Here is a 72,089-nt window from a genome sequence, read left to right as displayed (position 1 = left end):
GCCATCAGACCCCTCGCCGCAGATGCAAAACGCATCGCAGATGTCGCGAGCTAACGCATTTCACCCACAATTATCCGTAATTCATCCAGGGAGCGAGGCGACTCCGCGGGACATCAGACGCGGGAGCCTCTCCAGGAGGAGGTCGTAAATCCAAATCAGGCTGAAAATCGTCAAAAAAGCCCCCCCCCCCCCCCCCCCCCGATGTCTGGTCCTCGGACTCATCTATATCCACGTGTATACTCACAGCTCTGCTCAAAAGTTTGTACACCCCGGCAGACAACTGAGACATTTTGGCCTTAATATTGAGAATACGATCGATCGTGCCAGCAAGAAAACCAAGGATGAGGAGAGCGATCACATGAAGCCATTTATCATCACATCGTTTTTTGGATCCTTTTTCAGACTATAACAGAAATCACTCAAATGTGAAAAGTAAAAAGTTTACATACCCCGGAATGTTTGGCCCACACACACACACACATGGGGGGGGGGGGGGGTAAAATTGCAATTAAAAGGTTAATTTCCCACATTTGTGGCTTTTTTCATCACAATTAGTGTCTGAGTATAAATAGTCATTGAGTTTGTCTCTCACATGGATGCACTAAGCAGGCTAGACACTTGGGGAGGTTGAAAAGAACAGTCAAAAGACCTGCGTAACAAGGCGATGAAACTTTACAAAGACGGAAAAGGATATAAAGCAGCGATTTACCGCCGACACCCCAGCCCACAATTGCTGCCAGGGTATGCAAACTTTTGAGCACAACTGTATATACACTATATCCCCAAAAGTATTGGGACGCCTGCCTTTACATGCACATGAACTTTAATGACCCCCCCAGTCTTAGTCCGGAGGGGTCAATATTGAGTTGGCCCTTTACAGCTATAACAGCTTCACCTCTTCTGGAAAGGCCGTGCACAAGGTTTAGGAGGGTGTCTATGGGAATGTCTGACCGTTCTTCCAGAAGAGCATTTGTGAGGTCAGGCACTGATGTTGGATGAGAAGGCCTGGCTCGCAGTCTCCGCTTCTATCGGGTTGAGGTCAGGACTCTGTGCAGGACAGTCAAGTTCCTCCACCCCAAACTCTCTCATCCATGTCTTTATGGACCTTGCTTTGTGCACTGGTGGGCAGTCACGTTGGAACAGGAAGGGGCCGTCCCCCAAACTGTTCCCACAAAGTTGGGAACATGAAATTGTCCAAAATGTCTTGGTGTGCTGACGCCTTAGGAGTTCCCTTCACTGGAACTAAGGGGCCAAGACCAACCCCTGAAAAGCAACCCCCACACCATAATCCCCCCTCCCCCACACACACAGACACCATAATTCCCCCCCCCCCCCACACACCATAATCCCCCTCACACACACCATAATCACCCCCCCCCACCTAATTATTTGGACCGGTGCACAAATCAGTTATACAACCTCAGCTAAAACCTTCATTGTATGATCTACATCTATAATATTACCCCCCCCAGGTGGACAGCGCTGTCTGCACCACAGAAGAGCCCCAGGAAGAGTTTGAACGTTCTCCTCGCTCTGCAGATCATTCCTGGTAATTGCCGACAACCTAATGAGACCAAGCTGGCCGTAATTACTCCGCAGAGATCAGATTAGATTCCTCTGTAGCTAAAATCCTGCAGATGGCCCAACCTAACCCTCCTCATAGCATTTCAGAGGGGAGCGATTCAATACCGCGGGGACACCGCCGAGAGGGAAAGGAGAGGGGTCATAGAGGTGACCACAGATGGGCCAATTGGGCCTCGTCTGCCGAGCTGTGCCAAGGTTCTGTATGGAGGGATTGGGAGGGGAGGAAGCCAGCCAGGGCAGGTTTTGGCAGCTGTGACCATAAAGAGCGGCCTATGAAGGGAGGACTTCTGGGTAAGTTCCGGGGGGTGGTGATCATCGCAGGTCATGTGATCTGAGCCAAAAGTGGACTCATCCAAAGTCAATGGTAATAATATAATTGTAGGAGAAAAGTCTCCGAGATCCGTGCGGAAGAGTTCAGAGTGTCCCAGGAAGTCTGCAAGAATTTACCTCAATTTACCCCAGCGCTCCAGTGTCTCCATTGACCCCAGCGCTCCAGTGTCTTCATTGAGCCCAGCGCTCCAGTGTCTCCATCGACCCCAGCGCTCCAGTGTCTCCATCGACCCCAGCGCTCCAGGGTCTCCATCGACCCCAGCGCTCCAGTGTCTCCATCGACCTCAGCGCTCCAGGGTCTCCATCGACCCCAGCGCTCCAGTGTCTCCATCGACCCCAGCGCTCCAGTGTCTCCATCGACCCCAGCGCTCCAGTGTCTCCATCGACCCAAGCGCTTCAGTGTCTCCATCGACCCCAGCGCTCCAGTGTCTCCATCGACCCCAGCGCTCCAGTGTCTCCATTGACCCCAGCGCTCCAGTGTCTCCATTGACCCCAGCTCTCCAGTGTCTCTATTGTCCCCAGCGCTCCATTGTTTCCATTGACCCCAGCGCTCCCGTGTTTCCATTGGACCAGTTTGTTCCAGTATTTCCAATGACCCCAGCATTCCAGTGTCTCAATTGACCCCAGCGCTCCAGTGTCTCAATTGACCCCAGCGCTCCAGTGTCTCAATTGACCCCAGCGCTCCAGTGTCTCAATTGACCCCAGTGCTCCAGTGTCTCAATTGACACCAGCACTCCAGTATCTCAATTCGGCCCCAGTGCTCCAGTATCTCCATTGACCCCAGCTCTCCAGTATCTCCATTGACCCCAGCGCTCCAGTATCTCCATTGACCCCAGTGCTCCAGTATCTCCATTGACCCCAGCGCTCCAGTATCTCCATTGACCCCAGCGCTCCAGTATCTCCATTGATCCTAGCTTTCTAGTGTCTCAATTGACCCCAGCTCTTCAGTATTTCCATTTGATCAGATCGATCCAGTGTCTCAATTGACCCCAGCGCTCCAGTGTCTCAATTGACCCCAGCACTCCAGTGTCTCAATTGACCCCAGCGCTCCAGTGTCTCAATTTGACTCCAGAGCTCGAGTGTCTAAATTCGACCCCAGCGATCCAGTGTCTCAGTTGACCCCAGTGCTCCAGTGTCTCAATTGACTTCAGTGCTCCAGTGTCTCAATTGACTTCAGCGCTCCAGTGTCTCAATTGACACCAGTGCTCCAGTGTCTCAATTCGGCCCCAGTGCTCCAGTGTCTCAATTCGACCCCAGTGCTCCAGTATCTCCATTTACCCCGGCGCTCCAGTATCTCAATTGACCCCAGTGCTCCATATGCGATCTATTGACTCCAGTATTTCCAGAGACCCTACAGATCTTGTGATCCTATTGTCTCTAATGACTCCATGTGTATTCCCGTGACCCCAGTGTCTCCAGTGACCGTAGCACTCGTTTATCTTCAGTGACACCAGTGTTTCCAACACACACCAGGATATACATTATGGTGTCTTCTCAGCCCAGGAAATAGTCGGTGACCCCGGATGATACATGAGTTACAGAGATGGCCCCATCCTCCCCAGTACAGATGTGCTGGAGACACAAACCACCCATTGAACACTATACAGGTACCATAAGCATGCTTTTAATTATCAACCAATAGCAGAAAGGGGCAAATATTTGGAGCCAGCGTTACATCTACATCAGAAGATTCATTTGGATGCAGGCTTGGTGGTATTTGTAGTTCTCAAGGACTGCATATCCGAGCAGATTGGCAAGGTCCAGTGTTCTGGGGCAGGTTCATCACTGAGCTGCAGGTGTGCGTTCTGCCCCGGAACAAGCATGGATAATGAGAGCTGAGCCGTGCCCCCCCCCCAGGCCCTCAATGGAAGACATCCTTAGAGTTCCCCTTTAAGCCTTTGGCGGGGACTGTTCTCCAGATTGCCGGGACTTTCCTCTCCAGATGTCGTCTTCCTTCTTCGGGGACATCACATCATCGCCAGCTGTGCTCACTTCTGTGCGCCTCACACCTCCATGGGGAGACTTCCTCCTCTCCGCACATCCGACTCCGTGCAACCCTCCCCCGGCCAGGCGGCACCGGACTACAAGTCCCAGCATGCCGCCTCACCGCCAGACCGTTCCACCGCCATCTTCCGTTCTATAGATGAGACGACCTAGAGATACATTTCATCTTTTTTTGTCATTTATAATAACAATCATCTCTCATCTTTGCTGCATTTCTAAAGAAAAATAACTCGAACTATTCGTCCCGTGAAGCTTCGTGTACATTCGTTCTGTGCGAAGGTCGAATGTTATTGGGCTAATTTCTCTCCGGGTCGAATGTAATTAATTCATACAGATTACAGCCGCGTCTCTCAACCTATTTACATGGAGGAACCCCTGAAATTACATTCCTGTCTCAGGGAACCCCCACTAATAATTACTATATCTACAGCTCCGGGTACATTAGTGTGCTGGTGAGTGGGAGGAGCGCCCCCTACATATATGAACATTGGGAAGAATCCCTTTTTTTATTTCAGAGAATAGGTGCAGATACTCCCCCCCCCCCCCCCCCCCCGCCGAATCACCACTTGTCTCCGCCCCCTGCCCACCTCTGAGCATCATCCCTTGGTTCCACCCCCTACCCATCTCCCAGTACCGCCCCTTTTAGAGAATACAGAACCAAGTATCATTTGGGGTTCTAAGTAATTGTTATGGAATGTGATAATGATAACAAGAAAAGCAGTAAAATAAATCCCCCACAGCCAACAACCCTAACCCCCCTCCAGCAACAATAGATCCCCCTACCAAGAATAGATCCCCCAGGAACAATAATCAATCAATTACCTCCAGCTATAATAGATCCCCTACCAAGAATAGATTCCCCAGTAACAATACCCCCCCCCCAAACAATCAATTACCTCCAGCTACAATAGATCCCCCTACCAAGAATAGATTCCCCAGTAACAATACCCCCCCCAAACAATCAATTACCTCCAGCTACAATAGATCCCCCTACCAAGAATAGATTCCCCAGTAACAATACCCCCCCCTCCCAAACAATCAATTACCTCCAGCTACAATAGATCCCCCTACCAAGAATAGATTCCCCAGTAACAATACCCCCCCCCCCAAACAATCAATTACCTCCAGCTACAATAGATCCCCCTACCAAGAATAGATTCCCAAAGTAATAATATCCCCCCTGCAGCAACAATAACCCCCCCACCAGCAACAAGAGATCCCCTACTAAGAATATATTAACCAGTAACAATATCCCCCAAAAACAATCAATTACCTCCAGCTACAATAGATCCCCCAGCAAGAATATATCAACCTGGCAACAATAGATCCCCAGCAACAATCGATTACTCCAGCAACAATAGAGCCCCCCCCCCAGAAAAAAATAACACTCTCCAGCTAAAATAGACCCCCAGCAAGAATAGATCACTCTAGCCAAAACAGATCCCTGCAGCAACGATAGATCCCCACCCAGCAACAATAGATTCTCCCAACAGCAATATGCCATCCAGCGACAATAGAATCCCTCTCATCAATGGACCCACAGAAACAATAGATCCCCCTAACAAGAATAGATTCCCCAGTAACAATACCCCCCCCCCAAAAAAAACAATCAATTACCTCCAGCTACAATAGATCCCCCAGCAAGAATATATCAACCTGGCAATAATAGATCCCCAGCAACAATAGATTGCTCCAGCTACCATAGACCCACCCCCCCACTCGAAAAAAAAACCCTCCAGCTACAATAGACACCCCCCCAGAAAAAAACAACCCTCTCCCGCTACAATAGACCCCCCCCTCAGAAAAAAACAACCCTCTCCCACTACGACAGACCACATAGCAACAATAGATCCCAGCAAGAATAGATCACCTAGCAAAAATAGATCCCTGCAGCAAAAATAGATCCCCATCCAGCAACAATAGATTCTCCAAACAGCAATAGAACATCCAGCGACAATAGAATCCCTCTCATCAATGGACCCCAGAAACAATAGATCCCCCTTCCCAGCAACAACAGATTCCCCCAACACCAATAAATCCCCAAGCAACAAAAGATTCCCCCAGCAAGAATTGATCCCCCTATCAACAACAGATCCCCCCAGCAACAATAGACCCCCCCCCCCCCCCAGAAACAATGCATACCCTACAGCTACAATAGACACTGCAATAACACCACCCCCCCAGCAACAATATTTACCCCTAGCAACAACAGACACCCCCCCCCCCAGCAAAAATCTATCCCCCAGCAACAGCAGACCCCAGCCACCAGAAACAATACACACCTCCAGCAATAATAGAGCCCCCTCAGCACCAATATACTCCAACAACAATAGATCCCCTACCACCACCACCAAAAATAGATCCCCAGAAACAATAGACCCCCTCCCTCAGAAACAATAGATCCTTCCCAGCAACAATAGACCCCCTCCAGCAGTAATAGATTACTGTGGCCAGCATCAGTAGACCCCTCCTTCAACGGTAGATCCCTCCCAACAATTGACCTCCAGCAATAATAGAGCAACAATAGAGCCTCCCAGGAACAATGGATCCCTCAGTAGCAAGCAGCAATAAACCCTCCAGCACACCCAGCACCGCTTGTCATTACATACCTTCCGTGTTGGAGGTGCCGGAGCTGTATTCTCCCGAGTTTTTGCTAAAATAAAGCCCTGCAGATAGATAAAATGATCATTGGTGTCGGAGGTGAGGCAGAAAGACTGAACTGAGTGAATCAGGAAAATACCGCATTATGACCACTAGAGAGAACTGATGGTCATTGGAAATAAATACTAAATATCTTTAGCTCCATCTAGAGGCTATTATGTGGTATTTTCATAAAAAACATTTTATTTATCTATGAATGAATAACATTCGACGTGTAAAAGAAGAAGCTTAAAGTTTGGCATTTGGCATGTCATTTTTTGGGGGGGGGATCGGATACCCTCTTTTTAGGGGCACCCAGCTGCCACTTCCTCCCGGGGCGCTGGAAGAAAGTCCACCTCTCCCCTCTCCCTGCATTCTGGGACACATCACAGGTCCCAGAAGATTGCCCGGCCAATCACAGCTCACATACGCAGTGCGTGGGCACCCACAGTCACAATACTGGCGCCGAGGAGAGGAGGGGAGAGGAGCGGGGGCTTCATTCACCCGCATCGCTGGACCGCGGGGCAGGTGAGTGTCCGATTATTGAAAGTCAGCAGATACACATTTTATAGCTGCTGACTTTTATATGGGTGGAGCTCCACTTTAATGACATTCGATGTTCCCCCTATTTACACAGAATAAATGTACAGTATATCACAAAAGTAAGTACACCCCTTGGTGACATTTGTGTAAATCTTTTCTCCTCTCTTTTTCATGTGACAACACTGAAGAAATGACACTTGTCTACAATGTAAAGTAGTGAGTGTACAGCTTGTATAACAGTGTAAATTTCCTGTCCCCTCAAAATAACTCAACACACAGCCATTAATGTCTAAACCGCTGGTAACAAAAGTCAGTACTCCCCTAAGTGAAAATGTCCAAATTGGGCCCCAATTAGTCATTTTCCCTCCCCCGGTGTCATGTGACTCGTTAGTGTTACAAGGTCTCAGGTGTGAATGGGGAGCAGGTGTGTTAAATTTGGTGTTATCGCTCTCACTCTCTCATACTGGTCACTGGAAATACAACATGGCACCTCATGGCAAAGAACTCTCTGAGGATCTGAAAAAAAGAATTGTTGCTCTACATAAAGATGGCCTAGACTATAAGAAGATTGCCGAGACCCTGAAACTGATCTGCAGCACAGTGGCCAAGACCATACAGGGGTATAACAGGACAGGCTCCCCTCAGAACAGGCCTCGCCATGGTCCACCAAAGAAGTTGAGGTCACGTGCTCAGCGTCATATCCAGAGGTTGTCTTTGGGAAATAGACGTATGAGTGCTGCCAGCATTGCTGCAGAGGTTGTAGGGGTGGGGGGTCAGCCTGTCAGTGCTCAGACCATACGCCGCACACTGCATCAAATTGGTCTGCATGGCTGTCATCCCAGAAGGAAGCCTCTTCTAAAGATGATGCACAAGAAAGACCACAAACAGTTTTCTGAAGACAAGCAGACTAAGGAGATGGATTACTGGAACCATGTCCTGTGCTCTGATGAGACCAAGATAAAGGTATTTGGTGTCAGATGGTGACAAGCGTGTGTGGGGGCAACCAGGTGAGGAGGACAAAGACAAGTGTGTCTTGTCTACAGTCAGGCATGGTGGTGGGAGTGTCATGGTCTGGGGCCGCATGAGTGCTGCCGGCACTGGGGGGCTACAGATCATTGAGGGGACCATGAATGCCAACATGTACTGTGACATACTGAAGCAGAGCATGATCCCCTCCCTTCAGAGACTGGACCGCAGGGCAGTATTCCAACATGATAACTACCCCAAACACACCTCCAACACCACCACTGCCTTGCTAAAGAAGCTGAGGGTGAAGGTGATGGACTGGCCAAGCATGTCTCCAGACCTAAACCCTATTGATCATCTGTGGGGGATCCTCAAACGGAAGGTGGAGGAGGGGAAGGTCTCCAACATCCACCAGCTCTGTGATGTCATCATGGGGGAGGGGAAGAGGACTCCAGTGGTGACCTGTGAAGCTCTGGTGACCTCCATGCCCAAGAGGGTGAAGGCAGTGCTGGAAAATAATGGCGGCCACACAAAATATTGACACTTTGGGCCCAATTTGGAGATTTTCACTTAGGGGTGTACTGACTTTTGTTGCCAGCGGTTTAGACATTAATGGCTGTGTGTTGAGTTATTTTGAGGGGACAGGAAATTTACACTGTTATACAAGCTGTACACTCACTACTTTACATTGTAGACAAGTGTCATTTCTTCAGTGTTGTCACATGAAAAGAGAGAAGGAAAGATTTGCACAAATGTCACTAGGGGGTGTACTGACTTTTGTGAGATTCTGTATGTGTAGTTTCACAAGATGAATAGTTCTGTGATTTATTGTGAAGTTGTGGGTTCAGGTAATAAGGGGTTAATATCCTCTGTGAGTCTCCAGCATGGATGACCATAGTCGGTGCACTTGGTTGCCCCCCCCCCCCCCCCATATTGCGGCACAGGAATGCGGCTAAATTACCCTCGGAGGGCTAAACTGTAATTTGAGGTTTCCTGCACCCAGCCTGAGATCCGCCCCCCCCCACCCCCCCCCCGAATTCAGAGTGCCAGGACTGCTGGCACCATGGCGATGTGCGGCGTCCCCTTCTCACGGGAAGGAGGAAGTTGGTATTTATTTGATGGCGGTGCCCCGAGACGCCGACAACGCCTCAAAATATGTCAATATTTACATTCCAGGCTTTTCCTTTTCACAAAACATTTTTTTTTCCTTTCAAAGCCGATAAGAATCTGAACACGACCCGAGCGGATCGCACGGAGAGCGGGGAGCGGATCGCACGGAGAGCGGTGAGCGGATCGCACGGAGAGCGGTGAGCGGATCGCGCGGAGAGCGGGGAGCGGATCGCACGGAGAGCGGCGCGCCAAATTCACGCACGCCGCGGGCTTATTTCACGGGGACCCGTCCTGAACCGCAGTGGAGGGATTTGGTGGCTCCCGACTCCATGTAGCTTTCTGCTGCAGATCCCAAATTGAGGCTGGGTTCACACTGCAGCCATGCGAGAACGCTGCGAATCTACTGCGAGTTCCCGCATCGCATGCCTCCCGTTCACACTGCCCTATGCGGACTGCTGGGAGTGTCAGTGAAAAGTTAATGACACCCCCAGATCAGTTTGCATATCGCAGTGCAATCTGCAAACTCGGACAGGAATCGGATCGCATTGGTGTGAACACCCAATGCGATCCAATGCGATCCGATTCTGCTGCGGACCAAAAAAAGGGTCCTGTGCGAGTTTGGGCCGGGTGCGATGTGAATTCAGCCAGACTATCTGTATACTATCTGTATACTATCTGTATACTATCTGTATGGCTGAACTCGCATCGCACAAGAGATCGGATGTGATTTGCACTGCAGTGCGGTGTGAATCACATCCGACTCTCGTCACCGCAGCAGTGTGAACCCAGCCTGAAGCCGAAAGCAATGGCGGCATTAACCCCATCGTGACTGACGATCGATCTACAACGGGGGGACTTTGTTTTTTGTTTTTAATAAAGGAATTGTCAAAAAACTGTTTGTTTTGTGCGTTTTTATTTCTTTTTGACACTTTTTCTGTGAATGGGTAGGGGTACTATGTACCCTATACTATACTGGGGGGGGGGGGATCTGGGGTCCTCCTTATTAAAGGAGCTTCCAGATTCCGATAAGCTCCCCGCCCGCAGACCCCCACAACCACAGCCCAGGGTTGTAGGAAAGAAGCCCCCCCCCCCCCATGTTGAGGGCATAAGGCCTGGTATAGTTCAGGAGAGCTGGGGGGGGGGGGCACTCGCTCGTCCCCTCTCTTTCCTGAGAGGGGCGCCAAAGGGCCTAGTTCGGATTGGGGGGGGGGGGTGGATGCCACACCGTTTTTTTTATATTTTTTTGTATTGCCGGAAATTTAAATGTCATTTTTTTTTTTATTTAGAAATGTCAGTTTTGCTGAAGCAGGTTCTATACATGGTACAGATGAGCCACTTTACAGGCAGATTAAGGGGACCCCCCAGGCACTATATTTAAAGGAATTTTTCATTTTTATTGTTGCTGGGTCCCAGGGTTATCCAGAGTCCCAGGGTTGTTGGGAAGAGGCTCTTGTCCCCATCACAATGGGGACAAGATGCTTTGGGGTGGGGGGGAAGAGCCATCACTGCAGCCTCATCAGTGCCCATGAGTGCCGCATCATCAGTGCAGCCTCATCAATGCACATCAGTGCAGCATCACCAGTGCGCATCAGTGCAGAATCCTCAGTGCCCATCACTGCAGCCTCATCAGTGCCCATGAGTGCCGCCTCATCAGTGCCCATGAGTGCAGCCTCATCAGTGCCCATTAGTGCAGCCTCATCAATGCACATCACTGCAGCCTCATCAGTGCCCATGAGTGCAGTCTCAACAGTGGTTATCACTGCAGCCTCATCAATGCACATCAGTGCAGCCTCACAAGTGCCCATCACTGCAGCCACATCAATGCACATCAGTGCAGCCTCATCAGTGCACATCAGTGCAGCCTCACCAGTGCCCATCACTACAGCCACATCAATGCACATCAGTGCATCCTCATCAGTGCCCATGAGTGCAGCCTCACCAGTGCTTATCACTGCAGCCTCATCAATGCACATCAGTGCAGCCTCACAAGTGCCCATCACTACAGCCACATCAATGCACATCAGTGCAGCCTCATCAGTGACCATGATTGCAGCCTCACCAGTGCCCATCACTGCAGCCTCATCAATGCACATCAGTGCATCCTCATCAGTGCCCATGAGTGCAGCCTCACCAGTGCTCATTTCTGCAGCCTCATTAATGCACATCACTGCAGCCTCACCAGTGCCCATCACTACAGCCACATCAATGCACATCAGTGCATCCTCATCAGTGCCCATGAGTGCAGCCTCACCAGTGCCCATCACTGCAGCCTCATCAGTGCACATCAGTGAAGAAGAAAAATTACTTATCTACAAAGTTTTATAACAGAAGGTAAGAAAATAAAAAAATTCTGCAATTTTTGGTCTTTTTTCATTTGTTTAGCAAAAAATAAAGCCCCCAGTGGTGATTAAAAATAAATCTCCATCTGTCTCCAAAAATGGTAGAAATGTCATGTGTGTACAGTGTTACATGTCATGTGTGTACAGTGTTACATGTCATGTGTGTACAGTGTTACATGTCATGTGTGTACAGTGTTACACGACCGCGCAATTGTCACTCAAAGTGTGAGAGCGCTGAAAGGTGAAAGTTGTCCGGGGCAGGAAGCGGGGTGAAGGTGCCCGGTATTGGAGGGGTTACCCATCAATACACGCTGTTCCAGTAGGAGATCCAGGTTGCCCCCCTCGGTGGGCGGACGGCCCCCCGGCACGCTCTGGCGGTCGCACAATAGTCGGGTTCTCTGTATTGTGATGGAGTCACATGACACTCAGACAAATTGTTCTTTCTGTTGCTCAGCACTTCCAATATTTTCTTTGGAGCCCCAGAGAGTCGCTCTGCGCCAAGCGCCGCACAGAAGGAATTGCATTTTTCTCCAACACGTGCGATTTTCTGCAGCTGTAAAAAAAAAGGGGGGAAAAAAGGAAAAAAAAAAGAAAATTTGAGAGAAGAAGAAATAGAAGAAGAAGAAGAAGAAGAAGAAGAAATAGAAGAAGAAGAAGAAGAAGAAGGTTTTTGTTCTCATCGCCTTCCTTTCCAAAATCTTTTATAATTGCAGAAATGATCGTCTGCGATCCCCGAATGTCTGCAGATGTGACTTATTTTCTTTAGGATCCTGGGGGGGGGTTGGGGGGGGGGCAAACATAAACTGACTTTATCATACACATATGGTCCTGCGCTTCTCAAGTTACAACACAGTCCTGCTTCTTTTTTTCTTCTTAAACTAGTGGAGCTGATGCTGTGTCTGCAGACAGAGGAGAGGCGGCCACAGGAATCGCCTTCCAGGAGGAAACATTCCCAGGAATTCTCAGGTTAGTAAATAGGAAGAAATGACTGAAGATTCTCCTCTTCACATCTGCTGGGAAAACACGACGAGGTGACTTCTTATTGTCACTTTATGTCGTTGTGATGGGAAGAATTCTGGATCCTATCAGTGGGAGATGATGAGGAGGAGGAGGAGGAGGAGGATGAGGATGAGGATGATGATGAGGATGAGGATGAAGATGATGATGAGGATGATGATGAGGATGAAGATGATGATGAGGATGATGATGAGGAGGAGGATGATGATGGTGAAGAGGATGATTATGAGGAGGGTAATGGGGATGAGGAGGAGGAGGATGATGATGAGAAGGATGAGAATGATGAGGAGGAGAAGGAGGATGAGGATAAGGATGATGATGAGGAGGAGGATGATGATAAGGGGGAGGATGATGAGGAGGATGAGGACGATGATGAGGAGGATGGTGAGGATGATAGTGAGGATGAGGAGGAGGATGAGGAGGAGGAGGATGATGATGGTGATGAGGATATTTATGAGGAGGAGAATGGGGACGAGGAGGAGGATGATGATGGGGAGGAGGATAAGAATGATGAGGAGGAGAAGGAGGATGAGGATAAGGATGATGATGATGAGGGGGATGAGGGTGAGGATGATGAGGATGATGATGAGGAGGATGATGATGAGGAGGAGGAGGAGGAGGATGATGAGGGTGAGGATGATGATGAGGAGGATGATGATGATGAGGAGGAGGAGGAGGAGGAGGATGATGAGGAGGAGGATGATGAGGATGAGGTTAAGGATGATTTGATTTTTTTATTGTTTTGAAGAGTTTTTTGTTTACATTGTTGCTGTTTTGCATTTTTGTTTACATTGTTTTACATATATGTTTTTTTTAAATAGGAAAAAATGAGTGAAATGTTATTTTATGTTATTGTTATTATCGGGGCGTTCGCAGATCAGACCGCAGTGCGGGAAACCCACATTCCATGCACATTCCCCGCATCGCATTCAAAACACACTGCAGTTGGTGTCACAACTGAACGACACCCAAAATGCGGGTCACAAGCGCAGTGCACTTTCCTGCATCGGCTTGCTTCCAATTGCAGTGACTTTCCATAAGTGGTGTATGGATTACTATTGCTGCGATGTAGTGCAATTTGAGCTCATTCAAAATGAACTGCATGCGAATCGCACAGGAACACCAGCGCATTTCTGTGCGATTTCTCCTGTGAACCGGCATTTCGATTTGTGTTGGGAGTTTAAAGTGTTCTACATTGATACATGAATAGAGTCATACATGGATCCATTGACACACTGATACATTGATATTGGATACATTGATACATGGGTACATCGATACATCGATTAAATGATATATTGCTACATTGACACACTGATAAATAGATACATTGATGCAATGATGCATTGATACGTTGACATATTGATACATTGATATAATGATATATGGATACATTGATACATGGATATAATGATACATTGACACATTGATATATGGGTACATTGATACATCGATTCGTTGAGAAATTCCTGCACTGACACATTGATACATAGATACATTGATACGTGGATATATTGATACATCTATATAATGATACATTGATACGTGGATATATTGATACATCTATATAATGATACATTGATACGTGGATATATTGGTACATTGATATAATGATACATTGATACGTGGATATATTGGTACATTGATATAATGATACATTGATACGTGGATATATTGATACATGGATACATGCTGGTTGCCTGGCCACATCTGACTCCAGTTCTTAGAAACTCTCATCCACAACACGCATTCCTCCAGAGAAGTTGGTGTTTGGTAGGACACAGAGGTAGGAAGAGCACAGAGGTAGGACTACAGGGCAGCCATAGGGCATTGGGGGATGAAGAGCACAGGGGGGAGCCTGAGAGCACGGAGGCTGGAGAGCACAGAGGTAGGAGTACAGGGCAGCCATAGGACATTGGGGGGCAGGAGAGCACTGGGGGGGGGAGCCTGAGAGCATGGGGGGCAGCAGAAAGAAGCTAGATAGAAGGAGCAGCTGCATACAGAAGAATCAGTCTCTCCATTTTCCTCCTTTTAATAATCAGACACTTACCTGTCCCAGGGTCCAGTGATGCGGGGGAATGAAGCCCCGCTCCTCTCACCCTCCTCTCCCACTGCTCTCTTCTTGTAACTGTGGGCGCCTGGCTGTGGCTTCACAGCCGGACACCCACTGCGCATGCCACCCCCCCCCCCCCCCCCCCCGGGTCCAAGGGGTCAAAGACGTCAACAGGAGCCCGTCCTGATGGCTGTTGATCATCAGTAGTTAACAGTGAGCTGTCAGTGAGAAGACCTGGGTGAGAGGGAAGGAGCGCCCTATGTCCAGAAACATGCAATTCTTGGTGTCGGGTTCACAAAACATTTACAGCGAACCAACGCGTTTCAAGGGAATGGGCTTCCACTTCTTCAGGCCTGACCTGTTAGTTTTGGGTGGGGTTAGGTTCTGGACTGAGGACCACCATCCCGGTATCCAGTAGGCAGGGTGCCAGCTTGTGATGGTGCAGAGGCAACAGGGCAAAGGATGTTTGGCACCAAAGCTGTCAGTGACAGCTCAACCACAGATGTGGGGGTGTTGGTGGAACATGCCCCAGAACAAGACAACAACACATATACAGTATGTGGTAGCTGGGCATTAGAGGAGCTGTAAAGGCAGAAGGTGCATTCTATGCATTATAAACCTTCTGTGTGTAGCTCCCCCCCCCCCCCCATTACCTACCTGAGCCCCTTCTCTCTCCAGCGATGTCCATAATTCCCTCAGCCACCCAGTACACTCCTCCTGATTGGCTGAGACAGAGCAGTGGTGCCATTGGCTGTCAATCAACGTCAGTCAACCAATCAGGGGGGGAGAGAGGCGTAGCCAGGTCGGGGCTCCGCATCTGAATGGATACACAGAGCTTTGATTGGGCTTGGGAGCAGGGGCGGACTGACAACTCATGGGGCTCCTGGGCAATAGGAGATTCTGGGGCCCCCAGGCAATCAGAGATTATGGGGCCACACAGTATACACACACACACACACAGTATACAATCACACAGTATACACAGACATGTTTCTATTGGCTGAGAAGGTACTGGAGAGGTGGGGCAGCTATAATCTCAGGATTTTTAGACCAATAAGATGTGGGTAAGGGACATTTCAGAGGCAGATGTAAATAAAACACAGATTTTTACATACTGTCCCTGGTTTTACTGAGGCTGGCAACCCTGATGGGGCCCCCTAGTGGCTCAGGGCCCTCGGTCAGTGCCCGAGTAGCCGAATGGTCAGTCCGCCCCTGCTTGGGAGCCCCCTGTAGCAAGCTGCTGGCTGAGGGGCACTCAAAGGAGGGAGGGGCCAGGAGCAGCAAAGAGGGACCCCCGAGAAGAGGAGGATCCGGGCTGCTCTGTGCAAAACCAACTGCACAGAGGAGGGAAGTATAACATGTTTGTTATTTAAAAAAAAAAAAAAAACCTTTACAATCACTTTAAGGCTATTAGAAATGGTGGCCTCCTATACTGCCTACCATGCCTTGGGTAGGGATGAGCCGGGTGGAGTAATCCTCCGTGCTGCGGCTCCTGAAATGTGACATCTCAGCCTGCCCCGGTGGATTGGTTTAGAAGAAGAGGCCAGAACTTGTCAGGAGACGGGGGGCTACTCCGCCTGCACTGTAAAAAAGGAGTAAATAGCCCCCTATGTATCCCAAGCTCCTGTTGCAGAACTGATGGGGCTCAGGGAACTTCTATTGCATTGAGTTTTCTCTTTGAGGCTATCGGAGAGGCAGCAGCCCGGGACCAGAAGAAGGTCCATTTATAGTAGAAGTTGGTTGCTTGTCGGCCCCTTTAACGGAGGATTCGAATTTACATCCAACGGTATTTATTCTTTGCTTCTACCGGTCTGGTGATGGCACCCATAGACCTCCGTTAGAGAGGAGTAGGGCGCTATCAGATGGTTCAGCTCTCCGGTATTTATCAAACACAGTGGCGTAACTAGAACCTTCAGAGCCCCGATGCAAGAAACCATGAAGGGCCCCCCTGAACCCCAGCCAGGGCTCTTCCCTCCGAGTCCGGTGGTGGAACTCCAGGGCGTGGTCACAGGTATGACCTTTGTGAGCCCTGTAGTTCCACCACTGGTATCAGCAGTTTTTATTTATTTTTTTTTTTACATTTTTAGGTGCCCCATTGGGGGACTGTCCCTAGGCAGGATTGGGTCCCCGTCCCCAGAAGAGATGAGGTCCTTTTCTCCAGGGCAGATGAAGTTACTGCCCCCAGGTGAGAAGGGGTCCCTGTCCTCACGTGAGAAGGGGTCCCTGTCCCCAGGGGGATATGGAGGGGGTATGTAATAGTGTGTGCTAGCTGCCTATGCTGCTGCCGGCCATATGTAGAGGGGGCTGCATGGGCCCCCTGCATCACAGGGCCCGGTTGCAGTCGCGACTGCTGCACCCCCTATAGTTACGCCCCTGATCAAACACTAACATAGAATTTTTGGGTGAACTAAAACTTTGTATGTGGAGGAGTAATTTGTTTTTGTTTTTTAATTTAAATTATTGAAAAGCTGCTTCACCTTGGTGCCCTTTGTATTCTCCATAGGCATTCTCTGCTTCCAACCAATCACCATTGTGCTGATGGTCATACCAGTTCAGCATGGCTTCCAAGATATCTAGAATCGGCCAACTGGAACATCTGACCACCGCCGTCCTTCTCTTGTATGTTGGCTTATCCCTGGCCCAGCAAGACTGCAAAGGCGTGGTGTGTGAGCCCCCGGTCAACTGCAATGAAGAAGTGCTTCAGGAGGGTTCTTGTTGCCCAAAATGCGTGCAGTTCGGATGCACCTGCGAGGGCTACCAGTTTTACGACTGTGTGAGTGTCGGCTTCAAAGATGGCAAAGTGCCCGAAGGAGAGTCCTACTTTGTGGATTTTGGAAGCACGGAGTGTTCCTGTCCACCTGGCGGTGGTCGGATTAGCTGCGACTTTATCCCTTGCCCCGAGCTGCCCCCAAATTGCATTGACATAATTCAGCCAGTGGATAGTTGTATTCAGTGCGGGAGAATTGGGTGCGTTCATGGAGGAGAAAAGTACGAGGCCGGGCACACCTTTCACATGTCAGAGTGCAAGGTCTGCCACTGTCCCAACACCGGAGGAGATCTGATGTGCTACACTCTTCCCCACTGCATCTCAGATGGCGACAACAGCACCCAACCCATGGACATGATAGAAAGCGACCCAGAGAGACAATATGACTACCCCTACAGTCATGAACAAGAGGAGCCCATCAACAGCGAGATCATGGAAAGGAACAACAACTACAAAAGGAACGCCCTGCAGGTTCGCTCCATGGCAGATTATGGGGAAAATATTGATGAACTCATTGATGTTGAACCTTCACCTACACCCACTTTACCCCCAATGTTGGTGGAGCTGACAACGGTGAATGAGATTCATCTCTCCACCCAACCTGAAAGAAGCACCCTCAACATCCAGACTACCCAGATAACCAGCACTCTGACACCAAGCACACCCAAGGCCACCACTGCTAAAGTCTTACCCGAGACCACAACTGCTAAAGTCTTGCCCAAGGCCACCACTGCTAAAGTCTTGCCCAAGGCCACCACTCCTAAAGTCTTACCCAAGGCCACCACTCCTAAAGTCTTACCCGAGACCACCACTGCTAAAGTCTTGCCCAAGGCCACCACTGCTAAAGTCTTGCCCAAGGCCACCACTCCTAAAGTCTTGCCCAAGGCCACCACTGCTAAAGTCTTGCCCAAGGCCACCACTGCTAAAGTCTTGCCCGAGACCACAGCTCAGCCAACCAAGAAGGAGCTTCAAAAGCCAACAAGTCCAACTCTGACAACCATAGAACATCCAACAAAGCCAAGCACGGCCCCGACTATGGTAAAGACTACCGCAAAAGGAGAGACTCTGAAAGCAGATCCACAAATAAGCAGCCAGGAGGACCCGAGTCCATCGGAAAATAAAACTGATTCCCCCAAAAAGGAGAAAGAAGGAACTGTGCTCCCAGAAACCGAGGAACCAACAACAGCGCCTGTCCTTCTTAGCCCGAGTCCCTCCACGGGGCCACAAGTTCTGCTTCCGAAATTGCTGAGCGAAGGCGGGGCTCCAAAGGACGTTTTAAATCATTCAAGATCATACGACGGTAAGATGATTTTTTTATGTTTTTTTTTATTTATTTTTTAAACAGAATTTTTTTTTAAAACAGAATTTAAACAAGAAATTTAAATGTGAACCCACGCATGACAGTCCTTCACATAGCAACACCATGGGGTGCGTTTCACCTCTCCTGTCCTGGTACTGCACATCAATTACCCTCCATAGGGCACTAATAGACCCCACAAGCAGTTCCGGATTTATAAGAGGGCAAAATGGCCCCAGGCTCCCCTGATATAAGGTGCCCCCCTCTACATAGAAATAATGTAAAAAAAAAATAATAAAAAAAAATAAATAAAAATTATATAAAATAAAAAAAATTATATAAAATAAAAAATATAAATAATAATAATAATATAATATAAAATATATATTAATTAGAAATTACTTTCTTTTATTAAGAGCGACTAGTGGTTGGTCTACAAAACATTATATTAAAAGAGGACCTCTACTGTGGAGACTGTGTCCCAAAACATTTATTTATTTATTTATGTCCAAAAACATTTATTTATTTATTTATGTCCAAAAGCATTTATTTATTTATTTATTTATGTCAAAAACATTTATTTATTTATTTATGTCCAAAACCATTTATTTATGTCCAAAAACATTTGTTTATTTATGTCCAAAACCATTTATTTATTTATTTATGTCCAAAAACATTTATTTATTTATTTATTTATGCCCAAAAACGTTTATTTATTTATTTATGTCCAAAAACATTTATTTATTTATTTATGCCCAAAAACATTTATTTATTTATTTATTTATTTATTTATGCCCAAAAACATTTATTTATTTATATCCAAAAGCATTTATTTATTTATTTATTTATGTCAAAAACATTTATTTATTTATATCCAAAAGCATTTATTTATTTATTTATTTATTTATTTATGCCCAAAAACATTTATTTATTTATATCCAAAAGCATTTATTTATTTATTTATTTATGTCAAAAACATTTATTTATTTATTTATGTCCAAAACCATTTATTTATTTATTTATGTCCAAAAACATTTATTTATTTATTTATTTATGTCCTCACAGTCTCCACTCTAATTCATCTCAAAGGTGTTCTATCGGGTTCGAGGTCAGGACTCTGTGCAGGCCAGTCAAGTTCCTCCACCTCAAACTCGCTCATCCATGTCTTTATGTACCTTGCTTTGTGTACTGGTACAAATCATTTGTTGGAGGGGGGATTATGGTGTGGGGGAGGGGGGATTATGGTGTGGGGAAGGGGGGATTATGGGGAGGGCAGAGGGGGGATTATGGTGTAGGGGGAGGGGGGATTATGGTGTAGGGGGAGGGGGGATTATGGCTTGGGGGAGGGGGGATTATGGTGTGGAGAGAGGGGGGATTATGGTGTGAGGGAGAGGGGATTATGGTGTAGGGGGAGGGGGGATTATGGTGTGGGGGAGGGGGGATTATGGTGTGGGGGAGGGGGGATTATGGTGAGGGGAGAGGGGGGATTATGGTGAGGGGAGAGGGGGGATTATGGTGTGGAGAGAGGGGGGATTATGGTGGGGGGGAGAGGGGATTATGGTGTAGGGGAAGGGGGGATTATGGTGTGGGGGAGGGGGGATTATGGTGTGGGGGAGGGGGGATTATGGTGAGGGGAGAGGGGGGATTATGGTGAGGGGAGAGGGGGGATTATGGTGTGGGGAGAGGGGGGATTATGGTGTGGGGGAGGGGGGATTATGGTGTAGGGGGAGGGGGGATTATGGTGAGGGGAGAGGGGGGATTATGGTGTGGGGGAGGGGGGATTATGGTGTGGGGAAGGGGGGATTATGGGGAGGGCAGAGGGGGGATTATGGTGTAGGGGGAGGGGGATTATGGTGAGGGGAGAGGGGGGATTATGGTGTGGGGAGGGGGGATTATGGTGTGGGGGAGGGGGATTATGGTGTAGGGGAGAGGGGGGATTATGGTGTAGGGAGAGGGGGGGTTATGGTGTGGGGGAGGGGGATTATGGTGTAGGGGAGAGGGGGGATTATGGTGTGGGGGAGAGGGGGGATTATGGTGTGGGGGGAGGGGGGATTATGGTGTAGGGGGAGGGGGGATTATGGTGTGGGGGAGGGGGGATTATGGTGAGGGGAGAGGGGGGATTATGGTGAAGGGGAGGGGGATTATGGTGCGGGGAGAGGGGGGATTATGGTGTGTGGGGGAGGGGGGATTATGGCGGGGGGTTGTTTTTCAGAGGTTGGGCTTGGCCCATTAGTTCCAGTGAAGGGAACTCTTAAGGCGTCAGCATTCCAAGAAATTTTACACAATTTTACACTCCCAACTTTGTGGGAACAGTTTGGGGGACGGCCCCTTCCTGTTCCAACATGACTGCTCACCAGTGCACAAAGCAAGGTCCATAAAGACATGGATGAGTGAGTTTAGGGTGGAGGTACTTGACTGGTCTGCACAGAGTCCTGACCTCAACCCCCATAGAACACCTTTGGGATGAATTAGAGCAGAGATTGGTGAGCCAGGCCTTCTCGTCCAACATCAGTACTTGACCTCACAAATGCTCTTCTGGAAGAATGGTCAGACATTCCCCATAGACACCCTCCTAAACCTTGTGGACGGCCTTCCCAGGAGAGGTGAATCTGTTATATCTGCAAAGGGCCAACTCAATATTGAACCCTCCGGACTAAGACTGGGGGGGTCATTAAAGATCATGTGTGTATAAAGACAGGTGTCCCAATACTTTTGACAATACAGTGTATGTTGGTAAAATATGTCATCATAATTCATCTAGAAATGTCTATGATGTCATCTCTGCAGTGGAGATCCCAGCGGGGGGCTGAGTGGGAAACGCGTTACACTTTCCCTTAATCGCATCGGGCGACACGTTTTACTCTGGAACAAAAATGTAACTTTTGTTTTATTTTCTTCTTTCTGGAATGTGGGATGTGATTTTCTTTCCTATCTGACAGATAAGAGACTCGTTATCTCCGGCAGATAACGACCCCCCTGTGGGCACCCAGCGGGGGCCCCCCCCATGCTTTGTACTCCTTCCCTTATCACAGGAAGGAAGCCCCGTCCCCGGAATGTCACACAATGTCTGAACACGTTACATGTCTGTCCTCGGAGACAACGTCTCATATGTTCTCCGCCGGTCCGGGGCGTCCGGGGGGCGTCCGGGGGGCGTCCGGGGGGCGTCCGGGCCCTGCAACAAATTCCAGATTCTTTATAATGAAAAAAAAAAGCAAAATGTGAGAAGCTCAGAAATCCCGTCCGGCAAATATCTGGAATAAGACAAATATTATCACAATTGGCCCCAGTTAGCACAAAATAGTTTTCCCGCCAGCCAGGCTCCATTCCTATTTCTGGGGTTTGTGGTGGGAGGAAAAAACAGAAGTTATGAAAGATACACTACATTACCAAAAGTATTGGGACACCCATATTACCAAAAGTATTGGGACACCTGCCTTTACACACACATGACCTCTAATGACATCCCAGTCTTAGTCCGGAGGGTTCAATATGGAGTTGGCCCTTTGCAGATATAACAGATTCATCTCTTCTGAGAAGGCCGTCCACAAGGTTTAGGAGAGTGTCTATGGGAATGTTTGACCGTTCTTATAGAAGAGCATTTGTGAGGCTGATGTTGGACGAGAAGGCCTGGCTCACAGTCTCTGCTCTGATTCATCCCAAAGGTGTTCTGTCGGGTTGAGGTCAGGACTCTGTGCAGGCCAATCAAGTTCCTCCACCCCAAACTCGCTCATCCATGTCTTTATGGACTTTGCTTTGTGCACTGGTGAGCAGTCATGTTGGAACAGGAAGGGGCCGTCCCCAAACTGTTCCCACAAAGTTGGGAACATGAAATTGTCCAATATGTCTTGGTGTGCTGACGTCTTAAGAGTTCCCTTCACTGGAACTAAGGGGCCAAGTCCATCCCCCCGAAAAACAACCCCCCACCATAATCTCCCCACCACCAAATGATTTGGACCAGTGTACAAATCAAGGTCCATAAAGACATGGATGAGCGAGTTTGGGGTGGAGGAACAGGACTGGCCTGGCTCACAGTCTCCGCTCTAATTCATCCCAAATGTGTTCTATCGGGTTGAGGTCGGGACTCTGTGCAGGACAGTCAAGTTCCTCCGCCCCAAACTCGCTTATCCATGTCTTTATAATTTTGTAATTCCCGCCTTCTGGAGCCAACAGCGCCTATGATGGACGTCACACGTTCCGCGGTCCCGGCATTGGACCAGTGGGACGTCCATCATAGACGTGCAGGCTCCAGAAGGCGGGACCTGCTCTGGCACTCGGCCACACTCTGCGGTGCTTGGGATCAGATTGGTCCCGGCGCTCGCCGCGACGCTCAGGGCTAGCAATGGAGCCCCTGCAGAGATGACACTCGGGGCTTTAGGGGGTCACATTCGGGGCTTCAGCCCCCCCCCCCCTAGCCACCCCCTCCCAACGCCCCTGGTAAGGGGAGAAAATTACAGAGTAGCACAGTTTTCCACCAAGCACCAGAGACAGAATCAGATGTGGCTAGAGTTCTTCCTTAAATTATCTCTGAGGCCGCGTACACACGCGGGGACTGTTCGCTCAACTTTGTCCGTCAAACAGTTTCGGCAAACAGTCCGCTCAAAATTAGCATGGACGGACTTGCCCACACACGACGAACGAACAGTCCGCTGAAACCGTGCGCGATGACGTGAACGGCACGTACGACGGGACTAGAAAACGACGTCCTATACACTGCAATGCAAACTTCGGCGTGTAAATCCTTTCTGAGCATGCGCGAAACTTAGTTTGACGAACAAGCCTACACACGAGGGGACTGTCCGCTGAAACAAAGTTTCAGCGGACAGTTTTTCGGAATTTCCGAAAAACTTTGTTCAGCAGACTGTCCGCTGAAACTGTCCGCTGAAAGCCCACACACGGGCGGACTGTCCGCCGAAACACTGTTCAGCGGACAAAGTTGAGTGAACAGTCCCCGCGTGTGTACGCGGCCTGAGCCTGAACAGGCTACCTGTGACCCCTTTCTTCTAGGGTGGTAAACACAGAAAAGCCAAGTGGAAGAGCAACTTCTAGGGCAGTGATTCTCAACCAGGGTTTCCTGCAGAGGTTGTAGGGGTTCCTTCAGCATTGGGCAATTTCTGCCTCTCAGATAAGTTCCCACCCCAACCATTGATCTTTTTAGCTCTCTGTAAGGGGGGGTAATTCTTCCCACTGACCACAAGTGTGAGGACCATTCTTCTCAATGACCACAAGTGTGAGGACCATTCTTCCCACTGACCACAAGTGTAAGGACCATTCTTCCCACTGACCACAAGTGTGAGGACCATTCTTCTCAATGACCACAAGTGTAAGGACCATTCTTCCCACTGACCACAAGTGTGAAGACCATTCTTCCCACTGACCGCAAGTGTGAGGACCATTCTTCCCAATGACCACAAGTGTGAGGACCATTCTTCCCAATGACCACAAGTGTAAGGACCATTCCTCCCACTGACCACAAGTGTAAGGACCATTCTTCCCAATGACCACAAGTGTGAGGACCATTCTTCCCAATGACCACAAGTGTGAGGACCATTCTTCCCACTGACCACAAGTGTGAGGACCATTCTCCCAATGACCACACAAGTGTGAGGACCATTCTTCCCACTGACCACAAGTGTGAGGACCATTCTCCCAATGACCACACAAGTGTAAGGACCATTCTTCCCAATGACCACACAAGTGTGAGGACCATTCTTCCCACTGACCACAAGTGTGAGGACCATTCTTCCCACTGACCACAAGTGTAAGGACCATTCTTCCCACTGACCACAAGTGTGAGGACCATTCTTCCCACTGACCACAAGTGTAAGGACCATTCTTCCCACTGACCACAAGTGTGAGGACCATTCTTCCCAATGACCACAAGTGTAAGGACCATTCTTCCCACTCACCACAAGTGTAAGGACCATTCTTCCCACTGACCACAAGTGTAAGGACCATTCTTCCCACTGACCACAAGTGTAAGGACCATTATTCTTCCCACTCACCACAAGTGTAAGGACCATTCTTCCCACTGACCACAAGTGTAAGGACCATTATTCTTCCCACTCACCACAAGTATAAGGACCATTCTTCCCACTGACCATCACACTAATGTATCATAAGTTGTAGATTTCTAATTTTTATCAGGGGGTTCCCCGGAGGCCAGAGAACTATTTCAAGGGTTCCTCTGTGTTGGAAAGGTTGAGAAAGGCTGTTGTAGGGCAAGGGTAGATATTTTTTTCCAATTCCTGCAGTTGGGCTTCAAAGATAAAGATCAGAGCTGAAATGTTTGGAACGAAGCCAGTGATGAGGTTTCTCCAAGTTTTAGATCGCAATTTCTATCAGTGGGACTTTCCCTTATAACAGTAGTGATGTTTGATGCGGGGTCGGTTTTGGCCCCCATTGCCGTACCTCTCCTCCCCCAGCATGGAATGATAATATAACAATAATAATGATGGTGTGGCCTCCTCCTCCTCCTCCTCCTCCTCCTCCTCCTCCTCCTCCCACTCATATTTGTGTCTACTGTTTACTGACACCGACAACACTCCAAGTTCCCCACATAGTTGGACATCTCAGGGAATCTTTAAAGAATCTTCCAAAAACTCCGTCAGAATTCTCCAGATAATGACGGAGATAATCACTTCCATACGAAAATCATTTCTCATGTGTTCCACCACAGCCTAGCGTGCGTCGCCGAGGAAACATCTCGCAAAGTGACAGCGGCCAAAAAAACAAATAATTGGATTTCTGATCATAACAGGAACATGTCGGATCCAGCAGGACCTTCCACTTCTAAATCCAATCTCACAAATCTCATGGGAACTTTAACTTGTTTATGGGATTCCAAGAGTCATGTTCAATCATCTTATGTCTGCAGGTTTTATTAGAATGGTCTCTGGTGATCCTGCCATGGAAGTCCTTGTCCAGGCACTTCCTGCCATAGGGTGACAACGCTCTGCCCCTGTCCCCAAATTGTGTTGCTGAGTTGTCACCTTGTCACATGTGCCCTCTGGTGGTAACTGCAAGCGCCCACACGGATATACATTGTGTAGGCATGGTCCACCGTTTTCACTTTTTTAGGAAGCCAGTCCAAAGCAATGATGTGCAGCCTACGCTGGAGGGAGCGCAGACAGGAAGCAGCTGAAAAACATCTAGGAGGAGATTAAAAAGAGGTGAAAACTGTATTTTCTGAACCAAAAGCAAATTGTTTATGGTGCACAGATCAGACTAAATGTCATCCAATTAGAGACCGAGGTCTGTGTGCAGAACCGAGTCGCGGTCTGTGTGATGGACCAAGTCCTGATCATTAGGGACTACTGATCACCAAGCCATTGGGACCAGGAAGTGGTGAGCTAAGCGACACATCCTAAATACCCACCACACACTGTTAGTCTAAATAGAGGCTGGTCCTACTTTGCAATCTATCTCCTACCATCCAGACACGCTCTAAAAGGGGACAGTGCACCACCTAAAGATGGGCCCCACCAAGAGCTGGCCAACTTTCACTACCAAGCGCTAGGTACTGTTCACCACCTCCAGGGGTACCCACCATACTAAAGACGTGTACGGCCCGCACGCTATCGGGGTTGTATGTACAGGGTATACACTCGATTCTTCTGAACTGGTTAAAAGAGCCATGGCAGAACAGAGGACCCATCATCTCCAGTAGCTGCTGCACTACACACACACATTACACGAGTGGGAATGGTCCTACACTCAGAGTTAGGAGTTTGCTGTTAGACTAGGTTTAGAGGTACAGCAGCATGGCCACGCCTCATGTTCAGATCCCTTTTCAGAGGCATTTTACAGGTGGTGGAGAGGCAATATGGCACCTGTTTTACCACCATAATTGCCAACCCCCCCCCCCCCCCCTCCAAACAAGCCCGCAGAGCTACAAAAAAGCCCTTTACAGACATTCTATACCCCTGCTCTGTTTTGGATGGTACCATGGGTTTAGGGTTTAGCGCCAGGGGCGGAGCTTAGTGCTGGGAGATATCAGCTTTTCACTGCTTTCTCCGATGGCACAGGGCATGTAATCAGACCTGCCCCTCCCTGGCAGAGAGATGTCCCCCCCCCACCTGCGAATACTTTTCACAAAAGATCTCAAGTGTTTCCATCGTGACTCCTCCATACAAACATCCTCAGCACTGAACATTGACAAAAGTTTCCGTTGTTTTCCCCGGGTGTGACAACATCACAATACTAAATGTACTGGAAGAAGGTGCGAGCCGCTGACGGAGTTTGTACCGAGCGATGACGCCGGGCGGAGTACGGAAATTGCCCAATAACTGCCCCTTAAATTTTAACATCACCCCTGGAAGAGCCGCCAACTCCTTCTAATAGAAGCTGCAGAATTATTTCCCTTGTCTCAGTTTCTGAGTCATTCTTCCCGGCTCGGAGCTCGGATTACCGCGTGTGAAGTGGCAGTCTTGGCACGCCTAGTGGTTGCGCTCCAGCACTTTGCTTCCAAGCGAACGGCTCGGTGTGGACCCGGCGCACTCAAAAAACAAGTCAGAGTCATTTCTGAAAGTCCCATTCCTTCATAAAACCCTCCCGAACCTTATATAAAGGATCATAGTCCTGAACCTTATATAAATGATCATAGTCCTGAGCCTTATATAAAGGATCATAGTCCCGAACCTTATATAAAGGATCATAGTCCCGAACCTTATATAAAGGATCATAGTCCTGAACCTTATATAAAGGATCATAGTCCCGAACCTTATATAAAGGATCATAGTCCCGAACCTTATATAAAGGATCATAGTCCCGAACCTTATATAAAGGATCATAGTCCCGAACCTTATATAAAGGATCATAGTCCCGAACCTTATATAAAAGATCATAGTCCCGAACCTTATATAAAGGATCATAGTCCCGAACCTTATATAAAGGATCATAGTCCCGAACCTTATATAAAGGATCATAGTCCCGAACCTTATATAAAGGATCATAGTCCTGAACCTTATATAAAGGATCATAGTCCCGAACCTTATATAAAGGATCATAGTCCCGAACCTTATATAAAGGATCATAGTCCCGAACCTTATATAAAGGATCATAGTCCCGAACCTTATATAAAAGATCATAGTCCCGAACCTTATATAAAGGATCATAGTCCCGAACCTTATATAAAGGATCATAGTCCCGAACCTTATATAAAGGATCATAGTCCCGAACCTTATATAAAGGATCATAGTCCCGAACCTTATATAAAGGATCATAGTCCCGAACCTTATATAAAGGATCATAGTCCCGAACCTTATATAAAGGATCATAGTCCCGAACCTTATATAAAGGATCATAGTCCCGAACCTTATATAAAAGATCATAGTCCCGAACCTTATATAAAGGATCATAGTCCCGAACCTTATATAAAGGATCATAGTCCCGAACCTTATATAAAGGATCATAGTCCCGAACCTTATATAAAGGATCATAGTCCCGAACCTTATATAAAGGATCATAGTCCCGAACCTTATATAAAGGATCATAGTCCTGAACCTTATATAAAGGATCATAGTCCTGAACCTTATATAAAGGATCATAGTCCTGAACCTTATATAAAGGATCATAGTCCCGAACCTTATATAAAGGATCATAGTCCCGAACCTTATATAAAGGATCATAGTCCCGAACCTTATATAAAGGATCATAGTCCTGAACCTTATATAAAGGATCATAGTCCTGAACCTTATATAAAGGATCATAGTCCTGAACCTTATATAAAGGATCATAGTCCTGAACCTTATATAAAGGATCATAGTCCCGAACCTTATATAAAGGATCACAGTCTTGAATCTTATATAAAGGATCACAGTCTTGAACCTTATATAAAGGATCATAGTCCTGAACCTTATATAAAGGATCATAGTCCTGAACCTTATATAAAGGATCATAGTCCTGAACCTTATATAAAGGATCATAGTCCCGAACCTTATATAAAGGATCATAGTCCTGAACCTTATATAAAGGATCATAGTCCTGGACCTTATATAAAGGATCATAGTCCTGAACCTTATATAAAGGATCATAGTCCCGAACCTTATATAAAGGATCATAGTCCTGAACCTTATATAAAGGATCATAGTCCTGGACCTTATATAAAGGATCACAGTCTTGAACCTTATATAAAGGATCATAGTCCTGAACCTTATATAAAGGATCATAGTCCCGAACCTTATATAAAGGATCATAGTCCTGAGTCTTATATAAAGGATCATAGTCCTGAACCTTATATAAAGGATCATAGTCCTGAACCTTATATAAAGGATCATAGTCCCGAACCTTATATAAAGGATCATAGTCCTGAGCCTTATATAAAGGATCATAGTCCCGAACCTTATATAAAGGATCATAGTCCTGAACCTTATATAAAGGATCATAGTCCTGAACCTTATATAAAGGATCATAGTCCTGGACCTTATATAAAGGATCACAGTCTTGAACCTTATATAAAGGATCATAGTCCTGAACCTTATATAAAGGATCATAGTCCTGAATCTTATATAAAGGATCATAGTCCTGAATCTTATATAAAGTATCATAGTCCCGAACCTTATATAAAGGATCATAGTCCTGAACCTTATATAAAGGATCATAGTCCTGAACCTTATATAAAAGATCATAGTCCCGAACCTTATATAAAGGATCATAGTCCTGAACCTTATATAAAGGATCATAGTCCTGAGCCTTATATAAAGGATCATAGTCCTGAACCTTATATAAAGGATCATAGTCCTGAACCTTATATAAAGGATCATAGTCCTGAACCTTATATAAAGGATCATAGTCCTGAACCTTATATAAAGGATCATAGTCCTGAGCCTTATATAAAGGATCATAGTCCCGAACCTTATATAAAGGATCATAGTCCCGAACCTTATATAAAGGATCATAGTCCTGAGTCTTATATAAAGGATCATAGTCCTGAACCTTATATAAAGGATCATAGTCCTGAACCTTATATAAAGGATCATAGTCCCGAACCTTATATAAAGGATCATAGTCCTGAGCCTTATATAAAGGATCATAGTCCCGAACCTTATATAAAGGATCATAGTCCTGAACCTTATATAAAGGATCATAGTCCTGAACCTTATATAAAGGATCATAGTCCTGGACCTTATATAAAGGATCACAGTCTTGAACCTTATATAAAGGATCATAGTCCTGAACCTTATATAAAGGATCATAGTCCTGAGCCTTATATAAAGGATCATAGTCCTGAACCTTATATAAAGGATCATAGTCCTGAACCTTATATAAAGGATCATAGTCCTGAACCTTATATAAAGGATCATAGTCCTGAACCTTATATAAAGGATCATAGTCCTGAGCCTTATATAAAGGATCATAGTCCCGAACCTTATATAAAGGATCATAGTCCTGAGCCTTATATAAAGGATCATAGTCCTGAATCTTATATAAAGGATCATAGTCCTGAATCTTATATAAAGGATCATAGTCCTGAATCTTATATAAAGTATCATAGTCCCGAACCTTATATAAAGGATCATAGTCCTGAACCTTATATAAAGGATCATAGTCCTGAACCTTATATAAAAGATCATAGTCCTGGACCTTATATAAAGGATCATAGTCCTGAACCTTATATAAAAGATCATAGTCCTGGACCTTATATAAAGGATCATAGTCCCGAACCTTATTTTGGGGGGCTTGGAACACATGACCTAGTTCCTTGCCGATCTTCAACGCCTCCAAATATAATATAGATGTAAACCTAATCACTGGAATCTCATTTAAGCTTTAACATGTGATTTCAGAAGAACACAATTAAATCCTCCCTTCAGCCTCACACAGTTGTAGCGGCTCCTCTTCTGGACTGAAATGGCTTCCTCTGATTTCACCGCACACTGTGAGCGTCTCACAATCTGCATTAGAAGCTGCAGCAAGTCAGATAGAGGCTGCCTCATTTTCTGGCTGGGGGACATTCAGCATCATCTACAAATGAACATAAAGAACCACCACGGCTGTCTGCCTGGAGGATGAGTATGATTGAGCCACAATGGTTGTCCACCTAGAGGATGAGTATGATGAACCACCATGGCTGTCTACCTAGAGGATGAACACAAAGAACCACCATGGCTGTCTAAATAATAAACATGAAGAACCACCATGGTTGTCCACCCAGCGGATGAACATGATGAACCACAATGGCTGTCTGCCTGGAGGATGAGTATGATTGAGCCACAATGGTTGTCCACCTAGAGGATGAATACAAAGAATCACCATGGCTGTCTAAATAATAAACATGAAGAACCACCATGGTGTCCACCCAGAGGATGAACATGAAGAACCACCATGGTGTCCACCCAGAGGATGAACATGAAGAACCACCATGGTGTCCACCCAGAGGATGAACATGAAGAACCACAATGGCTGTCCACCTAAAGGATGAACATGAAGAACCACCATGGCTGTCTACCTAGAGAATGAACATGGAGAATCACCATGGTTGTCCACCTAGAGGATGAGTATGATGAAAGGAAAGTAGCTGAAAAAACAGCGACTAGTAAACTCAGCGCCACTAAAAATAAAAAAATTAACCAATACTCAGTGGATCAAATATACTAAATAAAACACTGATAGCTGCTCCCTAAAAAAACAAGAAAAACAACTTGTCGTGCTAAAAATATACTGATGGTAGGGGCGCTTAAGCAAATATAAGTATCAATCACAAAAAGTGAGACTTTGATAATCATATAGCATCTAAAGTGATAAACACCATATCACCGAAATACAATAAACAAAAAAAAATTATAAAAAAAAATTATAAAGAAAAAAGAAAAACAATAAACACAATACAGGACTTTATTTATTATTGTTCTTATTATATACTTTGGTTATAATTTTTTTTGTTTATTGTATTTTGGTGATATGGTGTTTATCACTTTAGATGCTATATGATTATCAAAGTCTCACTTTTTGTGATTGATACTTATATTTGCTTAAGCGCCCCTACCATCAGTATATGATGAGTATGATGAACCACCGTGGCTGTCTACATAGAGGATAAACAAGATGAACTACCGTGGCTATCTACCTAGAGGATGAGTATGATGAACCACCATGGCTGTCTACCTAGAGGATGAGTATGATGAAACACCATGGCTGTCTACCTAGAGGATAAACAAGATGAACCACCATGGCTGTCTACCTTGAGAATGAATGTGAGGAATCACCATGATTGTCCACCTAGAGGATGAGGATGAGTATGATGAACCACCATGGCTGTCTACCCAGAGGATAAACATCCTCCAACATCAGTGCCTGACCTCACAAATGCTCTTCTGGAAGAACGGTCAAACATTCCCATAGACACATCTCCTAAACCTTGTGGACGGCCTTCCCATGAGAGGTGAAGCTGTTATAACTGCAAAGGGCCAACTCAATATTGAACCCTCTTGACTAAGACTGGGAGGCCATTAAAGTTCATGTGTGTGTAAAGGCAGGTGTCCCAATACTTTTGGTAATATAGGGTAGATTAACATGTTCCTACTTTTTCTAGAGATAAAAAAATGAAACATTTTGAGTTCTTCTTTAAATGATATTATGTATCGATTTTTGTTCCCGGAATTTGTCTTAAATTATTATTTTCCCCCTCTGTAGGTTCATCTAAGGATCTGGTTGAGTCGTGTTGCGCGGCCGGTCAGCAATGGTCCATCGACCACGGAGAATGCGAGAACATGGCGCTCGACGCTTCCGAGGACTGCCGGTAACAAACTTTTACCCTCTCTTCTTATCTTTCCACCCTATTCACAAAATTCCTCATTTTCAGAGCCTGAAAATTCCTAATCTGTGCCGAAAAAACGCATTTTTCATAGAGATAAGATTATCGAGCGTTCATTCCAGAAGAAGCCGAGCGCAACGGCGTTGGGAATGTACGGGCCGCCGGATTATTGATGTTTAACTTTCTGTTTTATCACTTAAAGTTTCCGCTCCCCCATAGGGGTCATTGATGGGCGGGGGCACGGGGTGAGAGAATGTACCACTCAAGTCACTGGGAGCCGAACGATAACGTGATACTAAACAATGTACATCGCCCCTCTATGGCGGCCATTTCTATCTGTAATTATTTTAATAAAAAAAACATTTAAGTACCTTTTTTCATAATGGATATCCAGCCGTCACATGACCCGACTCTCCCCCATATCCAGCTGTCACATGACCCGACTCTCCCCCATATCCAGCTGTCACATGACCCGACTCTCCCCCATATCCAGCTGTCACATGACCCGACTCTCCCCCATATCCAGCTGTCACACGACCCGACTCTCCCCCATATCCAGCTGTCACATGACCCGACTCTCCCCCATATCCAGCTGTCACATGACCCAACTCTCCCCCATATCCAGCTGTCACATGACCCGACTCTCCCCCATATCCAGCTGTCACATGACCCGACTCTCCCCCATATCCAGCTGTCACATGACCCGACTCTCCCCCATATCCAGCTGTCACATGACCCGACTCTCCCCCATATCCAGCTGTCACACGACCCGACTCTCCCCCATATCCAGCTGTCACATGACCCGACTCTCCCCCATATCCAGCTGTCACACGACCCGACTCTCCCCCATATCCAGCTGTCACACGACCCGACTCTCCCCCATATCCAGCTGTCATATGACCCGACTCTCCCCCATATCCAGCTGTCACATGACCCGACTCTCCCCCATATCCAGCTGTCACATGACCAGACTCTCTCCCATATCCAGCTGTCACATGATCCAGCTTTCTCCCATATCCAGCTGTCACATGACCCGGCTCTCTCCCATATCCAGCTGTCACATGATCCAGCTTTTTCCCATATCCAACTGTCACATGACCCGACTCTCCCCCATATCCAGCTGTCACATGACCCGACTCTCCCCCATATCCAGCTGTCACATGACCCGACTCTCCCCCATATCCAGCTGTCACATGACCCGACTCTCCCCCATATCCAGCTGTCACATGACCCGACTCTCCCCCATATCCAGCTGTCACATGACCCGGCATCATGTCAAATAGTGTCCCCCGTCGGATAGTAGTGTCCGCTGTGTACTGCGCATGTGTGAGTCCAGGTTCTAGCCCCACCATCCAAGTGGACATAGAGTTAGAATAAAAAGAGCCGAGCAAAGCGAGACAGTGCCCAAAGCGGCCAGGGCCCTCTAACTATGTACAGCCCTATGTCCACTTGGATGGTGGGGCTTGCACCTGGACTCACGGCGCAAGCGCCGTTCATCTTCGGAGATTTTCCGAATCTCCTTCTGCTCCGTACTGGGCAATCGCTGCGCCAGCAAAGCGCCGCTGCAAATTTTTTTTTGTGAGCGGTTTTAAACCTTTTTCAGCCGCTAGCGGGGGTAAAACAGCCCCGCTAACGGCCGAATACCGCTGCTAAATCGAGGGTAAAGTGCCGCTAAAAATAGCGGCGCTTTACCGCCGACGCCTGCACTGCCCCAGTGCGAAGGGGGCCTTACAGAGTAAAAACAAATAAATAATATCAATGAATTGTCATACAAATATATATTTGGAATTAAATCTTTATCATATTTTGGAAATAACAGGGTGTGAGGCGGATTTCTGCCAGTCACAGGCTGTGTCCCGCCCCTTCCAGCCTGTGCTGTAGAATAAGAGGGAGGTGAAGCCTCCATTAATCTACATGTGATATTCCGCCCCCCCCCCCCATTGTGTTTAGCTGGTTAGTTGGCGTTGAGGAGGAGGGAGGGAGTGGCCTGTCGCTGTGTATACACCCACATGTGTGACTTTGTAGTCACATGGGCTGCTCAGATGTTATGTGGAGGAAATGCTCAGCATAGAAAATCACTGAGAACTGAGCATGTGCAGAGCTGCCAACACGGCTCTGAAAAATCCCCAACTGCAGCGGGGACAACCAAATTCTGTTTGGCAGGAAGCAGTGATTTTATTAACACTTAAAATGAAACATTATAAATTCAAAATCCCTTTAAATAACATGTCTGGGGGGTCCCCCGACCGCGCCTGTGAAGTGGCGCATCTGTACAATGTGTACAACTTACGCCAACATTTTCAAACACACATGTTGATTAAATTGCTGGTAAATGACATTTGCCCGCCAGCTTTGTTTTTTTTTGGGGGGGGGGGGGGGGAAGGGCATGGAACCCCCCCTCCCCCAACATACATCTGCTATGTATTTCGAAGGTGACCATTTTATATAGTGGGAGGGGCTGTGATTGGCATTTAAAGCGTCCAATGCCACATATTGAAGTAAGTGTTTGCGCTTATATTTTATATATATATATATATACTGTATACAGAGAAGTGCGCTCGATGTCACAGTCTGCTCGTTAATCGCTGACTTCACATAGATGAACTATTTTCATGAAATACATAGCTGGGCTAAAAGGGCGTTTCATTTCAGCTTTCAGCCGTTCGCTCGGTTATTTCTAGCCGCGCCGCTCTCGTTTTTTTCCTTCGATATTCCTCAGAGACTCTCCGCAGCTGTTTCTGAGTTTCGTGCCGCAGACCGTTTATCACGCAAGGAATTTACAGCGCGTTTCCGAGCGTCCAGGAACCAACAATTCCATTTTCTTATTTTTTTTTCCCCCTCATCTGCGGAGCGCTCGTTCCTCGTTATAACGCCGGGATCTCTTATAAACAATTTTTTTTTATTTTTTTTACGCTCTGAGCTGGAATTTCAATACAACCCAGAACCAGCGCGGGATTTTTTATTTTTTTTTATGACCTCCAACGTGAGGGAATGGAAAACACAAAATTCACTTAGAAAGTTTCCAAAACTCTCCGGCTAATCGGATTTCCTCCTGTGTGCCGGCAGAGCACCGTGGAAGCCGAAGGCTCCGGCCGAATCGCCAGTTGTGTTCAATTATTCCTTCAAACACCCCCCTCCCCTCCCCCCCCCCCCACACACTCCCCCAACTATGCAAATTTTAACAGAGGCCCTTTGTTTGTAAAAACGGCGTTTATGACCCCAGCGGCGAGCGTAAGATCGGCGAAAGTGAAGCCCTTCCTAATGAAGTCAGCGCGGCGTCTGTTTTCAATGATACGGATTTAAAAGGATAAAATGTTTATTACAATGTAACGAATAGAAATGCCCCAATTCCGGGACCTTCAGTGTCCTACAGACAGAATCCGGGCTTTCGCCCACGGGCGCCAAAAACGCCATTTTTATTTTTTTTTGCCATTCAAGTTTACTGATCTAAAAGCAGCCCATTGATGTTAGTAGGTCTGTACTAGGGTTGCACCGATACCTTTTAGTTTACCGCCAAGTACGGGCAGTGGTGGCCCATCCATACGGGGTGCAGGGGCGCCGCCCCTCTAATCCATGCGCCTGGCCCCTAATCTACAAGCAGGGCACCGGACGCATGTATTTCAATGGTTTTATTCTACTTTTTTTGAAGCACGTGATTAGAACCCGAGGCACCATTTGGCTTCAAAAAGGGGGTGAGCTCGAGGCGCAGAGCACTGTGCCCTGAGCACACCCAGTTGTGTGACATTAGTGACTTAATATTTACTAATGTCTTCCTGCTTCTCCTGCCAGCCAATCAGAAAGCGCATCCTGAGACCCCGACTGGTCAAAAACCTGGACACATGATTTGAAAACCCGGACTGTCCAGGTGAATTCCGGACAGGTGGCCACCCTAGGCAGAGTGCATGATCCAGACTTGGTTATAGATTGTGATCAATAATGATGGTGAGAGCCCTGAGAAGGCAGGTGTCATAGGAACTGCTTGGTCTTCAGAGCTCCTAGTGGAGTAACTGCCGGGGTCGCAAAAGTCGCACTTGCAACTGGGCCCTGGAGTTCCTCCACCGACTTCCATGTGACTTCCTTGTGACTCTCTTGCAATTTCCTAGTGACTTCCTTGGGACTTGCTTGTAACTTGCTTGCAATTTTCTAGTGACTTCCTTTGAACTTCTTTGCGACTTACTTAGAACTTGCTTGCGATTTCCCAAACATGTAGTTGTTTACCTCCGTTTTGGTTTGGCAAATTCTTGCTTTTTGTTGAATTTTTGCAGTAAAACCAAAGAAATGACTCGGTAGGTTATTCATTAACCTTTATTAAACAAAAATGCTGCTTAATAAAATTTACAGATACAGGAATGCAATAGTGATACACTAAAGTAACTTTCCTTATGTTATAGCTGGTCCACAATTTTCCTAACAAACAGGACTGCCAGCAAAACATGTTCTTGGTGTTGGCAGCCGTTCTCTCTCCCTCTCCCTCTCACCCACCTTCTCACCCCTCTCTCTCTCTCTCCCTCACCCCCACCCCTCTCTCACCCCCTCTCTCTCACTCCCTTTCTCTCTCTCTCTATCTCTCTAATCACCCTCTCTCTCTCCCTCACCCCCACCCCTCTCTCACCCCTCTCTCTCACTCCCTTTTTCTCTCTCTCTAATCCCCCTCTCTCTCTCCCTCACCCCCACCCCCTCTCGCTCTCTCTTTCTCTCACTCCCCTCTCTCTCCAACCCCCTCTCTCTCTCTCCCCCAACCCTCTCTCTCTAACCCCCCTCTCTCGCATCACCCTCTCTCTTTCCCTCACCCCCACCCCCCTCTCTCTCTCTCAACCCCTCTCTCTATCACCACGCTTCCCCCTTCACTTCCTCTCTCTCTCTCACCCCCCTCTCTCACCCCACCTTCTCCCTTCACTTACCCTCTCTTTCTATCAACCCCCGCCCACCCTCTATCTCTTCCCACCCTCTCTCTGCCTCTCTCATCCCCTTCTCTCACTCTCTCTCTCTCTCCCACCCTCTCTCCCCCCTCTCTCACCCCATTTTTCCACTTCACTTCCTTTCTCTCACCCCCCTCTCTCTCTCACCTCCCAACCACCCCTCTCTGCAGAGGCGGCTCTTTAATTAGGCAAATTAGGCGGTGGCCTAAGGCCTCGCTATCCCAGGGGCCTCGCAGCTGCCTAATTTGGCCGACCCGCACACAGAGCATCACTTTTTGGGGAATGTCTCTCTCCCTAAGCGGAGATCCTCTCTGCTCTGGTAAATTACCTGCATTGCCAGGACCTTGCCTGTGTATCCAGGCTAAATCCTGCTAGTGCTGAGCCAAGTGGCTCCAGTGAATTCCCCAGCAGGGTGGCGCTAATGAGGCCACACCTGCCCTCGGCTTGTGTGGGCTGTTTAGTGTCCAACGCACTGCAATCTGAACTCGGGGAGAGATGCTGGCTGCCTCCTCACCTCTGATGTCTACAGACAGGAAAAGGAGCTGACAGAAGGAGGATCCCTATCCTGCCTGTCAAGTTTCCCCAGCAATGGCGGGACTCCTGTCATATACCTGATCTTTCTCCTGCCTGTCAAGCCTCCCAGTAGTGGTGATACTTCTGTCCTAGCCCAGAATCACCCCTGACTCCATTGTCTCATCCACCACTGATAACTTGCTTGAATAATTTTTTCCATTATGGGCGCAAGTGGGGCCTCATGTCTAAGTTTTGCCGAGGGCCTCACAAAACCTAGAGCCGCCTCTGCCTCTCTGTCTCTCGTTGCCTCACCCCCACCAACTCTCTCTCTCCCCCCTCTCTCTTTCACCCACACTGAAGCTTGTGGCCCCCTCCTGGGTCACCCTGCTGGGATTCTCCCTGGACTAAGAACCTACCATCACTGGACTCATGCTGGATGGACTCTGCTTCTCTGGAGGTTATGAACCTGGCAGCCTGCATTAGTTAGTTAGGGCTGGACTCGGGACTCTGGACGCTGGACTCCGGACTCTGGACGCTGGACGCTGGACTCTGGACGCTGGACTCCGGACTCTGGACTCGGGACGCTGGACTCTGGACGCTGGACTCTGGACTCTGGACTCTGGACGCTGGACTCTGGACTCTGGACTCTGGACGCTGGACTCTGGACTCTGGACGCTGGACTCTGGACGCTGGACTCTGGACTCTGGACGCTGGACACTGGACTCTGGACTCTGGACTCTGGACTCTGGACGCTGGACTCTGGACTCTGGACGCTGGACGCTGGACTCTGGACGCTGGACCCTGGACGCTGGACGCTGGACTCTGGACGCTGGACTCGGGACTCTGGACTCTGGACTCGGGACTCTGGACTCTGGACGCTGGACTCTGGACTCGGGACGCTGGACTCTGGACTCTGGACTCTGGACGCTGGACTCTGGACTCGGGACTCTGGACTCTGGACTGCTGTGCTGGCCAATAGTGTTTCTGGAAGCTTCAGTAAAGTTTCATACCTGGTTTGAAGTTACTCTAAAGGGGTTGTGTAGGTGTGCATTAAATATGGGTGGGGAGGGGGCCCCATGATCTATTGCCTGGGGGCCTCATGAGAAGTCAGTCTACCCCTGTGCACCCTGCAGCAGGTTCAATGTCATTTTTGGCCTCAATGCACAAAGTGTGAAGAGACCAAATATTTGGGACAAACCTGCTGAATTTGTATTAGTTTCTTATTCCTCACATTCCTCCTTCTCCGATCTTCGGGGACAAATGACGAGTCGCATATTTAGGTTATGACGCTGTCAGGGTAGGATGTGACACTGAACATGGAAATGTTGCTTCTCCATCCTGTCCTGATGTAAGACGGATCGTTCCCTCGGGACGCAGCGGAGTTCTACCTAACAGCTGAATCCCTGCGATCCGTTCAATGAAATGCAGATGTTCTCATGGAGGATACAGACCATAATAATCCTGAATAGGAACCGCGGACAGAGATGGGTGGAGGATCGGAGATCAGCTACGAGTGTCCTACCTGGATGGAGAGAGGAAGGAGCAGAGTCCTCCAGCAGTGCAGAGTATTTCAGGAGAGGAGAGTCCAGTAGCGGAACTGGAAGGAATATATAACTCTATGAATCATTTCATACAGTGCCTTGAAAAAGTATTCATACCCCTTGAAATTCCCCACATTTTCTCATGTTACAACCAAAACCATAAATGTATTTTATTGGGATTTTATGTGATGGACCAACACAAAGTGTCACATAATTGTGAAGTGGAAGGAAAATGATACAAATAAATATGTGAAAAGTGTGGGGGAGGGGCATTTTTATGGCGCCCCCCGGAGTCAATACTTTGTAGAACCCCCTTTCTCTACAAGTCTTTTTGGGGGTGTCTCTACCAGCTTTGCCCATCTAGAGAGGACATTTCTGCCCATTCTTCTTCTTTGTAAAATATCTCAAGCTCTGTCAGATTGGATGGAGAGCGTCTGTGATCAGCAATTTTCAAGTCTGGCCACAGATTCTCAATGGGATTTAGGTCTGGACTGTGACTGGGCCATTCTAACACATGAATATGCTTTGATGTAAACCATTCCATTGTAGCTCTGGCTGGATGTTTCGGGTCGTTGTCCTGCTGGAAAGTGACCCTCCGCCCCGGTCTCAAGTCTTTTGCCGACTCTTAACAGGTTTTGTCCTATATTTGTCTCCATCCATCTTCCCATCAACTCTGACCAGCTTCCCTGTCCCTGCTGAAGAAAACCATCCCCACCACATGATGCTGCCACCACCATGTCTCACAGTGGGGATGGTGTGTTCGGGGGGATGGGCAGTGTTAGTTTTCCCCCACACATTTTGCTTTTAGGCCATAAAGTAGAATTTTGGTCTCCTCTGACCAGATCACCTTCTTCCACATGTTTGCTGCCCCCTCCCCCACATGGCTTCTCACAAACTACAAACAGGACTTCTTATGACTTTCTTTCTCCAATGTCTTTCTTCTTGTCACTCTTCCATAAAGGGCAGATTTGTGGAGAGACGACTAATAGTTGTCCTGTGGACAGATTCTCCCCCCTGAGCTGTGGATCTCTGCAGCTCCTCCAGAGTTACCATGGACCTCTTGGCTCTTCTCTGATGCGTACACCACCAGTCTGTCTCCCAGGGGCTCGTCCGTCTGTCTCATTTTTCATATTTTCCCTATATGGGCATCATATGCTAGACGGGCTGTACCACATCCCTGTCACCTGCCCCTGTTTTAGCAATACCTAAATCTTTTTTTACTAAACCAGCTGTACGCTGTTTTACCTCCTTTACTTGCCATGAGTACCCCACATCTCCGGGAACCCTGGCCATTGAACATTTGTACACGAAGCCGAGTCCATTATAAGATAGTGAGACTGATCCTTCCTTTCTTTTGTTACGTCTTTGAACCTTGTTCGTGTCCTGAAGAAGCCGAAACGGCGAAACGCGTAGACGCACAAGGGCTCACTGTACAAATTGTATCATATTCATATGATTTTTAACTTTTTGAACACTGTGATTATATCATGTACTTTTTACAATAAATATTATTTTTGTTAATTCTTCATTGTTTCCATGCCTCCAAAGTCCGATCTGTGGTTACTTTTTTTAGTACCCCTCCTCTTTGTTTATCCCTGACCTGTCTGGTATGTTCCTTGGCCTTCATGATGCTGTTTGTTCACTAAGGTTCTCCAACAAACCTCTGAGGGCTTCACAGAACAGCTGTATTTATACTGAGATTACTTTACACACAGGTGGACTCTATTTACTAATTGGGTGACTTCTGAGGGCAATCGGTTCCCCTAGATTTTAGTTAGGGGTATCAGAGTAAAGGGGGCTGAATACAAATGCCCCCCCCCCCCAAACTTTTCATATATTTATTTGTATCATAAGGTTGTATTTGCATTATAACACCTGCATGTGATTCCGAGCCCCCGTGATTGGGAGAGCTGAAATCCAATTAATGAAACGGTAGGCCAGGGACAGTCAGGCTGTGGAAGAAAGAGCTAGATGATGCTGGACATCTTCCAGTTACTAAATTAGGCAGGGCTCTATCTTACTTGCTGCAACTATTGATGCACATTGTGAGAAGCTCACAGTGTGCAGTGAAGCCATTGTTCTGTCCAGGAGAGGAGCCGCTACAACTGTGCAAGACTGAAGAGGAGGCCGAAGTTCCGCTCTGACATTAGAAGACGGAGAAGTCACAGAAAATGTGGCAGTGGAGGGTGGGGCGATGAGCTCATCATTTTGGGAACTCTTCGTTATAAGGAGCTCAGACAGATCGGAAGTTCTTTTGTTCTTTGGGGGAAGAAGCCAAAATTCTGTCTACGTGCAATGTGAGACTTCCACTGACGGGAGCCAAACCCGATCACCGCGCTGTGATGTCATCCGCCTAATCATCGGCCGTACAGCTGTGTAGGAACCGCGTGACTCCTCCACAGCAATATATAGTATTCTTCTATCTGGATAGAGAGGGGAGGGATTGGAGGCAGCCAGGCCCCACCCCACTTGCAAATTGAGGGGGCGAGGGCCTTTTCCCTACATTTAGTACCCTAATGTGGGAGTATCTTATTGGAATCTATTCTAGAATTTGGGAGAAGGGGCTTCTCCAGATATCTGCCCCTTCCCAAATGAAAGGGTACAGGGGTATATCTGTACAATTACCCTTTCCACCAAGAGTTAAAAAAATAAAGGAAAGTGATGTCCCCAATGTAAATTTGTCATCAATTATGTTGTCCAGCCGCTTGAGGATGTTTCACCCCTCCAGGATAACCAGCGATGCTTCACCAACATGGGGATGATCCTCTTCCCGATGATGTTCCATCACCACTGGGATGACTCTCTTCTCAATTTCTCAATGATGTTTTATGGCCACTCAGATGACCCTCTTCCCAATGACGTTTCCTCACCACGAGGATGACCCTCTTCCCAATGACGTTTCCTCACCACGAGGATGACCCTCTTCCCAATGACGTTTCCTCACCACGAGGATGACCCTCTTCCCAATGATGTTTCCTCACCACGAGGATGACCCTCTTCCCAATGATGTTTCCTCACCACTCAGATGACCCTCTTCCCAATGACGTTTCCTCACCACTCAGATGACCCTCTTCCCAATGATGTTTCCTCACCACTCAGATGACCCTCTTCCCAATGATGTGTCCTCACCACGAGGATGACCATCTTCCCAATGACGTTTCCTCACCACGAGGATGACCCTCTTCCCAATGATGTTTCCTCACCACTCAGATGACCCTCTTCCCAATGATGTTTCCTCACCACGAGGATGACCCTCTTCCCAATGATGTTTCCTCACCACTCAGATGACCCTCTTCCCAATGATGTTTCCTCACCACTCAGATGACCCTCTTCCCAATGATGTTTCCTCACCACGAGGATGACCCTCTTCCCAATAATGTTTTCTCACCATGGGGATGACCCTCTTCCCAATGATGTTTTCTCACCGTGGGGATGACCCTCTTCCCGATGATGTTTCCTCACCAAGGGGATGACCATCTTCCCAATGCTGTTTCTTCAGCAGAGAGATGACCCTCTTCCCAATGATGTTTCCTCACCACGGGATGACCCTCTTCCCAACGATGCTTCACCGCCACCAGGATGACCCTCTTCCCAACGATGCTTCACCGCCACTAGGATGACCCTCTTCCCCGCGATGTTTCACCACCACTAGGATGACCCTCTTCCCAACAATGTTTCACCACCTCCAGGATGACCCTCTCCCCAACGATGTTTCACCACCTCCATGATGACCCTCTTCCTAACGATGCTTCACCACCTCCATGATGACCCTCTTTCCAACGATGCTTCACCACCTCCATGATGACCCTCTTTCCAACAATGTTTCACCACCACTAGGATGACCCTCTTCCCAACAATGTTTCACCACCTCCAGGATGACCCTCTTCCCAATGATGTTTCACCACCTCCATGATGACCCTCTTCCCAATGATGTTTCAACACCTCCATGATGACCCTCTTCCCAATGATGTTTCAACACCTCCATGATGACCCTCTTCCCAACGATGCTTCACCACCTCCATGATGACCCTCTTTCCAACGATGCTTCACCACCTCCATGATGACCCTCTTTCCAACAATGTTTCACCACCACTAGGATGACCCTCTTCCCAACAATGTTTCACCACCTCCAGGATGACCCTCTTCCCAATGATGTTTCACCACCTCCATGATGACCCTCTTCCCAATGATGTTTCAACACCTCCATGATGACCCTCTTCCCAATGATGTTTCACCACCTCCATGATGACCCTCTTCCCAACGATGCTTCACCACCTCCATGATGACCCTCTTCCCAACGATGCTTCACTGCCGCTAGGATGACCCTCCTTTCAACAATGTTTCTCTGCCACCAAGTTGACTCTCTTCCCAACAACGTTTCACTGCCGTCTGGATGACCCTCCTCCTGACGATATTTCACCATCACCACCACCACTTTGACCCTCTTCCCAATGATATTTCCCTGTTGTACTACTGTCACTAAATGACAAATCTCTGTCATGGCTGTAATCTAAACAAGCCCCGGAGATCCTGGGTGACTTTGTTGACCAAACATCATCATGGCCATATATGATCAATGACAAACCACTGGGATAAAAGGCTGTTTGTTTACATACAGCCAATGGGGATTCGAAAGGGCCAATTTCGACCATATAGTTGATTTTTTTTTTTAGGGTTAAAAAATGTTCTTTATTGAACATACATCTGGATGAAGTAGTAAATCTTTTGGCATTCAGATGAAATTCCATCTACGTATTAAATAAAAACCTCGCCTGGAGTTGACCCTTTTCACAGAGAAAGAGGTGAGTCATAAAGAGACGATTGTGAAAATATTCCTGAATCAAATGAAAACAAAGTATTCGGCCAGAATACATAAATGAAGTCTTTCCAGAAGATTTACTGGGTCATAAAATACGCTTTAAAGGTCAGCGCGGTGAGCCGTACAGAAACATGGCGGACGGCGGCGGTGGAGGTGAGGGAAGGCTTTGAAATAAAGTCTCTTTTTCAGATTAAACCTAGTGGGTGTGAAGTGAACTGCAAACCCAATCAGCTGTGCAAGAGACACCGAGCCTCGGAATAAGTATCAAAACACTATAAAAATATGAGCAAAAAATACTTTAAAAGGGCCATAAAAACTTAGAGCCCTGCCAGGAGCATAAGGGGTTAACACTGTCGGCGTCAGCAACCTCTCCTCCATCTCGGGACCATATCCAAGAAAGAGACAAAAGCACCACCAACTACTTGTGGTAAATGTATTAAAAGTCCATTACGCACAAAGATCTGCTCCAAACAGCACATATATTCCAAACCAGCAGATGGCAGCCTCTCCACGGCCAGGCCGATTGTATTCTGCAAGCGACCTCTTGACGTCATAGAGGGTGAGGCAGCGCGTTTCAGGGTGGGGATACCACTTTGTCAAGCCATCAGGCTATATATGTACATACTTTGGCCATCACTTTGCCTCATGGAGCTCCATATCTTATTGCCAGGCATCCAGAGGGTGATGTAACATCAGAGGGTGTGGCAATGCGTTTCAGGGTCATGAAACCCCTTTGACAAGCCAGTAGGATGTGGAAATGCATCAGGATATATATATATATATATATATATATATATATATATACTGTACATACTGTGGACACCGTGCCACCTGATGCAAATATATATTCTAGCCTTGCCAGGCATTCAAATGGCATGATAATGTCACAAAGGGTGCGGCAATGCGTTTCAGCATGGTGCTACCCCTTTGTCAAGCCAATAGGATGGGGAAAATGCATCAGGCTATATATATATCAGTGTGGCTTCCATGACTATGGTTGGGACCTGTCCTCGGTGCGGCTCCCATTACTATGGTTGAGCCCCGTCCTCGGTGCGGCTCCCATTACTATGGTTGGGACCCGTCCTCGGTGTGGCTTCCATTATTATGGTTGGGACCCGTCCTCGGTGTGGCTTCCATTATTATGGTTGGGACCAGTCCTCGGTGTGGCTCCCATTATTATGGTTGGGACCCATCCTCGGTGTGGCTCCCATTACTATGGTTGGGACCCATCCTCAGTGCAGCTCCCATTATTATGGTTGGGACCTGTCCTCGGTGTGGCTCCCATTATTATGGTTGGGACCAGTCCTCGGTGCGGCTCCCATTATTATGGTTGGGACCCATCCTCGGTGTGGCTCCCATTATTATGGTTGGGACCCGTCCTCGGTGTGGCTCTCATTATTATGGTTGGGACCCGTCCTCGGTGTGGCTCCCATTACTATGGTTGGGACCCGTCCTCAGTGCAGCTCCCATTATTATGGTTGGGACCTGTCCTCGGTGTGGCTCCCATTATTATGGTTGGGACCAGTCCTCGGTGTGGCTCCCATTATTATGGTTGGGACCCATCCTCGGTGTGGCTCCCATTATTATGGTTGGGACCCGTCCTCGGTGTGGCTCCCATTATTATGGTTGGGACCCGTCCTCGGTGTGGCTCCCATTACTATGGTTGGGACCCGTCCTCGGTGTGCCTCCCATTACTATGGTTGGGACCCGTCCTCGGTGTGCCTCCCATTACTATGGTTGGGACCCGTCCTCAGTGCAGCTCCCACTATTATGGTTGGGACCCGTCCTCAGTGCAGCTCCCATTATTATGGTTGGGACCTGTCCTCAGTGCAGCTCCCATTATTATGGTTGGGACCAGTCCTCGGTGCGGCTCCCATTACTATGGTTGGTGGTATCTGCCAGTAGTTGTTTGTCTCTGAGTCGGTGTTTGTTGTGGCTGGAGGCCTAAACATTTACAGTGGTTACGCAGGTACTAGAAGTTGATGCCCATAAGGACCTTGTTACTCCTATTTGTCAGACTATTCTGGATGGTCTTATGTTGCATATATTTATAGGTTATTTTTCTCATCACTTCCTGTCCCAGTGACACAACAGGAAGTGAGTGCAAATCCCCCTAAAAGGAAAACAAATCCCTTATCATGCCCCTTCTGGGAGATTTCCTCTTAATGACCTGTCCTAGTGACACATCTGGATCTCCCAAAACCTCCATAACATCACAGCACAAAACGGACCAATCAGAGCCGCTGTGCCAAGTTCTATATCGCGGTCACTTGATATTTATGCAGTTGTTGTAGATGGGAATGAGCCCCGAGTTATAGTAATATAATAACTATTATCTGTTGTGTTGCAGGCTGGCACAGAGGCAATGCTGCCTCTCCTACATCAAGGAGAACACCTGCATCGCCGGGATGATCGCCGCCAAGGAAGGTGGAATCTGCTTAGCAATGGAGAATGACCTTTGTGAGCGATCGCACTTTAAGGTGAGATTTATTAACTTATATCTGTCGTGTTCCTACTACATAAAAGAGCAATATATAAAATAGCTCAGCAAAGAGCGCCATCTGGTGCTGAGTTGTGATGCTGCGGGATTTAGATTTTTGGTTAGAATCTCATTGTCCTATACCAGTGGTCTCCAAACCGTGGCCAAGGGACCCTTTCCTTGCCTTTATCCGGCCATTGGACTCCAACAATGGGGCACCATTCTTTCCACTGACACCAATGATGGGGCTGTATTCCTTCCTCTGATATGAACAACTGGCACTATTAGACCTCCTAATACAGGGGACTGTTCCTCAGACTGAGTGACACCAACAATGGAGCACCATTCCTCCCACTGACACCAATGATGGGACACTATGACTTCCCTTGAGACCAACAATTGGCACTATGCCTCCCACTAATACTAATGATAAAGTATTGTATACTTCCATTGTTGTCACAGCATTTTCTACTACCAATGACCACATTTTGGCCCTCAGAGAGTCTGAAGGACAGGGAACTGGCCATTTGTTTAGAAAGTTTGGAGACCCCTGTCCTATACAATGCATTCAAGTGCCGTTATTAACCCATCAGAGTTTAACAGACAATGAATTTAAACTGCTGGGGGGTGGGAGGGGGGTGGGGGTTCTAAGTGATTGCACCTTTTGCTTTTTACATTTCTTCGGAAAGTTTTCCGAAATCATCGTATGTATCTATGAAGTGTCTATCGGTTTAGGTGCCAATCAGGTGCTCTCAGCTAAAATAAAGAAAACAAATATACACTCCTTGACCAAAGGTTTGTGGACCCACTGACCATCACACTTTTATGCCTGTTGGTACTGATGTTGGTTGAGAACACCTGGATCACCATCGGTATTCCAATTAATTCCAAAGGTGTCCAGAAGGGTTGAGATTGTGGTGGTAGGTGAGGAACACCTCTTGCCAGTTGGAAACCCTAGCAAGTTGGAAACTCAAGACAGTTGGAGAGTTATTATTACTAGAATAGTCTATAACCTGAAACATGGTCAACACATCTCAGGGAATTGAGGCTCCCCCTTCTTCAGGACTTTGGTAGTGTTGGTTCTATTGGTTAAGGGAACCAAAGTCTCAAAACATCCCAAGGGTGCTCAGTAGGGATGAGGTCAGGGCTCTGTGCAGGACATCTAGGTTCCTCCACACCAAACTGGTCAAACCATGTCTTCATGGAGCTGGTCCAAACTGGTCAAGCCATGTTTTTATGAAGTTGGTCCAAACCAGTCAAAGGATGTCTTTATGGGGCTGGTCCAAACTGGTCAAAACAAGCCTTTATGTAGCTTGTCCAAAGCAGTCAAGCCATGTCTTTATGGAGCTGGTTCAAACTGGTCAAATCATGTATTTAAGTAGCTGGTCCAAGCCAGCCAAACCAAGTCTTTATGAAGCTGGTCAAAAAATGGTTAAAACCATGTCTTTATGAGGTTGGTCCAAACTGGTCAAATCATGTATTTAAGTAGCTGGTCTAAGCTAGTCAAACCAAGTCTTTATGGAGCTGGTCACAAATGGTTAAACCATGTCTCTTTGGAGCTGGTCCAAATTGGTCAAACCACGTCCTTCTGAAGCAGGCCCAAGTTCACCAAACTATGTCTTTATGTGGCTGGTCCAAACTGGTCAAGCCATGGCATTATGAAATTGGTTTATACTAGTCAAACAATGTCTTTATGGGGCTGGTGCAAACTGGTCAAACCAAGCCTTTATGTAGCTTGTCCAACGCAATCAAATCATGTCTTTATGTAGCTGGTCCAAACTGGACAAACCATGTCTGTAAGTAGCTAGTCCAAGCTAGTCAAAGCATGTCTTTATGAGGCTGGTCCAAACTTGTCAAACTATGTCTTTAAGTAGCTAGTCCATATCCAAGGTAGTCAAACCAAGCAGTGGCGGAACTACCGCCATAGCAGCACATGCGGGCGCTATGGGGCCCGCAGTCAAATGGGGCCCGGTGAGGACAGGTGCTATTGCTCCGTGGGAGATAGCGGGCGGCTCCGCGGGTGGCCCGCGGGCAGTCCGCGGCTCCGCAGGTGGTCCGCGGGCGGCTCCGTGGGTGAGAGCTGGCGGTCCGCGGGCGGCCTGTGGGTAGTCCGTGGCTCCGCAGGTAGTCCGCGGCTCCGCGGGTGGACCGTGGGCGGCTCCGCGGGTGAGAGCGGGCAGTCCGCGGGTCCGCGGGGGGCTCCGCAGGTCTGCAGGTGATAGTGGGAGGCAGATGAGAGTGGCCGGTCCGCTGGTGAGAGAGTGGGCGTGAGCGGGCTGGCCAATCAGGGAGCTGACGGGTGAGGGAGCATAGAGATGACATCATCTCTCGCCGCCCTCTCATCCCTGCAGTGCAGTTCCCCCCTCACTGTGCAGGCAGCCAGGAAGCAGAGAGATGACATTATCTCTCTGCTGCCTGACTGATAATCTGCTGGCTGACTCTGTGACACAGCAGGAAAGTGGCAGAGCAAGTGACAATCCATAATGTGTGGCAGGCGACGTGGCAAGTGACAACCCAGGACGTGGCAAGTGACAATCTGTAACGTGTGGCAGGTGACGTGGCAAGTGAAAATCCATGACGTGGCAAATGACAATCCATAATGTGTGGCAGGCAACGTGGCAAGTGACAACCAGAGACGTGGCAAGTGACAATCCGTAACGTGTGGCAGGTGACATGGCAAGTGACAACCTGGATGTGGCAAGTGACAATCCGTAACATGTGGCAGGTGACGTGGCAAGTGAAAATCCGTGACGTGACAAGTGACAATCCGTAATGTGTGGCAGGTGACGTGGCAAGTGACAACCCGGGACGTGCAAGTGACAATCCATAATGTGTGGCAAGTGACAATCTAGGATGTGGTAAGTGACAATCTGTAATGTGTGGCAATCTAGGACGTGGCAAGTGACAATCCGTAATGTGTGGCAGGTGACGTGGCAAGTGACAACCTGGATGTGGCAAGTGACAATCCGTAACATGTGGCAGGTGACGTGGCAAGTGACAACCTGGATGTGGCAAGTGACAATCCGTAACATGTGGCAGGTGACGTGGCAAGTGAAAATCCGTGATGTGACAAGTGACAATCCGTAATGTGTGGCAGGTGACGTGGCAAGTGACAATCCGTAATGTGTGGCAGGTGACGTGGCAAGTGACAACCCGAGACGTGGCAAGTGACAATCCGTAATGTGTGGCAGGTAATGTGGCAAGTGACAATCCGGGACTTGGCAAGTGGACAATCCGCAACATGTGGCAGGTGACATTCTGCAACGTGTGACAAGTGACAATCTGCATCTGGTGGCAGGCGACGTGGCAAGTGGACAATCTGCAATGTGTAGCAGGTGATGTGACAAGTGACAATCCTTAATGTGTGGCAAGTGACAATCCAGGACGTGGCAAGTTACAATCCATAATGTGTGGCAAGTGACGTGGCAAGTGACAATCCAGGACGTGGCATGTGACAATCCATAATGTGTGGCAAGTGACAATCCAGGACGTGGCATGTGACAATCCATAATGTGTGGCAAGTGACAATCCAGGACGTGGCAAGTGACAATCCATAATGTGTGGCAGGTGACTTGGCAAGTGACAATCCGCAACATGTGGTAGGTGACATTCCGCAACGTTTGACAAGTTACAATCTGCATCTGGTGGCAGGCGATGATGGCTAGTGACACGCTCAGGGATCCCACTGATTTTGCATTATGGTGAGTTGAAATATTTCATTTTATATAACAGAACAGAAATTGGTTAAAAGGCCTGGAGGTCAGCAATGTGTTCCCTTCAGGGGCTGCATACAGTATACTGCATACTTTGTTGTTCAAAATTAATATAAGCCGTTGCCTGGGTACTGTGCCACATGGGTGTGGTAGTCTGTTGTTTAATGGCATTAGTTCATTTTTTTTGGTGGGGGGGGGGGCCCATACAACATTTTGCTATGGGGCCCTGTGATTTCTAGTTACGCCCCTGAAACCAAGTCTTTATGGAGCTCGTCAAAACTGGTCAAACCATATCTTTTTGGGGCTGGTCCAAATTGGTCAAACCATGTCCTTACGATCAGCCCTGAGTTTGTCAACGATGTCTTTATGGAGCCGGTTTCAAATTGGCCAAACCATGTCTCTTTGGGGCTGGTCCAAACTGGTCAAACCATGTCCTTACGAAGCAGGCCCATGCTCGTTAAACCATGTCTTTATGGGGCTGGTCCAAGCTCGTCACACCATGTCCTTACGAAGCAGGCCCATGCTCGTCACACCATGTCTTTATGGAGCTGGCTTTGTACACCGGGTGGGCACAGTCATACTGGAACAGAAAAGGGTCTTCGCCAAACTGTTACCACAAAGCTGGAAGAGCACAATTGTCTACAATGTCTTTGTATGATGCAGGATTATCAGGACCCTTCACTGGAGACACCTGAACTCCATCATTTTGAGGGGTTCACATACATTTGGTCGTATAGTGAAAATCTATTTTTTTCTTCCTCTTGGTTTACCGTTGTTGTTGGTCGTTGTGCTTCAGAAAAGTGAAGCATTCCTTCCCACCCATATTTCTTTCAGGATTTTTATATCTCTGGCAGTTGCTGATCTCCAGCCTCCCCGTCCCTGTGACACCCCATTTCTCAGGCACACTGTTAGTTTAAATAAAAAAAAAATATATATATATACACACAAGACCCTAATTTACTGTTGTTGTTGTTGGCCGACGGATATAATATTTTCATCTGGATTCCTTTCTGGATGTTTGCTCGGGTCACAGAAGGGTGATGTGTGTGGGAACTCCATAAGGAACATTTTCTTCTCTGCCCATCCTGGGGGGAAAAAAGTTAACTCTGTGCAAGCCTAGAATGGGAAAGTTGGCGGAATGTGGATAAAGTTCAAGCTGCGCATGCAGCGCGGGATTTCCAAGGGGGCAAAAGGAGCAATTACACCAGGCCCCCTAAAAGAAGGACCTCCTCTAAACAAAAATATAAAACAATATTAAATAATATATAAAATAATAAAAAAAATTATAAAACATATAATAAAAGATTATATAAAACAATATATATATATATATATATAAAATAATTATATATATATATATATATATATATATATATATAAAATAGAAAATGTATAGTAAAAAAAATATAAAACTATATAAAAAATTTAATAGAAAATAATTAAAATAAATAATAATAAAACAATATAAAGCATATAATATTAAAATTTTATAAATCAATATAAAAAAATAACAAAAATTATGTGATATAAAATCTATAATAAAAAATAAATATACATATATATATATATATATATATATATATATATATATATATATATATATATATATATATATATATATATATATATATATAGATATATATATATAGATATATATATATATATAAATAAAATGTATATATATTATATATATATATATATACATTTTATTTATATATATATATATATTATATAAAGTATAATAAATAATATATTATATATATATATATATAAATATATAAATATATATATAAAATATAAAGTATAATACATAATGTAATAAATAGTATAATAAATAATAGTAAAGTAATATAAACTGTATTATAAAAATTACCAACATAAAAGAAAATGATATAGAAAATAAAATAATATAACATTTATAATAAAAATTATATAAAACAATATAAAAATGATAAATAAAATAATTTAAAAAAATAATGAGGAAATAATATAAAATGTATAATAAAAAAATTATATAAAACAACATTAAAAACATGATATATAAATAATACAAAATAAATAAATAATGATTGAATAATATAAAATGTATAATAAAAAATTATATAAAACAATAAAAAATATATAAAATAATTAAAAAAATAAGGATGAAATATTATAAAATGTATTATAAAAAAAGTATATAAAACAACATAAAAAATGATTAATATAATAATACAAAAAAATAAGTAATAATATATTAATATAATATTTATAATAAGAAAAGATATAAAACAAAGATATTTAAAATAATAATAAAAAATTATGAAATAATATAAAATATATAATAAAAAAAGTTTTTTCTTTTATTAAATGTATCTTGGGAAGTAATATTTTGCCGGCCATCATCTGTAAAACTCTGCATGTCATGCTTTTTTTTTTAAATGTGTGAAGTCCCTGTAAATGTAAACCAACGCTGTGTATAAGGGGCTCCCCCAACCTGAATTGCATGGGAGCACTTTGTCACCTTTAACCCCCCCGATGTTTCTTGCTTTTCAGCTGTGCTGCGATTGCTGCTCCCTGGGGCTGAAGATCAGGAAGGAGGGTCACTCCTGCGAGTCCAACCTGAACCTGGGCTACCCCTGTAACCATATGATGATCCTGTGCTGTACCGGAGAAGAGCAGCTCATCCCACCGGATATAAGGATCCCACCAAAACCGGAACCTACATCAAGCCCAGACAAGGGTAGGTGGCCCCCCATCAGACCAGTGTTGCCACCAAGGCCTCTGCCTAGGGGGCGCCCTGGTTCCTGGGGGCAGAGAACAGTCTGATTGGATGGGGAGGGGAACAACTGTTTTGCTATAAATCACAACTATCTTTTTTTGTCTTGTATTAGCAGACGTGGATGAATGTGCCCTGAACACTCACAATTGCGCCAGAACTGAGCGCTGCGTCAACACGGCTGGATCCTTCGTTTGTGTCCCGGAGGTGATGTGCCAGACCGGGTTCTTGCTGGAAGAGGGAGTGTGCCAAGGTATCCTTTAGTCCTCAGAATCGGGGGGCACAGTGATGCCAATGTGGGCTCTCAGGCCAGTTCAGGAAGAGACTGATCAAATTTAATGCTTTTTTCTAGACAAAGTTTTTTGTAATCTGTTTGGATGGATTTGTGATTTTTTTTTTGTTGCTTTCTGTGTCCCTTTGGAGGGATTTTCCTTCACTTCCTGCCCCGGAGTCACAAAAGGAAGTGAAAGGAAATCTTTCTTAGTTCTCACCAGCATGGGTGTCCCCGCTGGAAGGTTCCCCTCACTTCCTGTCCCAGAGATATATGTAACATTTTTAGATTTCCCATCTCTTCCTCAGTGACAATCAAGACGTGGATAAAGGGGTGCCGCTGGTCCTCCTGTACCAAGCCAGCAGGGGGGACCAGGCAGCGAGGCGAATCAGATGTGGGCAGGGGGTGATCAACGCTGCAGGGGGGGCACACAGGGGGGCTGGGCAGCAGGGGGAAACACATGGTGCACAGGTAGGGTAATTGGTGTGCCATGGGGGGTGGGGGGAGGCAATTACTAGGACCGGTCCCCTGTATGGGTCTGTCTACAGCAGCTGAAAGCCCGCTTCTTCTCTTCTCTCTCCTGCCAGCTTTTGGTTGTTGCAGAGAGAGCCATACAGACGATTGGTTCCAGTAACTCACCCCCCCCCCCCCCCATGCCACACCAATCACCCTTCCTGTGCACCATATGTTTCCCCCTGCTGCCCGTAGAGGAGCCACATGAGAGGAGGGATGGGGGAAGAGGATTTGTGTTAATAGTGATGTTTGGGATAGATGTGTGCACTGCCGAAAAATTCATTCATTTTCGTTTCATTCGTTTTTGGGTTATTGGGTCATTCGTTATGATCGAAATTCTTAAATTCGAAAATGAGTAAATTCAAAAATTCATAAATTTGAAAATTCATAAATTTAAAAATTCATAAATTTGAAAATTCATAAATTTAAAAATTCATAAATTTGAAAATTCGAAAATGCAAAAATAAGAAAGTAAAGTCGAAAGAACAAAAATCAGAAAATTTAAAAAAATAGTTAATTAACTAATAATTACTTAACTATTAAATTATAGGTATTGGAATTTCCTTTTCAAATTTGACTGTTAGTGAATGTAATGAATAAGAATGTATCCGTAATACAAATTAATAATAAATAATAATAATAATAAAACTTTTTTAATTATGATTATTAATATTGTTATTTATTATTATTAATTTGTTATGTTCCATTTGTTTAGATGCAGCATTCATTACTTCACATAATTCGTAACTTCGGATAAATTTGTGTTCGTTACGTTCACTAACAGCCAAATTTAAAAGGAAATTCCAATACCTATAATTTAATAGTTAGTAATAGTTATTAGAATTTTCGTTTTTTTGAATCGTTGTTCTTATTTTCAAATTTCAGAATTTTTGAATATTTGAATTTACGAATTTATGAATTTTCAAATATTCGAAAATAACGAATATTCGTTCCATTCACTAATAGCCAAATTTGAAAGGAAATTCCAATACCTATTATTTAATAGTTAGTATTATTAGGACTTTCGGGCTTTCAAATTTTCAGATTTTCATTCTTTTGAATCTTTGTTCTTATTTTTGAATTTCTGGATTTTCGAATTTCGAATTTCTGAATTTCTGAATTTTTGAATATTCGAATTTACGATTTTCAAATTATCAAATATACAAATTTTCAAATATTAGAATTTGTGAATATTCATAAAAATTTGTAAAAATTTGTTAAACAGGTTTTTATTCATTCAGATATTGAACTAATTTGTCTAAATTAGTTAAAAAAAAACTAATTTGGAACAAAATTAATTGCACATGTATAGTTTTGGAGGCGATTTGTGCCAGGATGGAGGATTGGGGGAGGATGTTATTTGAAGACTCAGAATATGAAATCTGAATTTCCATCTCAGAAAAAGTTTCTTGGAATTTTAGTATTTTCTTTTTCCTCTCTCTCTCTCTTTATCAGATATTAATGAATGTGTGGCGAGCCCCGCCCCCTGCAAGCCTGGCTTCACTTGCGTCAACACCCTGGGATCGTACGTGTGCCAGAGGAAACACCTCAACTGCAACCGCGGGTACCGACCCAACGGGAACGGCACCATGTGCATCGGTGAGGATGATGGGAGTTCTAGTGTGAAATCTGAGGTTTCCTTTCGAAGGGGTCTTGGGGAGGGGGTCTCCGGCACTCCTCGCTGCAATTTGTCATTTTGAAGAACATCAACTTAAAGGAGAATCATCTCTAAAACCAAAAATAAACTTTATGTGTCGGAATATTTGAATAAATCTGAGAAAATTCATGATATATGGGGCCTTCAATATCCAGAGCTAAAGCTCCCTTCCCAACATCCTAACATTGATGGAGAGATTCATAGATAGATAGATAGATAGATAGATAGATAGATAGGAGGGCTTTTTTTCGGGTGGAACTTGATGGAACTCAGTTCCACCACCTCTGGTTTGAACCCATTGGTGCCTACTCACCACAATCACTTGTAAACACAGAAGTCCAGTTTCTGTGTTTACAAGTGACAGCTCTGTAATGCAATCCTGGTATTTAATGCCCCTTTAAGACCCTCCTACTGTTCAGGGTTGGGGGTCATGGTTGAGTTCCAGCACCTATTATTTAAGAAAAAAAGCCATAGATAGATAGATAGAGAGAGAAATAGAGAGGAATAGATAGATAGATAGATAGATAGATAGATAGATAGATAGATAGATAGATAGATAGATAGATAGATAGATAGATAGATAGATAGATAGATAGATAGATAGAGAGGAATAGATAGATAGATAGATAGATAGATAGATAGATAGATAGATAGATAGATAGAGAGAGAGGGAGATAGATAGATAGATAGATAGAGAGAGAGGGAGATAGATAGATAGATAGATAGAGAGAGAGGGAGATAGATAGATAGATAGATAGAGAGAGAGGGAGATAGATAGATAGATAGATAGAGAGAGAGGGAGATAGATAGATAGATAGATAGATAGATAGATAGATAGATAGATAGATAGATAGATAGATAGATAGATAGATAGATAGATAGATAGATAGATAGATAGATAGAAGGAAGGATAGATAGATAGATAGATAGATAGATAGATAGATAGATAGATAGATAGAGAGAGAGAGAGAGAGATAGATAGATAGATAGATAGATAGATAGATAGATAGATAGATAGATAGATAGATAGAGAGATATAGAGAGAGAGAGAGATATAGATAGATAGATAGATAGATAGATAGATAGATAGATAGATAGATAGATAGATAGATAGATAGATAGATAGATAGATAGATAGATAGATAGATAGATAGATAGATAATTAGATAGATAGATAGATAGATAGATAGATAGATAGATAGATAGATAGATAGATAGATAGATAGATAGATAGATAGATAATTAGATGGATGGATAGATAGTAAGGACACATCCTAGAAAGGTTTGAGAGATTCCAACATTGCAACAAAGTTACAAAATCATTTTCATCTTTAATTACAAAGTTCCAAACTGTGTCAAAGTGAAGAAGACAAACACTACAAATAAATACATTATAAAATGGTAATAGACCTCCCGCCCTCCAGCCATAGTCCTCCTTCTTTGGTCATGGATAGATGCGTGCAATTTGTTTCTTTACGAATCGAAATTCTGATAAATTTTTTTCATTATTCAGAGATTTGGATGTATCCAAATTTCCAAATTAAAATAGTAAGGAACGTAAACGAATCCGAAATAAGAAAACACAATTTTTTCCAAAAATCAAATCGATTTAGAAAACGAGATCAAATTTGAAAACAAGAGTAGAATAAAATAGAATAGAAAATAAAGAAGTAGAATAGAAAAGAATGGAATAGAACAGAATAGTATAGAAGGAACTGTCTTTCAAAATTCTAATTAAAAAAAAAAGGATAAAATCAAACTTGATTCCAATTGTCCGAATTGAATAATGGTTCTTTATTTTAGGCAGGTCATTTGCACATTCATAGCTATCATTTGCATGTCCAGTAGATGGAGCTCTAGGATTCTGTTCACTAGGCTAATCTGTGTATTATGTTGCGCTAAAATACAGATCTTTTGGAGTCCATTGGGGTCTGTTGGGGCTCATTGGGGAGTTTTGGGGTGTGGTTTGTGCATGCCCCCATATTGCATTGGGTGTGAATCTGGTCTTAGCATTCATCATATTCTTTGTTGCAGATTTTGACGAGTGCAGAACTGGGACCCACAACTGTTCTGCGGAGCAGACCTGCACCAACGTACCCGGATCATATCGTTGTAACTGCAAGGCTGGCTATCGCTATGACACATTCAGGAAGACGTGTATCGGTAAGATCAGATCACTCACCGAGCACACCCATCATCTAACTCTCATCAGCTAGAAATTAGTTGTATTTTAAAAATATATTTATTAATATCTAATAAGTATCGGCATGTTGTCTTAGTGGGTTGGTTAGTGGTGTGATATATCAGAGCTGGAGTCAATGGTATCTGTCCCCATTTAGAATGATATCTGCATGGAGTTTGTATATTTGTATCCAAAATTCAAAAACACTGATTCTGCTGAACTTGTCCCTGGAAGCTGTTTGAAACTGCGGTAAGTCTAGTGCATTGTGAGCTCCTCAGGGGTGAGGAAGAACATTGTGAGCTCCTCAGGGGGTGAGGAAGAACACCGTGAGCTCCTCAGGAGGGAGGCAAAACATTGTGAGCTCCTCAGGGGGTGAGGAAGAACATTGTCAGCTTCTCAAAGGCGAGGAAGAACATTGTGAGCTCCTCAGGGGGTGAAAAATAATTCTTTGAGCTCCTTAGGACTTGAGGAAGAACATTGTGAGCTCCTTAGGGCTGTCAGGAAGGACATTGTCAGCTCCTTGGGGCAAGGAAGAACGCTTTCAGCTCCTAAGTGGGTGAAAAATAATGTTGTGCGTTTCTCAGGGGGTGAGGAAGAACGTTGTGAGCTCCTCGGGGGGTGAGGAAGAACGTTGTGAGTTCCTCAGGGGGTGGGGAAGAACGTTGTGAGCTCCTCAGGGGGTGAGGAAGAACGTTGTGAGCTCCTCGGGGGGTGAGGAAGAACGTTGTGAGCTCCTCGGGGGGTGAGGAAGAACGTTGTGAGCTCCTCGGGGGCTGAGGAAGAACGTTGTGAGCTCCTCAGGGGGTGAGGAAGAACGTTGTGAGCTCCTCGGGGGGTGAGGAAGAACGTTGAGAGTTCCTCAGGGGGTGAGGAAGAACGTTGTGAGCTCCTCAGGGGGTGAGGAAGAACGTTGTGAGCTCCTCGGGGGGTGAGGAAGAACGTTGTGAGCTCCTCGGGGGGTGAGGAAGAACGTTGTGAGCTCCTCGGGGGCTGAGGAAGAACGTTGTGAGCTCCTCAGGGGGTGAGGAAGAACGTTGTGAGCTCCTCGGGGGGTGAGGAAGAACGTTGTGAGCTCCTCGGGGGGTGAGGAAGAACGTTGTGAGCTCCTCGGGGGGTGAGGAAGAACGTTGTGAGCTCCTCGGGGGGTGAGGAAGAACGTTGTGAGCTCCTCAGGGGGTGAGGAAGAACATTGTGAGCTCCTCAGGGGGTGAGGAAGAACATTGTGAGCTCCTCGGGGGGTGAGGAAGAACGTTGTGAGCTCCTCAGGGGGTGAGGAAGAACACCGTGAGCTCCTCAGGAGGGAGGCAAAACATTGTGAGCTCCTCAGGGGGTGAGGAAGAACATTGTCAGCTTCTCAAAGGCGAGGAAGAACATTGTGAGCTCCTCAGGGGGTGAAAAATAATTCTTTGAGCTCCTTAGGACTTGAGGAAGAACATTGTGAGCTCCTTAGGGCTGTCAGGAAGGACATTGTCAGCTCCTTGGGGCAAGGAAGAACGCTTTCAGCTCCTAAGTGGGTGAAAAATAATGTTGTGCGTTTCTCAGGGGGTGAGGAAGAACGTTGTGAGCTCCTCGGGGGGTGAGAAAGAACGTTGTGAGTTCCTCAGGGGGTGGGGAAGAACGTTGTGAGCTCCTCGGGGGGTGAGGAAGAACGTTGTGAGCTCCTCGGGGGTGAGGAAGAACGTTGTGAGCTCCTCGGGGGCTGAGGAAGAACGTTGTGAGCTCCTCAGGGGGTGAGGAAGAACGTTGTGAGCTCCTCGGGGGGTGAGGAAGAACGTTGTGAGCTCCTCAGGGGGTGAGGAAGAACGTTGTGAGCTCCTCGGGGGGTGAGGAAGAACGTTGTGAGTTCCTCGGGGGGTGAGGAAGAACGTTGTGAGCTCCTCAGGGGGTGAGGAAGAACGTTGTGAGCTCCTCGGGGGGTGAGGAAGAACGTTGTGAGCTCCTCGGGGGGTGAGGAAGAACGTTGTGAGCTCCTCGGGGGCTGAGGAAGAACGTTGTGAGCTCCTCAGGGGGTGAGGAAGAACGTTGTGAGCTCCTCGGGGGGTGAGGAAGAACGTTGTGAGCTCCTCGGGGGGTGAGGAAGAACGTTGTGAGCTCCTTGGGGGGTGAGGAAGAACGTTGTGAGCTCCTCAGGGGGTGAGGAAGAACATTGTGAGCTCCTCGGGGGGTGAGGAAGAACGTTGTGAGCTCCTCAGGGGGTGAGGAAGAACATTGTGAGCTCCTCAGGGGGTGAGGAAGAACATTGTGAGCTCCTCGGGGGGTGAGGAAGAACGTTGTGAGCTCCTCGGGGGTTGAGGAAGAACGTTGTGAGCTCCTCAGGGGGTGGGTTTGATGATCTTTGAAAAAAATGGTTCTGGTCGTTTTCACGTTCTCAAATATACAGTGCAAATCTACAGATGAGACGTAATAAATCTTCAACTATATTTTTGCAGCATATCCCTATTTTATTCTTTTTCTTTTGTAGATATAAATGAATGTTGGACCTACCCGGGGCGCCTGTGTCACCACACCTGCGAGAACACGGTCGGCTCTTATCGCTGTTCTTGTTTTGCCGGATTCCGCTTGTCCCAGGATGGGAGACACTGCGAAGGTAATGGTGTCCAGCAGTAGCATCAAAACCTTTCACCCATTATTTAAAAAAATGCTCTTATAAGCAGAGAAAAGTCAAATGTGTTAAATGGTCTCTTAAGATCTTTTCTTTCCATAAATCATTTTTATTCACATGAAAGGAGCCTCAAAAAAAAGTAGACAGTGTAAGTAATCCAGGAAGTATCAGTCCTCTAGCCCAGCCCCCTCCTTGCATGCCATCGCCCTCTCTTCTTCTGAGAGTGTCTCATTGCTGTCTGTGCTGGTCCATCTCCTCCACCCTCCCTTCACCCCCACCCCCCCCCCCCAGGGGAATACTAGAGTGTCACTTGTGTGACAGTTCTACGTCTGCGTCCAAGATGAAGGTTCAAGGAGCAGTCTGAGGGATTTCGGAAGTCTACATCAGCGTTGTCACCCTAGGTAAAGCCAGGCCAAAGGGTAGGCAGAAGAGGCAGCTGCTTTGGGCACCTCACCAGAAGGAGGAGTACAAAAGGGCAGGGCATACAACCTATGCTGCTATGGAGGGGCAACGCATTTTGCCTTGGATCCCAAAAGACCTTGTCCCAGCAGTGAGTCTTGGAGAGGACTAAAGACCGTCTCTCTCTTCTCTGTATAGACGGAGGTGTTCTGTAGTCCACAGAGGTGACCTGGGCATGGCTGATAACACTACTTGAGTTAAGGCTGCAGAGCGCACAGGAAGTTACAAACTCGCTGAGTTTCTGGCAGGATCAGCAGCAGTGGCGGTCCTTCCATTAGGTGTGCATGGGCACCTCCCCCCCCCCCATCCGTGCGTCCGGCCCCCTGATCTACATGCAGGACACCGGACCATGGATTGTAATGAGAGGGGGAGCAAGTGATCAGAGCTAGGGGCTCTAATAGGCTTCAAAAAAGGGTGGTCTCGGGGAGGGGCAGCACTGCCACACTGATCCTGCTCCTGGCCAATCAGGAAGACCAGTCACCCGATCGGCTGAAAGGACAGGTGATCCTATTGGAAACCTAGGAGGAGATGCACTGCAGAAGCCACCATGATGCAGTGGAGAGAAGATGCAATAGAAGCCACTGCCCGTAGGAGCGCTGCCCACCTGCAACCTAGATGGGGTAATTGCCCCTTAGGAACACTGCCCGTCTGCAACCTAGAAGGGGTAAGTGCCCCATAGGAGCGCTGCCCGTCTGCAACCTAGATGGGGTAAGTGCCCTGTAGGAGTGCTGCCTGCCTGCAACCTAGATGGGGTAAGTGCCCTGTAGGAGTGCTGCCTGCCTGCAACCTAGATGGGGTAAGTGCCCCGTAGGAGTGCTGCCTGTCTGCAACCTAGATGGGGTACATGGCCTTTAGGAGCGCTGCCCACCTGCAACCTAGATGGGGTAAGTGCCCGAAGGAGCACTGCCTGCCTGCAACCTAGATAGGGTAAGTGCCTCTTTGCAACGCTGCCCGTCTGCAACCTAGATGGGGTAAGTGCCGTGTAGGAGTGCTGCCCGTCTGCAACCTATGGGGTAAGTGCCCGTAGGTGCGCTGCCAACCTGTAATCTAGATGGGGTAAGTGCCTCTTAGGAACGCTGCCCGTGTGCAACCTAGATGGGGTAAGTGTAGGGCTGGCAGCAGTGGCAGCAGCTACTGTTCAGCCAGTAATTTTTGAACTTTTTTTATAACCTAATGCTTATAACGTTGTATTTACCAGACAAAAAAAAAAGGAGCAAATAAGAGATATTTATTGTTGGGATTTATGTGCACTGAGGGGGGTCCATTAATAACAGATTTGTTGGCCGAATGTTAGAAGTGTTCGTGCAAGCTGGCCGAAAAACACCCCCCCCCCCCCTTATTTGTTTTTTTTTTTTAGTAAGTAAATTCCTATATAGTCAGCTCCATCTAGTGGCCAGAATGCGGTATAACATTCTGAAATAACTCAATTCAAAAATATTCCGCATTTTGGTCACTAGATGGCGCTAATGATCATAAAATAATACAGAAACATTTCAGCCAAATGCTTCTAACATTTGGCCAATGAATGTTTCATAAATTGACCCCTTGTCAGCACCCACGCTTCATTCCCAGGTGGATTTCAGCCTTCATCCTGATTTTACAAATGCTTCCTCTGCAGACGTGAACGAGTGCGATCAGAACCCGTGCAACCAGGAGTGCACCAACATTTATGGCTCGTACCAGTGCTACTGCAAGGAGGGCTACAAGCTGGGCGACGACGGGCTCTCCTGTGAAGGTAACAACCAATCCAATCCGTTTCCTGCCTGAAAGACGGTGGAACCCCTTGGTAAATGTTCTATCTCCGATTCCAGATATAGACGAGTGTCAGCAGAGCATCGGCACCCTGTGCGTCTTCGCCTGTGTCAACACGCCGGGGAGCTACCAGTGTGCCTGCCCCGAGAATGGCTACACCATGACTGCCAATGGGCTGTCCTGCAAAGGTACCCAATCAATCAACTAGTTGCAAGCAGCGCGGGCACAAGGGGCAGCTGCTTTGGGCCCCACAACAATGACTGGGCCCGGGGCAGCTGCCCCTTTTGCCCTGCGTTAAAGACGGCCCTGGTGATTGTTATTCTACACCATTCTGGCCACTGAGGGGTGACTTACCTTACTTATCAGAAGGGGAAAATACTGGTCCATGCAAAGGAACACACCAACAGGAGCCGCCGGAAATAATCCCCACAATGTGTCTTTTATGTTTATTTCCTTTGATCATCAGCTCCATCTAGTGGCCACAATGTATTTTCCTGTTTGGGGTATTTCACAAGATTAATTACCATTATGGCCCCTAGATGGAACTGACAATCATAGGAAATGAACATAATATGGAGAGTTGTGATGGCTGTGAAAATTCCGAGAGCTTTACGCTGTGCGGCTCTTCCTCCACCAGGGAAGGATCGGAGGTGTTGGTTGGTTGTATTTTGCTGAATTTGGCCAATTAAAATCTTCATCTGACATTATTCTCTTCTCCTCAGATATTGATGAATGTGAAATCGGGACACACAACTGCTCAGGGTCAGAAGAATGCTTCAATATTCTGGGGAGTTACAAGTGTCTGTCCTTCGAATGTCCAGAAAACTACCGAAAAGTCTCACACATGTAAGTTTTGGTTGGAGAAGGTGGGGAACCCTCATAATGGGCACAGGGGGGGTACAGACCCAGGAACTCAGCACAGGGATGGTGGGAACCCTCATAATGGGCACAGGGGGGGTACAGACCCAGGAACTCAGCACAGGGATGGTGAGAACCCCTCATAATGGGCACAGCGGGCGTACAGACCCGGGAACTCAGCACAGGGATGGTGGGAACCCCTCATAATGGGCACAGCGGGTATACAGACCCGGGAACTCAGCACAGGGATGGTGAGAACCCCTCATAATGGGCACAGCGGGCGTACAGACCCAGGAACTCAGCACAGGGATGGTGAGAACCCCTCATAATGGGCACAGCGGGTATACAGACCCAGGAACTCAGCACAGGGATGGTGAGAACCCTCATAATGGGCACAGCGGGTATACAGACCCGGGAACTCAGCACAGGGATGGTGGGAACCCCTCATAATGGGCACAGCGGGTGTACAGACCCGGGAACTCAGCACAGGGATGGTGGGAACCCCTCATAATGGGCACAGCGGGTGTACAGACCCGGGAACTCAGCACAGGGATGGTGAGAACCCCTCATAATGGGCACAGCGGGTGTACAGACCCGGGAACTCAGCACAGGGATGGTGGGATCCCCTCATAATGGGCACAGCGGGTATACAGACCTGGGAACTCAGCACAGGGATGGTGGGAACCCCTCATAATGGGCACAGCGGGTGTACAGACCCGGGAACTCAGTACAGGGATGGTGGGAACCCCTCATAATGGGCACAGCGGGTGTACAGACCCGGGAACTCAGCACAGGGATGGTGGGAACCCCTCATAATGGGCACAGCGGGTGTACAGACCCGGGAACTCAGCACAGGGATGGTGGGAACCCCTCATAATGGGCACAGCGGGTGTACAGACCCGGGAACTCAGCACAGGGATGGTGGGATCCCCTCATAATAGGCAAAGCGGGTATACAGACCCGGGAACTCAGCACAGGGATGGTGGGAACCCCTCATAATGGGCACAGCGGGTGTACAGACCCGGGAACTCAGCACAGGGATGGTGGGAACCCCTCATAATGGGCACAGTGGGTGTACAGACCCGGGAACTCAGCACAGGGATGGTGGGAACCCCTCATAATGGGCACAGCGGGTGTACAGACCCGGGAACTCAGCACAGGGATCTCGCCGATAGAGCCCCCTAGAGTTGGCGGAGACCATTAGGTGGTTTGACCATCCAGTCTACACGGTGACGGAGCCCCACCATTCTTTTCTCTGCCCTCATCCCCGGTTCTCACCGCAGTTGCTATTTCTCATTTTGCAGGAAATGTGAGCGGATCCAATGCTTCAACTATCAGGACTGTCAGAACACGCCGGTGCGGATCTCCTACCACCGCCTCAACTTCCCCACCGGCGTGGTGGTCCCGGCACAGATCTTCCGGATCGCCCCGTCGCCAGCCTACGCCGGTGACAACATCCTCATGGACATCAAAAAGGGGAACGAGGAGAATTTCTTCAGCGTCAGGAAATTCAACCCGTACACGGGAATCCTCTACCTCCAGAGACCAATCAGAAAGCCGAAAGACTTCCTTCTGGACGTGGAGATGAAGCTGTTCCGCCAGGGGACGGTCACCACCTTCCTGTCCAGGATCTACGTCTTCATCACACCCAACGCTTCCTAATCCAAACATGGCGCCACCTAGAGATATATCATGTACCGCGTTATATATGAGGGGCGCTCAGTGATAATACGGACTATCTATGTAGCTCATATACTGGGACGTATGGCGCCTCCGGCTTCATCTCCAGCCGGCACGGCACCAGATTGCTGCGACTAACCTACCTACTCCAAGCAGGGATTTCAAGGCCTACTCCTCCCATATGTAGCTTCCACCCAACTAAGTTCACTCTGGAAACAGGTGCAAGTTAATTCTCACACACCTGCCTTGCAATTCTCTCTACCTTTCCTTTCAGTAGGCTGACCAATATGTAGAGGACAGGAAGTGATGGGGAATCTCCTGTGGGGACACCAACAGAGCGAGGAAGGGTTCCAACATCTGTTCCCAGCGACAACTACTCCACCCGTCAGATAGACATTGACCTCACAACCTCCATTTTTAGTCTCACCTCCAGTTTCCTATTCCAGAAGTTTGCAGGATGTCGGCCTATGGCTGCGCAGACCAATAGGCAACAGAGTGCGACCCAGTAATCAGCACTCAGTAATGGAACTGGTCAGACACACCCCCTCAGTGGTGAGATACACCCCCTCAATGGTCAGACACACCCCCTCAATGGTGAGATACACCCCCTCAAGGGTCAGACACACCCCCTCAATGGTCAGACAACCCCTCAATGGTGAGACACACCCCCTCAATGGTCAGACAACCCCTCAATGGTCAGACACACCCCTTCAATGGTGAGACACACCGCCTCAAGGGTGAGACACACCCCTTCAATGGTGAGACACACCCCTTCAATGGTCAGACAACCCCTCAATGGTCAGACACACCCCTTCAATGGTGAGACACACCGCCTCAAGGGTGAGACACACCCTTCAATGGTCAGACACACCCTTCAATGGTCAGACACACCCCCTCAATGGTGAGACACACCCCCTCAATGGTGAGACACACCCCTTCAATGGTCAGACAACCCCTCAATGGTCAGACACACCCCTTCAATGTCAGACACACCCCCTCAATGGTCAGACACACCCCCTCAATGGTCAGACACACACCCTCAATGTTCAAACACACCCCTTCAATGGTGAGACACACCCCCTCAATGGTGAGACACACCCCCTCAATGGTGAGACACACACCCTCAATGGTGAGACACACACCCTCAATGGTCAGACACACCCCCTCAATGGTCAGACACACACCTTCAATGGTCAGACACACACCTTCAATGGTGAGACACACACCTTCAATGGTCAGACGCACCCCCTTAATGGTCAGACACACACCCTCAATGGTCAGACACACCCCCTTAATGGGGAGATACACCCCCTCAATGGTCAGACACACCCAGGGGCAGACTGACCATTGGGCCACTCGGGCACTGCCCGAGGGCCCCATGCCAGTAGGGGGCCCCATCAGGGTTGCCAGCCTCAGTAAAATCAGGGAAAGTATGTAAAAATCTGGGGGTTTTTTTTACATCTGTCTCTGAAATGTCCCTTACCAACATCCTTTTGGTCTAAAAATCCGGAGATTATAGCTGCCGGATCGCCTCTCCATTACCTTCTCAGTCAATAGAAACATGTCTGTGTATACTGTGTGATTGTATACTGTGTGTGATTGTATACTGTGTGGCCCCATAATGTCTGATTGCCTGGGGGCCCCATAATCTCCTATTGCCCGGGGGTCCCATGAGTTGTCAGTCCGCCCCTGGACATACCCTCTCAGTGGTGAGATACTACCCTTCAATGGTCAGACACACCCCCTCAATGGTCCGACACACCCCCTCAGTGGTGAGATACACCCCCTCAATGGTCAGACACACCCTATTAATGGTCAGACACCCCCCCTCAATGGTGAGATACACCCCCTCAATGGTCAGACACACCCCCTAATGGTCAGATACACACCTTCAATGGTCAGACACACCCCCCTCAATGGCGAGATACACCCCCTCAATGGTCAGACACACCTCCTCAATGGCGAGATACACCCTCTTAATGGTCAGACACACCCCTTGAATGGTCAGACACCCCCCTCAATGGTCAGACACACCCCTCAATGATCAGACACACCCCCTCAATGGTCAGACACACCCCTCAATGGTCAGACACACCCCTTAAATGGTCAGACACACCCCATCAATGGTCAGACTCACCCCTTTCATGATTAGACACACCCCATCAATGGCCAGACACGCCCCTTAAATGATTAGACACACCCCTTCAATGGTCAGACTAGAGCTGCCACCTCCTCCCTTTAAACCCGAACACATATGAATTACACGGGGTCTGAGGCTAATTAAATGCAGATAAAGCACCAAGTGAGTTTAATTATCACCTCAATCAGCCACAGAAACTGTACAATTAATATGTGTTTAAAGGGATGAGGTGGAAACCATAGGTGAGACACACCCCTTCAATGATTAGACACACCCCTTCAATGATTAGACACACCCCTTCAATGATTAGACACACATCCTCAATGATTAGACACACCCCTTCAATGATTAGACACACACCCTCAATGGTCAGACACACCCCTTCAATGGTCAGACACACCCCTTCAATGATTAGACACACCCCTTCAATGGTCAGACACACCCCTTCAATGATTAGACACACCTCTTCAATGAGTAGACACACCCCTTCAATGGTCAGACACACCCCTTCAATGATTAGACACACCCCTTCAATGATTAGACATACACCCTCAATGGTCAGACACACCCCTTCAATGAGTAGACACACCCCTTCAATGGTCAGACACACCCCTTCAATGATTAGAAAGGCCACCTCTCTGAATTAAAGTGTCACATCATAGTTACTTAGTTAGATGCTTGAAAAAAGGCACCAGTCCATCCAGCTCAACCAGGAGTTCATTCTGTATATAATTATTCCAATATGAATTAGGAGAAGGCATAGAGCCAACGCGTTTCAGGGGCTTCAACATTCCCCCTTCATTAGGACTTAAAGATGGGGAATGATCAGTACTAGACAAAAAAGCAGGTGCAAATGGAACAGGAAGAGTGGGGAGTCTGCCTGCAGCTAGTTATCCTAATTTATATCAGAATAAATATATATTATACCTGGACGGTGCATTCCTGGGGTGGCGCTTTAATCTCAGATCCATTCAGGCACAAGTCAGGGAATCTGTGGAAATCCTTTAGCGTCAAATTCATATATCATTAGGAAAACCCTGAGTGTCCCAGCGCCAATCTCCTGCCTTCCCAAGATTCCTCTCTGGTCAGACACACCCCCTCTCTGATCAGACACACCCACTTAATGGTTGGACACGCCCCTTCAATTATCCAACAAACCCCCTCTCTGGTCAGACACATCCCTTCAAAAAGTCAGACACACCCCTTCTCAGACATGGCCCCTCTCTGGTCAAACACCTCCCCGCTCTTCCTCTGCAATTTAGGTCTGTGGGGGGGACGTGTGAAAAGGGGCGTGGCTATAATGAGGGGTGTGGCTGTTACTTAGCTCTGCCAGCACAGAGCACTGGAGGGGGAGGACAGAAAGCAGCATCTGAGAAAACGAGGGATTCCAAGGCATTTCCGATCACAGATAATAACACAACAGGGTACAGGGGGGCTATACAAGGACAGGGGGGCGTGGAGGCTGTAGGGGGTTCATTATCATTATATTCTTCTTGTGATGAAATACAAATACTAATAAGCCCCTTTTCCTGGAAAAGTATAAACACAAGTATCGCTCTTCCCATATCTAGAATGTTCGGGGTTAAAGGAGAACCCCGATAAGCCTTATCTTTATGTAAAACCACCAATGACATCACAGAGACAACACGCTGTTTCTAATGTCTTCCTATTACTGTCATCCACACATGCAGAGATTTTTGTGGTCGCTCCTCGGCCAATCATCACTGAGCGTGTCCAAAAATGGATGACAAAAAAAAAAACCCCCATTGAGGATGCAATGTGTGTGGATTGGTTACATTGTGTCGTTTCGGCAGCTCTGCCCGTATCCTGCTTCTTCCCGGCATGCCTCACATCTGTGGAACGTCTTATTTATTCTAATTTATGTCGATGAATGTAACATTGTTTAACCCAACAATAAAAGTTATAAAGGAACGTTTTTTTTTCCTGTCAGTCTGAGAGGAGACGTGAGATCGCGGGACAGATGTACAGATCAGCTGTACCAGGCAATGCGGGTCATGTGATAACAGTGCCCAGGTAATACTGCTCCGCCCACTTTGTCCCAACGACCAGCAGATTATTCACGACAGGGCAAAAGGGGAAGCTGCCCTGGGCCCCATCATTGGAGTGGGGTCCAAAGCAGCTTCCTCATACTTGCCAACTTTCCCAGTTTAAATTCCTTTGTCCCTTAACCACTTGCTTACTGGGCACTTAAACCCCCCTCCTGCCCAGACCAATTTTCAGCTTTCAGCGCTGATGCACTTTGAATGACAATTGCGCGGTCATACAACACTGTACCCAAATGAATTTTTATCATTTTTTTCCCACAAATAGAGCTTTCTTTTGGTGGTATTTAATTACAGCTCGGAGTTTTAGTTTTTGCTAAACAAACAAAAAAAGATGCAAAAAAAAAATTTAAAATCATGTTTAATAGTTTGTTATAAAATTTTGCAAACAGGTCATTTTTCTCCTTCATTGAAATGCGCTGATGAGGCGGCTCTGGTGGGCACTGATAGGCGGCGCTGGTGGGCACTGATAGGCACAGTTAAGGTGGCACTAATAGGCACAGATAAGGTGGCACCGATAGGCACAAATAAGGCAGTACTGATGGGCACAGATAAGGCGACACTGATGGGCAAAGATGGGCACAGATAACATGGCACTGATGGGTGGCACGGATGGGTGGCATGGATGGGTGGCACGGATGGGCACTGATAGGTACCACTGATAGATGGGACTGATGGGCACTGATAGGTGGCACTGCTGGGCACTGATGGGCGTCACTGATGGGCACTTATGGGCACTGGTACATGACACTGATGGGCACGGATATGTGGCACTGAGGTGCAGCACTGTGTGTGCGAGGCAGATTGTGGGCACTGATGGGTGGCATTTTTGCCATATTTTAGGTGGCACTGGCAGGGGGCAGGTGGGCACTGATGAGCTGTCCCCAGCTCGCCCTGATCGGGACTGATGTCCCAATCACGGCCGCCGGTGATCGGGACTGATGTCCCGATCACGTCGAGCTGGGGACAGCTCATCAGTGCCCATCTGCCCCCTGCCAGTGCCACCTAAAATATGGCAAAAAATGCCACCCATCAGTGCCCACAGTGCCACCCATCAGTGCCCACGGTGCCACCTATCAGTGCCCACAATCTGCCTCGCACAGGGGGCGAGCAGGCCGCTCGTGAAGCAGGTAAGCAGTAAAGCAGGTCCGCGCTGTAGCCGTCATTCGGCTATAGCGCGGATCTCAAGAAGTTAAACTTTTAGTCCCGTGCTGTGTCCCGATATCTCAGTGTGAAGTGCTGCTACTAATGCTGCCCAGTCCTGCCCTATTGTTGTGTACAGATGACTCACCTGCAGACCCTGTGTTTACATGTAAATAACCTGTATTGATATGTAAATAGAGGCGGCATTCATATGTATATGATGCCCTCCTGAGGTCATACCCACCAGCACTTCTGCTGAATGCTGCCCACTGAGGCGGTAAAGGGGCATACTTGAAAGTCCTGCCTGCAACTGTGACCATTAAGCCCAACATCAGCCTGTACTGCAAAGGAAAGCAAATTGGAGGTGGAATCCTTTTTCAAAACAAACATGGTGCCACAACGCCGTGAATTGTGACGCCTACGCACATCTCAGCCGATGCGTGAGGGTGTGGATAACAATTAGGCCTCATACACACGGACATTTTAAAAAACGGGCTGTAAAGCTGAGACAGACGCCAGGAAAAAAGCAGCGTTAAAAACCCGATTTTTTTCCGCGTTTTGCATTGAATTCAATGCACGTTAAGCCGCGCTAGCTTGTAGCCGCGTTTCTCTGTCTCTATTCAAAAATCAATGGTTCCCTATGGGAGCCCGTTGATTTGAATAGAAGTCGCACCAGAAGTCGTATCAAGATGATCTGAGTTGCGCTGCGACTTGTGTGCTGAGGATATTGTGGGTGGAACCCCACAAAAATTTAAAAAAAAATTTGCATGAGGTCCCCCCCCCCTCCGGTCTGGTATGGATCTTAAGGGGAACCCCCACACCAAAAAAATGGCATGGGGGACCCTCCAAGATCCATACCAGACCCTTACCCGAGCATGCAGCCCGGTAGGTCAGGAAAGGGCGGGGCAAGCAAGAGCCCTCCTTCCTGGACCATACCAAGCCACATGCCCTCAACATGGGGGGGTGAGTGCTTTGGGGAAGGGGGGGCCCTGCACCCCCCACCCCAAAGCACCTTGTCCCCATGTTGATGACAAAGGCCTCTTCCCGACAACCCTTGCCCGGTGGTTGTCGGGGTCTGCGGCGGGGGGGGGGGGGCTTATCGGAATCTGGGAGCCCTCTTTAATACTGGGTCCCCTAGATCCTGGCACCCCACCCTATGTGAATGAATATGGGGTGCATTGTACCCCTACCCATTCACCTGGGGGGAAAAGTGTAAAAAAAAACACACTACAAAGGTTCAAAGGTTTTTTAATTAATTTATTAGGCAGCTCTGTGGGTCTCTTCCGACTTCTCCGCACTCTCCAGCCTCTTCTGCCGGGCTGCTCTGCCATCTTCTGCCCGCTCTTTTGCTAGCAGTTGCCCGGTCTTCTCCATCGTCATCTTCCCTCTGATCGTCCTCCAATGTTGACTCGACGCTCTCTCCCGCTGTAATGCAGTGTGTGCGGTGCGCGGTGACTTATATAGGGATGGGGCGTGGTCACCGGGTAATGTCATCCAGTTAACCCACCCCTTATGACGTTACCGACCCGGGGCATGATGGGATGGTGACGTCATAAGGGGTGGGATCACAAGATGACATCACCCGGTGACCCAGCCCCTTGTGCCTATATAAGTCGATACGCAGAGT

General features: G+C 47.1%; 1 protein-coding gene across 4 annotated transcripts; it reads left to right on the top strand.

Moving 5' to 3' along the window:
* The first annotated feature begins 12,317 nt into the window (after positions 1-12,317).
* On the top strand, positions 12,318-69,188 carry FBLN2 (fibulin 2). 4 transcript variants are annotated; one of them, XM_077467472.1, is made up of 14 exons: positions 12,318-12,482; positions 17,090-18,022; positions 18,077-18,653; positions 32,280-32,385; positions 46,543-46,672; positions 52,920-53,106; positions 53,258-53,395; positions 55,382-55,525; positions 57,618-57,746; positions 60,227-60,352; positions 62,445-62,561; positions 62,638-62,766; positions 63,301-63,424; positions 64,741-69,188. In XM_077467472.1, the coding sequence occupies exons 2-14, from the start codon at positions 17,144-17,146 to the stop codon at positions 65,096-65,098; spliced, it is 3,144 nt and encodes a 1,047-aa protein (XP_077323598.1). In that variant the 5' UTR covers positions 12,318-12,482; positions 17,090-17,143; the 3' UTR covers positions 65,099-69,188. The 4 variants fall into 4 exon arrangements, with proteins under 4 accessions (XP_077323598.1, XP_077323597.1, XP_077323595.1 ...); XM_077467471.1 differs by having other exon boundaries at positions 17,090-18,653; positions 53,261-53,395; XM_077467469.1 differs by having other exon boundaries at positions 17,090-18,653.
* The last annotated feature ends 2,901 nt before the right edge of the window (positions 69,189-72,089 follow it).

Source organism: Lithobates pipiens, unplaced genomic scaffold (genome assembly GCF_037356315.1).
Source record: "Lithobates pipiens isolate NorthernLeopardFrog02 unplaced genomic scaffold, aLitPip1_a1.2 Scaffold_56, whole genome shotgun sequence".
NCBI lineage: Eukaryota > Metazoa > Chordata > Amphibia > Anura > Ranidae > Lithobates > Lithobates pipiens.
The sequence above is the reverse complement of the archived record's forward strand: the minus strand, read 5'-3'. Positions and strand labels throughout refer to the sequence as shown.

Bases quoted from the DNA above. Each gene is read 5' to 3' on its own strand.
- FBLN2 (XM_077467469.1), top strand. From the start codon at position 17,144: ATGGCTTCCAAGATATCTAGAATCGGCCAACTGGAACATCTGACCACC. The intron at 18,654-32,279 runs GTAAGATGATTT...CCCCCTCTGTAG, and splicing joins TCATTCAAGATCATACGACG to GTTCATCTAAGGATCTGGTT. The intron at 57,747-60,226 runs GTAAGATCAGAT...TTTCTTTTGTAG, and splicing joins ATTCAGGAAGACGTGTATCG to ATATAAATGAATGTTGGACC.